At 56.2% G+C, this 68,199-nt stretch overlaps 4 protein-coding genes across 8 annotated transcripts; 2 read left to right on the forward strand and 2 right to left on the reverse strand.

Moving 5' to 3' along the window:
* Positions 1-1,760: 1,760 nt before the first annotated feature.
* On the reverse strand, positions 1,761-6,616 carry LOC122211128 (lymphocyte antigen 6E-like). The gene is made up of 3 exons (XM_042924231.1): positions 6,565-6,616; positions 4,539-4,637; positions 1,761-1,972 (listed from the first exon to the last, which is right to left on the reverse strand). Exons 1-3 carry the CDS (start codon positions 6,614-6,616, stop codon positions 1,761-1,763), a joined length of 363 nt encoding a protein of 120 aa, XP_042780165.1.
* Positions 6,617-22,090: 15,474 nt separating this feature from the next.
* Positions 22,091-34,068, reverse strand: LOC122210896 (lymphocyte antigen 6K-like). Of its 4 annotated transcripts, none has more exons than XM_042923840.1 (5): positions 33,857-34,068; positions 28,994-29,089; positions 28,149-28,253; positions 26,937-26,989; positions 22,091-22,530 (listed from the first exon to the last, which is right to left on the reverse strand). In XM_042923840.1, exons 2-5 carry the CDS (start codon positions 29,067-29,069, stop codon positions 22,306-22,308), a joined length of 459 nt encoding a protein of 152 aa, XP_042779774.1. In that variant the 5' UTR covers positions 29,070-29,089; positions 33,857-34,068; the 3' UTR covers positions 22,091-22,305. The 4 variants fall into 4 exon arrangements, with proteins under 4 accessions (XP_042779774.1, XP_042779773.1, XP_042779775.1 ...); XM_042923839.1 differs by having other exon boundaries at positions 33,807-34,068; XM_042923841.1 differs by lacking the exon at positions 33,857-34,068 and adding an exon at positions 29,438-29,643.
* Positions 34,069-34,255: 187 nt separating this feature from the next.
* LOC122210895 (glycosyl-phosphatidylinositol-anchored molecule-like protein) lies at positions 34,256-45,121 on the forward strand. The gene is made up of 6 exons (XM_042923838.1): positions 34,256-34,278; positions 34,582-34,603; positions 34,981-35,037; positions 36,109-36,191; positions 36,740-36,847; positions 44,653-45,121. Exons 4-6 carry the CDS (start codon positions 36,128-36,130, stop codon positions 44,946-44,948), a joined length of 468 nt encoding a protein of 155 aa, XP_042779772.1. The 5' UTR covers positions 34,256-34,278; positions 34,582-34,603; positions 34,981-35,037; positions 36,109-36,127; the 3' UTR covers positions 44,949-45,121.
* Positions 45,122-60,449: 15,328 nt separating this feature from the next.
* LOC122210855 (cytochrome P450 11B1, mitochondrial) lies at positions 60,450-65,520 on the forward strand. Of its 2 annotated transcripts, XM_042923784.1 has the most exons (9): positions 60,450-60,688; positions 61,077-61,232; positions 62,269-62,468; positions 62,598-62,801; positions 63,035-63,189; positions 64,208-64,374; positions 64,804-64,882; positions 64,980-65,177; positions 65,407-65,520. In XM_042923784.1, the coding sequence occupies exons 1-9, from the start codon at positions 60,450-60,452 to the stop codon at positions 65,518-65,520; spliced, it is 1,512 nt and encodes a 503-aa protein (XP_042779718.1). The 2 variants fall into 2 exon arrangements, with proteins under 2 accessions (XP_042779718.1, XP_042779719.1); XM_042923785.1 differs by lacking the exon at positions 64,980-65,177.
* Positions 65,521-68,199: the final 2,679 nt, after the last annotated feature.

A 68,199-nucleotide genomic window follows, 5' to 3' on the forward strand; every position in this document is an offset into this window, starting at 1 on the left:
GGCCCCAAGGGAATCCTGACATCCGTGTTTCGAGGCAGGGCCCCCTCAGCCCACCTCGTCCTCCAGGGTGTGGACAGAACCACAGAAAGCCTGCGAGAACACAAGTCCCTGCCCCTGACCCGCTTCCCCACACACTTCAGGAGCACTCCCGGGTAGAATGGCCGCCACGGCAGCGTCACAGGCACGGGGGACAGACAGCCGGCTGGGCTTGCAGGCACTGGGTGGGGGGTGGTGGCCCTGTGAGGCCAGAGAGGTGGCTGCTGGGAACGGGAGGAACTGTGTCCCTTTTGGGTACTCTGGGAACTCCGGGGACACTAGTGTCCGGCCGAGTTGCGGAGGTGGAGGTTGACAGGAAGGCAGTGGGAGACCTGCTGTCCTGGCTGCAATCTGTCCCTTGGTTCCCAGAATCGAGGCCCAGGCCCCACCAGGGAAGGTCCCGGCCATCACAGCGTCCCGTCACCTTGGCACTTGGGCTGTGGGAGCCGAGCTCTGCCAGGCAGGCAGGACATTGGCCTCTGGGGCCCCCGGAAGGGATGTGAGGGACAGCGATGTCGGGGGAGGGAAATTACCAAGGCCTGTGAGGGGAGGAGGCAGGTGGGCCAGGGCAGGGCCCGGGGGCTAGGAGCAGGGAGGCCCTGAGAGAGCTGTGGGCCGGGGACCTGCATGCGGTCCCGGGGAGAGGCCCTGGGCAGAGGTGAGGGAGGAGAGCTGGAGCCTCCAGCTGGGCACCCCCCAAGAAGAGCCCCGGGTGCCTGGCTGGGCCCTGACTAGGGGTGCAGGGCGGTAGGAGTTGTGGGGCACACCGCAGGGCCGACCACAGATGCTGGGGAACCCCACGGGAGTCCCCAGGCTGAGGGCTGGGAAGGGGTGCTGGCTTTTTGGATTCTGAGGAGAGTGCCTCCTGCTCTCTGAGTTTATGCCTGGAGAATGTCACCGCCCTCCGTAAAGTGCCCCCTGCCTGGCCCCGAGGTACGGGGGACCCCCCAAAATTTCAACATCTCAAACAATGGGGACAGGATGTACAGCTTTATTCTCCTCCACGAGCTCCTAGGGGGAGGCCTTGCCGTGGGCGCCTCTGGTGGGGGGCGGGCCAGCCCCCGTGCCCAGTGAGAACACAGGCCCCACACGGATTCCGCCCCCACAGCGGCAGCCAGGGGACCATGAACAGGCCTGCCTTCGCTGGCAGGGACTGGCGGTGGGGGCGAGGCGGCCTCCTGGAAGCCCTCATCCCATGTGCTGACCTGGGGTGGCCCTGTGGGCTCTCTCGGGGTGCCTGGCTCCCAGGAGGCCCGGGGGTGGGTGCTTGTGCGGAGTGAATTCGCCCCTGAGGTGTGAGCGAGCCGTGGAAGGAGTGGCGGGTCGGTGCGCAGGGGAGCACAGGCGTGGCTGGTGCAGGGGACGCCCAGACCTCTGACCCGCCTGCCCCGTGCGCGGTGGATCCGGGCACTCGAGGCCAGAGTGGGAGGAGCCCTCGTGGGAGGCCCCGCAATGGGGTGGAGGGTGTCGGGGAGGACCGGGTGGCCGGGACCCCGGGAGAGGGCCGAGGGTCCCTCAGAGGCGGGTTCCCTGAGGTAGGGGGGCTTCCCGCCCCGGGGTGGGAGCCCGAGGAGGGGGCCGGCGGCCCCGGGGGAAGCAGGGAGGAGCACAGGAGAGACAGGGACTCTTCCCGCCTGCGTGGCCGAGTGCGGGGAGCGGGGCAGGCTGGCGACGGCCTGCGAGGGGCCGGGTGAGAGCCGGGGGCCCGCCCGTGGAGCGTGGGCTCAGCAGGCCGCCCGGAGCAGCGCCCACAGCAGGCTGACGGAGGCACTGAGCCACAGAGCCCCGTGGCTGCCCGCCAGGCCCGCGGCCGCGTTGCGGTTGCACTGGCTGCCTTGGCAGCAGGAGACAGAGAGGGTGCGGCCGTCCGAGGACATTGTGCTGTTGGGGCACACCGGGGAGCAGGACTTCATGACCAGGATGCCACCGGGGTTTGCTGTGGAGAGAGGGGCGAGGGCCGTGGGTGGAGGGCTCTGTGCGTCCCCCGCCCGGCCCGCCGCGGCCCGGGGCTGCCGGCACCGCAGGCCCCGTCCGCTTCCAGGGCTCCCAGGGGCTCCGTTGTAGTGGGAGTTGGTTAGAGCAGGGGTGGGGTGGCCGGGTGACGGTAGCCAGCCCGGGCAGAGCAGAGGGACAGGCAGGCTGCAGCGGGACGAGGAGGGTGTCGGGGGCCGGTCCCCACCTGCTCAGGACCCACCTCTGTGCACAGTCCCCCCGCCCGCACGTGGGCCCACGGGGGGGGGGGGGAGTGGGGACACCAGACGCCCCAGGAGCAAATTCTCCGGTCACACGTGATGAGTGGTCATGACCGCGCTCAGCTATTACAGAACAGGGCAGTGTCCACAAACCCTGTCCTGAGCTATTGCCGAGGAGACGGGAAGGATGGGGGCAGGTGCTGCCGGGGACATTGACCCAGCGTGGCCACCTCCTCCCTGGCTGAGCCCCGGCCCCTTCCCCTGAGAGACGGGTATTAGGTGGGCCGTTGGGGGGCCGAATCGAAGGGCCCACCGGTGCACTGGGCGTGGCACTCCGCGGGAGCCACAGCAGCCCCGACATTTACCTTTGTCACAGGCAAGACCCCTTGGCACTTGGCGCTTTGCTGCGCTTTGGGCCTCCCCCGCCCCTCCCCCAGGATTGCCAGCAGGGGGTCAGGAGACACCTCCATCTGCTGGTGATGCTGGGAGCACACGGGCGTGACCACCGACCGGCCTCTCGGCGGCCGCGGGTCCCGTCCCCCAGTTCCTGCTCCGGGATCCCTCCTGTTCCCCCTCACGCATCAGCACCCTCCCCACTCGGGGGGCCTCTGCTCACGGCTCCCTCTGAGGAGCACCCCCCCCCCCATTGTCATCCAGGGCCATGACCGCTCGGGGAGCACCGCCTGGCAGGACACACGGGTGGACAGACAGACTCAGCAGATGGGCAGTGAGGAGCAAACAGGAGGTGGGGTAAGGGGGGGGGGATGGGGGTCTAAAGGAAGCCCCCACCCCGGGGAGGGAACGGGGGCCCTCAGGGTGTCTGGTCCTGTGTGGGTGTAAGAACTCATGCTTCAGCGACAAAAGGCACCCATGGGGGGGGGGGAGGGGAGGGTCCCGGCATGGGGGGGACCACCGGGACCAGCTCCTCCCCAGCCCTCCCACCCACCCTTCTTTGTGCCACAGCCAGAGCCGCAGAGCACAGCGGGTGCTCAGGGGCCATCGGCCAGGTGACTGAAAGAGAACACGACCTGCCTGTGCCCCACACGCCCAGGACTTGGCCAGAAGTAGGGGAGCGTCCCCTAGGCCCTGAGAAAGTGACCTGGTCCTTGGGCAGGGTCCTTCTCCGCCTGACGGGAGCAGGTCCGGGAGGCATCGAGGGGTTTGTGCTGCCTCCTCACAGCGTCCCTGCACCAAGGAGGGGTGGGGTCCAGCCAGACACCCCGTCTCCCCGTAATAAGGGGGCTCTGCGTCCCATGTGGGAGGGCCTTTATAATCATCGAGGTTCACAGGGAGCTGGGGCCCCAGCGAGGCTGCCTGGCTCATCCAGGGCATGTGACGTGCTGTCGGGACCTCCACAGACAGGACACCAACGGGGACAGGGACCGGTGGGGGGAGGGGGCTCCTCACCCCCTCCCAGAAGCAGTCGCTCCTGCCTCCTGGACCCCACACGGCCACCTGCGGCCAAACCTCAGCACACATGCCTCCCCCCTCTCTCAGGCCGCTCAGGGACCCAGTGTCTCTGCAGCATCTTCCAACCCCCCCCCCACCCCTCACTTCAGGGTCCCACCCTGTGCCTGCTGCCCCTGCAGGCCAACTTCCCCACTGCCCTGTCTAGTGACCCGGTCAAGCTTCCCACCCCTCGGGGCCACCACAGCGACCGGGCCCCTCACCTCCCTGCCTTGCTCAAACTCCTACCATGTGACCTTCTGTGGCCCCCCCTCGCACCCTGACCCCGCCTGCCAAGGTCACCATCAAGCACCACTTGAGAGCTCGGGGCCCCAGCCCAGCCCTTGACGGCTCAGGGAAGAACCAGACCCGCAGAGGGACTTGGGAGGTCAGAGGAAGGAGGGAGCCTGTCCTAGGGTTCCGGGCACGGGGGCGGGGGGGTCGTCTGAGGGAGGCAGGCTACAGGTGTGGCCGGGAAAGGCAGGGTGATGGTGACAGGCCTCGGGGCCGAGGCCGTGGGTCCTGTCATGATGCCATGGGCCGGGCTGCCCCCGCAGCCCTGTACCCCACCCTGTCCTCCAGGCGCCGGCCTCCCTCCAGGCCCAGTCTTGCCGAATCCCTGTGCGGCCTGCTCCCTCCCGCATCTCTCACTCGGGCTCCCTCTGACTCGAGCGGGAAGGCCACATCTGGCCTTGCTCTGCGGTGTCGGGTCGGGGTGTCGGGGTGGGGGTGTCGCTGGGCTGCTCCTAGCCCACCTCCCACCAACACGGAGGCGGGCTCCGGCAGAGTGGGCGGGTCCCTACCCCCTCCGGCACCGCAGGGGGGCCCCTGGCTGGGCTGTGGGGGTGCGTGCGGGGTACTCACTGGCCTGGGTGATCACACAGTACTTGTCAGTTGGGGCGCACTCCACCAGAGACTCGCAGTCCTTGTGGCCACAGCACACGTGACAGTGAAGGGCCCGGGCTGGGGGGAGGAAGCAGGGACCCCTGTCAGCGTGGGCTGGGGAGAGCCTGGGGGCCATGTCTGGCCCTCTCTGAGCCTCCGCCACCCCCCCTTCCCTCCGGAGGTGCTCCCGGTCCCCGGGGACGGGGCTAGAGACTCGGCAGGCCGGTCAGCAGGAGCGAGGGGGCCCTGGGACGGAGGAGGGTTAACTCCGGGGGGGATCTGGGCTCTGCTTCTCACTGCCGCTGCCCCTCTCTGAGCGACACAGTCCTCCCTATGAGATGGGACCGAGCACAGCCTGAGGCTGCCCGGATGACAAGTCACAGGCTCTTGGCCCCTGCCCCACCCTCTTGTGCTGGGGCTCCCGGCCTGCACCGCGGCCTGGACCCGAGGACAGCGGGGGCTGGGAGGGTTTTGCGCACCGTTGGCACCAAGGGCTGCTTAGTTAACAGGAGGGAACAGCCCTGCCCTCCCTGCCCGGGGCCTGCCAGCGGCCCCTACCCCAGACTGATCAGTGGACAGTCCACAGCAAAAGGCCCTGGTGACCCCCCGCCCCGTGCACTGTGACCGGCCCCAGGCCCCGACCACAAGGATGCAGGACAAGGCTCCTGGCCTGGAGGAGCCCGCAGGCTTCCCGGGGGGTGGGGGCGGCCAGCTGAGGTTGGGATGGAGTGGGGTGAGTGAGATAGAGTGACACTTTGTGGGACACCTGGCCCAGGTGTCTTCATAGAGGGAGGGGGCCATCTGGGAGGGCTTCCTGGAGGGGGTGCCCCTGGAACTGCGAAGGGGCCATTGGGCAGGTGGGAGAGCCAGCGTGGAGGGGCACGTGCTGCGAGATAGGGCACGTCTGTGCCAGGCCTGGGGGGCTGTGGTGTGCCCGCTCCGACGTCAAAGCCGGCACCTGTGGAGTGGGGTGACAGCATCTTCCACACACGGCTCAGCGGACATCAGGGACCCCTTTCCCTGGGGAAGTGGGGACACTTGTGGCTGAACCACGGGTGATGAGGTCAAGCTCAGACAGACCCCAGGCTCAGAGGCTTTCTTCCCAGGTTAGGGCTCTGGAACACCCCCAGGAAAAAGAGGCAACTCTGGGGGTGACCCCTGGCTGTTCCTATGCTCCTGTCTGCAACCGAGTCTGGTCGGGTGGGGGGGACACTCCCAGCTTCCTCTGAACTAGAAACTCACATTGCCTCTGTTTCCCCCTCAGGGGTCGGAGAGTCCCTGTGTGGGGGGATCTCCACACTGGGGAGGCCTCACTGGGGCCTCCGGGCAGCCGCCCCTCACCGTTGTGCCAGCCTCTCTTCTGACAAACACCTTGTCCCCTGCCCCGTCCCCAGAGCCAGCCTCGAACCTCTGCCCAAGTGTCCCCTCCATCTGTGTTTCCGGCCTCCTCGGGATGGGCCTGGTCTCCGAGGCGCCTCTGTCTCTGCCTTCCCCCCAGGCGGTTCCCCAGACAGGCCGGAGGCCCCAGCTCTCCCACCTCCACTCGGGGCATGTGGAGGGGGCTATTATCCCTGGGTGGTAATTATTCAGCTGCTAATCACAGGCTGGATCACCCCCTCCCCGGGGCCCCATTTCCGGTGGCCCCAAAGCAGCAGGTGCTCTCGTTCAAGGTCACACAGCCAGCAAGAGGGGCTGGGAGTGACCAACTCATTTCCCTGATTCCAGCACCGAGAGTCCTGCCTCCCAAGAAGCCCCTTTGTCCAGGAAAACAGGACACTGGCCTCCTGGCTGGTAGCCTGTCCCCCTGTCGGCCCAGAGCTCTGCAGACTCAGGCCTGTCACCGGCTCTTTCACCCACGAGAGGCAGATATACTAGAAACTATGCCCAAAGGGACACAAAGGTCTCCAGGTCTCCCCCCCCCGCCACACACACACACTCCTCAGGGGGAAGCCACGCCCAGCAGCTGTCTGTCCCCAACCCTCCCACCTGGGTCAGTGGTTCTTACCCAGGTCAGTGCACAGAGCGGCCAGAAGCAGAAAGAGCAGGAGTGGCCTCATCGTGGGGCATCCACCGGCTGGGACTGGGGAGCGGCCGGCACCAGGTGCCTTTATATGACTGGCCTCTTCGCCGGGTCAGACCTAGTAATTTAGCTGGAGCTGAACTTGGGACGGCAGGGCCAGCCTGACTCACGCTGCCTGGGCTCCCCTCTGCCCCACCCCCAGGGCTCCGGGGGCTCTCAGGTCACCTGTGCCTTCTCTCTGCCTGCCTCCCTGTCCTGAGCCTTTGGCCTCCCGGTCCCTCGAGGTATCACGAGGCCCCAGGCCCGGCTGGGGAGAAGGGAAGGTCTCGATGGTCTATGGGTGACAGCCCACGCTTGGGGCCTGGGGGACACAGCCCTGCCTGGGTCTTCCGGGTAAGCACAGCCATTTCTCCTGTGTCTCTCCCCTGGCCAGGCCAGGCCAATCAGGGAGGCGCCAAGCCCATTTGAGTGGGGACACTGAGACACTGCAGGCTGAAGCCTGGCTTTGGACCAGCGCGTCTCAATTTTTGTGCGCGCACACATCACAGGGACCCTGGTGAAATGCTGAGTCTGAGGCCCTGGACCCTGCATCCCTGACAAGCTCCTGGAGAGGCCGGTGCTGCTGGGCTGCAGGGATGACCGAGCAGGGGTGGGCAGGGCCAGAGGGGCCCAGCATCTCAGCTGGCACTGAGTCACTGCCCGTTGGCCTCCAGGCCGGGCTTGGGGGACCCTAAATGACAAGGGTGCCCCGGGAGGATGCAGGGACCAGCCTGGGCACAGTGGGCTGCCCCCAGTTGCTGTTTTGGGGTCTGGCTAGGGTTCCAGAGGCCGAAGGTTGGAGCTCACACCTCCTGGTGTTTCCACTGCGTCCCTTCCGAGGGCCACCCGCCTCTCTCTTCTGGCGGCCGGAGTCCCCTCCCCAGCGACCAGAGCCTCCCTTCCAGATGCAGTTCCGACCGTGTCACCGTCCACCGAGAGCTCTGCAGGCACACACTGTCCACATAAGCCCGCCTCGCCTGGCCTCCCCTGTGTCCTCCAGCCTCCCCGCCCTCCCCTCGGCCTCCAGAGTGAAGCCACGTGCCTCCATGCCCTCACCCGGGCCCGGCCCGATGCCCGGAACACCCTTCCCTCCTTTCCTTCCCCGGCAGAATCATTATCTTTGTCCGGAACATTCTTAGACCCACTATTCCTGCCTGTGCCCTGGCGGCGCCTGCCTGGAGCCCGTGTCCTTCCCCAGGTCCCCCGCAGGGCCTCTGCTCCGTCACCCACGGAGGCTGGGCCAGCTGCTCACCCCTAGAACCAGGTGCACAGGCCGGGAGCCACGTGCATGGACGTGGGGCCCTGGCGGTGCAGCAGGGGTCAGACCCGCGCTGGGACAAGCTCTCTCCACACCGTCACCGCCTAGCAAAGCGTCAAGGAGCCTGGAACACTGATATTTCATATTGGCTGTTTTTAAACTTTGTGTAGAACTTTCTCAATTTCAGATGTATGGCGTGTGGGGTCCCATCTGCCACGGTCCCCAAAAGACCGGGATGGGCTCACCCTTATCAGGAACCTGCTGAGAGTGTCGCGAGGGCGCAGCAAACGCACGAGCTACAGTCTCTGCGTCCGGAACGAGGGCACATCAGTGTGCTGAGAAGGGAGGGGTAAGGCCTGCGCAATCCCGGGGTTGACTCCGTGCATCTCGCCCCGTCTACTCTACCCCGTCCACGCCTCCCAAACCCTCTAATACGCTGCACGGCATCTACCGAACTCCTCCCACCTTCATCTGCCATCAGAGCTGGGTCACTTTCTGTGGCCACGGACCGTGACGGTTAGCTGGGCTTTGCCCAGCAGCACCTGGCTTCCTTGGTCTGAACCCCTGCCCTGCACGCAGCGGTCATGAGATAGAGACCAGACTCCGAGGACCGAGCTCCTTGCCAGATTTCACCTCATCCTGACCTCAGGCCTGAGAAAGTTCTCTCCTCTGCTGCGAGGGTTACAGGACTGGGAAGGGTGCGATAGAGCCCAGACTGGTGCCAGGATACTAGAGCGTAAGGCAGGTGGCCGGCCCTAGGTCCAGCTCAGAGGTCAGCGGGGAGAGGCCAGGCGAGCGCCCAACGGCCAATAGCATCCTTTAGTTTTCCAGCAGGGCCCAGTCTGGGTTCAGGGAGGGGGATCCCCTCCCTACAAGTGCCAGCTGCCAGCGCTCTTTGGGTGACGCCGACCACGGCCAGCCCCTCCTCTCACTGAACTCAGACCTGCTTGTCACCTTTGTGGCACCCCCAGGCCCCAGGTAACCCTGCCTGGGCCTCTGTGCTTGTCTGAGTGTGCAGCCGGACAGCTGTGGGTGGGGAGGGAGCCTGGGACTCTGGGATCCCCCTGCCCCAGGTCACAGACGATCGTTGGTTCCACGGCTCTGATTCCTACTGAGTGTCAGGCTCGGGCCCTTGGTGCAGGGGTACGGAAATGCGGGGCCGAGTGGGCTGGTGGACCCACACTAAGAGAGATCAGCCAGCTCAGGTGGTGGGCACCCCGTGCCCGGCCTGGTTCTATCAATGCCAGTGGCCGCTACCTGGAGAGGTACCAGGTGAGAGCTGCCTTTTGAAGTAGGGCTGGAGGGAGGGGACCCTCGAAACTACAGGAAAAGCCAATGCAGAGGAGCCGGCTGAGCCAGGGCGCCAGGGCCCCAAACTCTCCACGCAAGCAAAGTGGGCTGCACCCTCCCCAGCGGGCGCAGCGTGGCTCAAACTGGGGTCCGTATTCCTGGGGATCTGTGAGCACTTTCCCCTCTCATAGGGCCACTTGGGGAACCCGGAACTTCGTGCATCTCAAAAAGCCTTTCGGGCAGAGGTTCTGCAGCTCAAGGGGTGGGAGCCCTGGGAAGGGCCTGCCTATCTGGGGAGCCATCCTTCAAGGACAGAGCGAGGGGGGGGGGGGTGGACCTACCCCCTCATTGAACTAATTGGGCTCCTGAAACTTTACAAGCTGGGTGTTCTCCAATTAAGGTCCAGACTCCCACCCCCGACGGCAGGGACACATGGCTTCCCTCGCCTGGCGTAGAACTCCACTCCTCAGAGTGGCTGAGAGAGAGACGTGGGGCTTCCTGTCCCACAGGTGCGTAGGCAGGTGAGGGAACTGGGGCAGCAGGTGAGGCCGTGGACTTGCCAGGACAGAAGAACTTCATCCCACCTTCCAGGGAGAGACCTTGGCCCCCGTTAGGAACCCCCAGACCTCCCCGCGAACCAGAGGCAGAGTCCAGCCCCTGCCGCCCCCTCCCTCTCTCCTACCCTGCCCTTGGCTCCTTCTTTCTACCCTGCCTCTGACCCCTCTTCCCTCCGGTGCTGGGAAGGAAGGGAAGAGGACCCAGAATTCGAACGGAGGCCCCTTCCTGTTGGGCAGGGGCCGGGAAAGGGGGGCTCGTGTGCCTCCATTAGCCAAAGGGGACTCCTGTGCTCTGACCCTGGTCACACCCTAAGCCCTCATCATGTTCATGCGCTGAGCCCTGACCCTGAAGAAGGGGTTCAGGACAGTCCCCACCCCCTCCTCCCCAGCCATTCGTATCACCCTGGCCCCTGGATTATTTTGAGCTGTAGGAACTTGAGACCCTGAGGGCTCAGGAGCACTTTTGCCCCTCCCTTAACTACATAGAGGAATGTAAATTGGGCGTCTTTCCCAAAATAAGGGTTATTAGCAGACATAGGTTTTATCTGAGCGACCCATCTGGATGGTAAGGCAAACATCTAATTACCAAACATCACCCTGTGAAACGCATTCTTTCCTTCTGAAATCCCAGACCCCCTCCTCAGGTCAGAGTGACATCTGTCCCTCGTTTCCCCCCCCCCCCGCCTTTGGAATTGCCCTGTCTTTGTGGATTCTCCCTATGAAATTCGATTTTCTCCTGTTCATCTGTCTCAGGTAGATTTGATTCCCAATGCAGCTAAAAGGATCCTGAAGGGAACAGGAGTTCTTGCCCTCCGTGAAGGGGTGAGGCATTCTCGCTCCCTGACGCTGGTCACATACTGAGAGAACCTGGCCACACTCTGAGCCTTGAGCCCCTTCACGGGCTGAGCCCTGGCCCTGGCCACAGAGAGGAGAAGCTTCTCTGGTCTTGGGGCCTGCAACCAGGGCATGGGAAGGAGCAAAGAAAGGCCGGTTTGTCTGGGGCGGAGGGGGCCCCACAAAGGCCTTTAACAGCAGCTGGAGGGACCTGGCTGGTGAGACTCTTTGAGTGCTCTGAGCAGAAAGTTTGGTGTTTTGAGTCATTCTGGCCTCTGCCCTCCCTGGCCCTGGCCCGCTGCCTTCCACTTTCCTACAGCAGGGAGAATACCAGCTTCTCTGTATCTACCCTGAGGGATCCCAGCCTCAGGGTTTGGGGTGCTCTGAGGCTGCACGCACAAGCACAATGGGCTGCTTGTCCGGACGTGCCCCAGATGGCCTCTCTGAGAGGTCAGACTGTGACGGGGAGGGGGGAGGTGGCTGGGGGTGGAAATTCCCTCTGGGTGCCCGGGGGTGGGGTGTCTGCTGCTCCAGTTCTGGTCCGTCTGGACAGCAAGGAGCCAGGATGCAGGGATGCCCGATGCCAGCCCGGGCAGCTGGTACTTCCCAGGAGCCACAAGATGGCAAACCGGATAAACAAGGATGTGCCCCCTGCTGGCACTCTGCGGGGCACACCTAATGGCCCGGCCTGCCCTCCCCTGCAGGTGGGGCCCCACAGCCAGCTTCCCAGAAGAAAGGCACCGGCAGTGAGCCAGGAAGGGTGCACGGGCGCTCGCTGGCCGGGGCAGGGGCCGAGGCGGACCAGGAGGCCGTCTCAGGGAGCGTGTGCCTCTCCCTCTCAGGGTGCTCTTGAGTTCTGTCCCAGCAACTTGATTCGGAAGTCACGGCACTCTCTGGGCAGAGGCTGGCCGTGGAATTCTATGTTCCATCATCCTGCTGCCCAGGGATCGTGTCATGAGCACGCTGTGAAGGCGCACACACGGGTTGTGTCTTTCCACAATGACGGCTTTATTCAGTCACCCGACAAGGCTGACACCATCATAGAGCAGGTTCTGGGTTCCAAACGCAGGGACATTTCGCCACGTGATTAACTTGGCTTCTTCCACGGCACCCGGAGCGGAACACGAGACAGGCCACACGACAGGCAAGGCAACGGAAGGGGGTCAGACGCCAAGTCAGTCTGCGGGCGCACAGTGGAGAGGAAGCCTCGGTCCCGTCCGAGCCAGCTCTCGGCACTCACTGCTCATCACGTTCAAGCCCTTGAAGGATCTCGGGGCTGTTCGGAGACCAGTCGGGCAGAGGCCTCGGCCGCAGCTGCCCTTTTGAGGTGGTCACACATAGAGGGGTCGTGTCTGAAGAGTCTGACGGTTTGCTGCAAAAGTCTGCCCCTTTTAAGGGGGTTTAGTTGGTCCCGGGGCCCCAGCGGACCTCCTCTGCTTCGGCTTGTCGTCGGTTCCGGGGTGTCCGCTGATGCTGGTCTGGCCGAGATCTCGTGGCAGCGGTGTCCTTCACCGCCTGTGTCGCTGCTTGACACAGGCCCCCGCTGGACCCGAGTGACTCCACCTTGCTGTCTGCAGACGGCCAGCAGCAGGTACAGCTCCTGCCCTCCGGCATCCAGCTCCATCTAGCGCCTCCTACTGGCAACGCAGAGAGGCAGCGGGAAGCCGGGCAGAGGCCGGCGGCTCGGAACCTGAGCCCTGACTTGGCCAGCACCCTCCCGCCACTGAGGCCGCACCCCCAGGCCTCCTTCAAGCCCCAGAGAGCAGAGTGGACGATGCTCGAGCCAAGGGCGACCAGCGGGAAGCCGGGGCCTCCCCGGCATCTCACAGCATCCTCCGCCCTCCCGGCTGCACGAGGGCAGCCTCGGCCGCTCCGACTCCCTCCCACCACCCTTTCGGGCCTCAGCCGCGTGTGAACTCACGCACCGAGAAGCGGCCCACGCCCCTGCCTGCCCCGCGCTGCCCTGCCGCGCACGCACGCGGGCTCACACGCACACGTGCGCGTGTGCCCTGACCCACGCCACTCACGCGCATGTGCACACGTGCTCACAGGCCCCCGGCCTGGCCCAGCTTCTCGGCCGTCACGGGGCGTCGCTGGGCAGGGCCTCGGCCTGTCACGGGGCTGGCTCTCCTTCCCAGCTGGCGGGGCCTGGGCGCACCGGGGCTTCGCACAGGACTGGCTGAGAGCGCCACGGGAGGGCCGGAGGGAGGACGCGCCGGGGAGCCCAGGGGGCTACGGCCCCCTCCCCGCAGAGGCTGCTGCACTGTGTCGGGGCGGCCGGGCTCTGGGGTCTGCGGACCGGCTGGTCTGGTCTTGGCTGGGTGGCCTCTCCTTCTGCAGCTTGACATCCTGTCGTAAGCTGGTGGTAATGGTGTCCTCCCCTGGGGTGAAAATGGAAGGGGATAGAGTGTGTGATGCGTCCGTCCGGTACAGTCCGGAATCAGGAGACGATGTGCCAGTGAAGAGGAGGGTGGTAAGGTCAGGGCTCCAAGGCGTGGGGTTTGCTTCAAGCCATTGGGAAGACGGGGGTGAAAGGGGACAGACCGCAGAAGGGCCGGGAAGGCCCCGTGCAACAGAAGGGACCCAGGAAGCTTCTAGGGCTCCAGAGAGCGAGGCTGCCAGACGGCCGTGGAGCAGGGTGACTTCGGGGCCACTCTCCTCACCGGAAGACAGCAGGGGACGGCCGAGGCCACGCTGACTGGGGAGCCTGGGCCTTCCTTGCCGGGTCCAGACCTCGAGCTCACACCCTTTTGCCAGGTAGGTCAGGGTCCGGCGGGGTGGCCACGGCCACCTTTTCCCAGCTGGGCGGGCACCAGGCGAGGTGGCTTTGAAGGGGAACGTCGCGTCCCCAGCGCTACTCCGCGGCCCTCCATTCCCAAAGCCCTGCGCAGACGAGCCCAGGTTCCCCCTCTATCTCATTCTCCACGCTACCCTGTTTGTGCGTCCGCCGAGGCCCCTCTACAGGAAGGGAGCATCTGCCGGGCCCAGCTTGGCACCTGCCACCTGGAAGGCCCTGTGTCGCTGTGGCAGGATCGTGTCTGGGACCCAGAGAGGCCAGCTGGCTGGCCTGGGGGCTGGGACCCCCTGCTGGTGACACCACCTTGTTGGCCGTGCTCCAGAAGCCCGGCCGGTGGGCAGACAGGGGCTTGGTGCCTCAGCCACCTGGACCCTCGGTCTGCAAACAGGAGCCAGGTGAGAGAGGACTTGTCCAGAAGGAGATGGGAGGGCCCCCCCCTCCCCCCCACTGGTCATGCAGTCATTCGTTCAGTCCACAAACACCTATCGTGCCTCCCACGTCTTGGGCACCATGCTTGGCTTTGTGCCACGCGGCCTCAGCTGGGAGTGGGAGGGCCAGTGGTTTTCACAGGAAGGAGGGCCCCGGGGGCATCAGGGGCATCGAGTGCCGGCGAGGCTCCCACACCTGGCTGGGTCCTCCCGGCAGCGAGGCCTCGGGCAAGCTTCCTGCCTCACTTCCCTCGTCTTTACCACAGGGACCTCCATGTGGCCAACCGTGAAAGGCACTGATGCGCATCTAATGAGATGATGCCAACGGGCACCATTCGTGCTCACCTGTACCCTCTGCCTCGTGCGCGGTTCCCAGGGCTGACACTAGACTTCCTGGCCTGGGGCTCACTCTTGGCCTCCATCCCTGGATCTTAGCAACGCCAGCAAACTGGTGCCCCCTTCAGTCCCCAAGGCCCCCAGCAATGACAGCTGGGGTTGAGGAGTCTGTCCGCCTCACTCCTTCACCCGGGTGGGACGGCTCTGGGGTGAGGGTTCTACACAAACACCAGGCGATTCCCCTGGGATGAAACCCGTGGCCTGCAGGGGTGACTGGCTGGATGATGCCTTCTCTCTCTCGTGTCCCCTAGAGATGGCCCTTTGTGGCCTGAATGAGTCACTTGCTCTCCGATCCTCAGCTCAGGGGCTGCTTCTAGGGGAGCTCAAACCTGGCACCCTCGGTAGCCGGCCTGTGGTCGATCAACCAGCAGCCGTGGCAATGATAATGAGGACCTCAGTTGTCGCGGGAACCCTTGGACAGGCTGCAGGCATCCGCACAGTAGACCAGACTTCTATCTGCGTCTGTGGTTTGATGTTCCCTGGGCTACTGAGTCCAGGAACACATTCCCAAGTGGTAGCTGAACGGGATGTCTCCCCACCAAGGGAGCCCTGTCTCTGGCAGCGGCCGTGGGGAGGCAGGCCTGGGCCGAGAACCACAGGCGCTGGGCCAAAGTCTGGCTCCACGTTGTAGCTGGGGCGGTGGAGGGGGTGGGGCGTGCTTGGCACCGAGGCTTAGAGCCTCGGTCTCCCGAGTTGGGTTTGGGGGCCTTCCTCCAGGCTGGCCCTGAGAGTCAGACAGGGGTAGAGTGCTCTGTTACCTGCAAAGCCCGGCCATCCTCCTAGACCCCTCGGAGCCCAGACGGTCCAGGAAAGGTGTGTCTACACAGGCATCGTGCATGACCTCCGAGGAGGGTCGAAATGTGACAAAGATTGTGATCTCAGATGCCGTTAATTGGAAGGACCGATCCAAGGGTAGGGAGAGGGATTCTTAAGGAGGGGAGACGAGAGAGAGAGAGAAAGGGGGAAGAAGGGAGAGGCAGAGACAAGACAAAGAGAGACGCGGGGGCAGGGAGGGAGCCCCTCGGGGGTGCGCGGGGAAGGTTCAGCAAGCAGCTCACCCACAAAACTGTGCGGCTGTATCTGGGCCTAAGTTTACTCCCGGTCATACGCTCATGAAAGATACGTGGCGCACCAGTCACAGAGGAGAAGGAAATACACCGGACTGTCTGTGGGGCGTCCCACGCGGCCAGCAGACGCGTTTGCTCGCAGCCGAAGCGAGGCGCCCATTCTGCCTGGGCGGCTGACTGAGAGTTGTGTCCGTGTTGGACGGCAAGAGGCACTTGCCTCCGCAGAGATGCCACCTGGGGGCTCCCGATCGCGGTTGTCAAACCCCCGGCCTTGGGCCACTCACAAGGCTAACGGCTACGATCGCTTCCGCGTGGGCAACGGTCTCTCTCATTTTCTGAAGTCCAAGCAATCGACAACACGATAAACCCAGACGCGACTTTGTCTCCTGCCGATTTCCGTCCGCCGAAGGGGTGCACAGCGCGCGGGGAAGGGGCGCACAGTAGCCCCGCCACGGCGCGTGTCTGCCGTCGCCACCGGCTAGGAACAGCAGGCAGAGTGGGGAGAAGGGAAGAAAGGACGCGGAGAGAAAGCATTAAGTAGGAAAGTGAGGCGGGAGCAAAGGGAGGGAGAGGGGCTGTGCGGTGGGCTGGGCTCAGACCCAGAGCGGTCAGTGGAAAGGGCAGGCAGGGCAGGTGGCGCTGGGGCCACAGCAGGGAGCCTAAGGCTGTTTGCACGCTGGGGCCCCCCACCAGAAGCCCCCCAAGCACATCACGGCCGCCGAGGCTGTAAATTAGAGAACATTTAAAATTCAGCTTCTCTGGGGCGCCTGGGTGGCTCAGTCGGTTAAGCATCCAACTTCAGCTCAGGTCATGATCTCACAGTCTGTGAGTTCGAGCCCCGCGTCGGGCTCTGCGCTGACAGCCCAGAGCCTGGAGCCTGCTTCAGATTCTGTGTCTCCCTCTCTCTCCCTGTCCCCCCGCTGCTCATGCTCTGTCTCTCTCTGTCTCAAAAATAAAAAAAAAAAAATTTAAAAATAAGATAAAATAAAATTCGGCTCCCCTACCACACTCGCAGCCTCTTAAGCACTCAGCGGCCACCTAGGGTGAGGGACTGGTGGCATCTTAACCGGCCCCGTGTGGAGTGCGGTGCCCAGCAAAGTCTGAGAAGTGTGTCTTTGGATCACAAAAGTTTTCCTCGTCCCGTTTCCCCAACTCCACACAAACCAACAATATTTAGGTTATCTGGACTTCTCAGGGAAAGTGGTTCGTCTGCCTGAAAACCAGATGTGTCTCGTAAGTTCCACTTGTCTAAGTGGCCCCGTGGGGATGACCACAACCCCGTCTCCCTCCGTTTGCCATAGAGAAGAACCCAGAGCCAGCCGTGAGGCTCTGACAGAGACAGGAGCCAGCACTGACCTGCCACAGAACGTTCTACCCAGTCCCGCCTGCTTTCTCTGCTCCTTCCGGAGCACCGCACGCGCCTCCCGTGCACCCGACGAGACCAGGAGCTTCCCAGCAGGAAGAGCTGGGATCCGAAGCAGGCTCCAGGCTCCGAGCTGTCGGCACAGAGCCCGACGCCGGGCTCGATCCTGTGTCTCCCTCTCTCTCTGCCCCTCTCCCACTCCCACTCTGTCCCCCCCCCTCAAAAATAAAAATAAACATTAAAAATAAAATTTAAAAAAAGATGGCGTGAGTGAGGAATGAGAGCTCACCACATATCATTCTTTCCTTCGCTCATTCATTCATCATCATCATCACCTGCCACAGAGAAGCCGCTGCCTTTCCCCCCCTCAGGGGTCCGCCGTAAGGGTTCCCCACAAAAAGCTCTGGGTTTTTCTGGATGGTGTGACAAAGCCTGTGCCGTTTGGGGGAATATTATACACATGGAACGCTGTCGTATGAAGGGAGGCTTGACTTCTTCTCACTTGGCCTGATTCCCTCGGGTTTCGTTCAGGCTGTTGCCCGTGTCACTAGTTGGTCCCTTTGATTGCTGAGAAGTGTTCCACGGCGTGGACGGAGCACGGCCGGTGTCCGCGCTCGCCCGCCCAAGGGCATCTAGGTTGTTTCCAGCCCTGACTGTTTTGAATGAGGCTGCGGGGGTGTTTGCACGGGCACATGTCTTCGTCGCCGGGAGAAGCACCCTCGAGCGACGGCTGGGCCATGCGGAGCTTGCGTGTTCGGTTTTAGAGAAGCTGCCGGACCGTGTTCCTTTGTGACTGACCGTTCGACATCCTTGCCAGCTGCGTGTGGGCAGCCCAGTTTCTCTGCGTCCTCACCGGCATGTGGTGTGGTCTCTATTTTTTTATTGTGGCCTTTCTGACAGGTGACATCTCATTGTGACTAACGCTCAGTTCGCATTTCCACTACGGATGGTGATGTTGAGCATCTTTTTTTTTTAAATGTTTATTCATTTTTGAGAGAGAGAGAGAGAGAGAGAGGGAGAGAGAGAGACAGCGTGAGCGGGGGAGGGGCAGAGAGAGAGGGAGACACAGAATCCGAAGCAGGCTCCAGGCTCCGAGCTGTCGGCACAGAGCCTGATGCGGGGCTTGAACCCACAAGCCTTCGAGCCGTGAGATCATGACCTGAGCCAAAGTCGGACGCTCAACCAACTGAGCCACCCGGGCGCCCCCAGATGCCCCAGATGTTGAGCATCTCTGAGTGCTTGTTGGTGAAGTGTCTGTTCGTGTGTTCTGGTCCATTTTCTAATTGCATTTTCGTCTTTCGAATGCAGAGTTTTGAGAGTTCTCTAGACTGTAGATGATACTTCTTTGTAGGATTCTGTGGCCTGCAGGGACGGCCTCCGCGTCTGTGCCTCATCTTCCCATCGTCTTCACAGGGTCTTTAGCAAAGCAAAACATTTTAATTGTGGGGAAGTGCAATTTATCCATTGTTCCTGCCACGGGTTGTGCCATAGTGTCAAGCTGCGAGCACTTGGCCTGGGCCCTGGATGGTTTCCTTTCCCAAATCTTTCTCATGTTTGTAGGGTCAGTGGACATATCATCTTTTTCATTCCCAGTATGGACCATGTGGGGCCGTGTGCTGACAGCTCGGAGCCTGGAGCCTGCCTCGGATTCTGTGTCTCCCTCTGTCTCTGTCCCTCCCTTACTTGTGCACTCTCTCTCTCTCTCTCTCAAAAATAAATAAACATTAAAAACTTTTTTTAATTAAAAAAAGGAGGGCTTATTTGAGAAGAGCAAAAAATTGCAACCCAGGACAAGCAAGCTAGGTCAAAAGCATTGGAAGGCTCTTTTATGGAGGAAAGGGGGAGCTGGGGAGGGGGGGCTCCCCAAAACAGAAGTCCATTGGACTAAACTGGAGCTGGATGCCTAGTGGCTGCTCATTGGCTGGGCCGTTGGTGAGGGAACTTTCTGTCTCGCCTGGCGGAGTGAAGCTATATCCGCCTGCAAGATGTGGGTTCCTCTGCTGGAGAATCTGCAGTTGACGAGGAGGGGGAGGTGGTGAGCGAGCACTCCAAGCTGGCCTTCCCCCCCCCCCCCGCCCCCGCATTCTAAATAAAGTTTCCCTTTTTCCACTTTCACATAATGTACACATTGAATTTAATATAAATATGTTCTAACCTCCATCGTGATTTCTTTCTTTCTTTCTTTCTTTCTTTCTTTCTTTCTTTCTTTCTTTTTCTTTCATCTTAGGATATTTAGAAATTTACTGCTTCATTTCCAAAGACTTGGGGATATTTTGATTTTCGTTATTAGTTTTCTTTACTCAATTTCACTATGGTGGAAAAGCCACTCAAGATGCTTTCAATCCACTGAAATTGTTGAGAATTGCTTAACACCCAACATAGGGGACAAAAACTGGGTAAACATTTCATGTCCGCTTGGAAAACAAACTTTTCAGCTGTTGGATGCAGGGCTCTCTATGGCATTCCACTGACATTGTTAATCCTGATGTTCAGAGGGCCTACTAATTTGCTGGCTTGTTTTATCATACACACGGAGGAGCCCTGAAATCGACCACCGCATCTTTTCCTTCTGTTACTGTTCGCTTCAGAGATGTTGAGGCCATGTGAACAGATGCCTACAAATTTAGAGTTCTGGCGGCCCGTTGGAGCCGCCCTTCCCAGTTGGGAAAAGCTCTCCATTATAGCAATGCTTCTTGGGTTGGCATCACCTCGGATACTAGAAGCTCTACCAGCCTTCCTTTGTTTACTGTTCGCACCGTGTGCCGATTACTAAAAACAGCTCAGCCCCACGAGCTCCCAAACGCGCCCCACCCCCCGACCCCGCACACCCGGCTTCCCCTCCCCGGTGCCGCCATGCGAGGCTCCGCCGCTAGGGGCGCCGGACGCGGCAGGCTCCTTCCGGTGCACTTCCGGCTTGCTCTTCGCGACTTCCGGTTCGGTGGCTTCCGGGTCGGGGGAGCTGTTTCGCTGCGTGGAGGCCACCTCTCCGCCACTGCCGTCCTGTTTTGCCGTTCTTCCGGCGTCGCGACTAGTGTAATCGCGCCCCCTCCCCCGAGACCCCAGCCAGAGACACCCCTCACGGGGTGTGGGCCCCGCCCGGCCCCAGATTCGGCCCTTCCCCGGGAATCTTTGTAGGAGCTCCATAGGGCCACCCACTCCCTGGAGCTTTTAATTTGTATTCACCCCAACTTCACTGTAACTCCAGTGCCAGGAGTGGAAGCTCCCCCGCCTAATCGTGTTTCCCTCCTGTAGGGGTTGGCGGCCTGAAGGCCGATCTGGCAGCTTGTTTTAATAGGATCTTTTATATACTTAAACGTTGGCGGCGGGGGTCTTTTGTAAAAATTGTATGAACTTCGTCTAAATTCTATCGAGACCTCTGACCTGTTGGTAAATTATGCAAAAACCAAATTAAACACGTCAGCTTTTATCACTTCCCTCCCGCCGTTTATGCCATTTGTATCCAGTTGTCTCTGTCTTATTTTCTTTAACCTTCCAAAGAAGGGATTATTGCCGTGCCGTCTCATCAAAGGTTGCGCTGATTTATCCACGTGTTTTAGTCCTCTCCTGTTGCTGCAACAAAATGAAGACGGAGTGGCTCGAACAACAGAGATTTGTTTCTCACAGATCTGGAGGCTGGAGTCTGAAGTCACGTGCCAGCAAATTCGAATTCTGGTTTGCAGGAGACGGCGGTCTGCTGTCTTCTCTTCTAAGGATGCTAATGCTTTTGGCTCAGGGCCCCACCTCATGTAGCCTTAATTACTTCCTTAATCCAAATAGAGTCACATTTGACATGAGGACGTCAATGTATAAATTTTCCAGGCACAAACGTCAGTCCACAGCACCACATATTAATATCATTCTTTGTTGATGATTCTACCTTTGTGTCAGGTATTATTATCACACCACCAGCACCCTGCCCCTTAAAGAATGTTTCTTGCTGGGGCGCCTGGGTGACTCAGTCGGTTGAGCATCTGACTTCAGCTCAGGTCATGATCTCACAGTCTGTGAGTTCAAGCCCCGCGTCAGGCTCTGTGCTGACAGATCAGAACCTGGAGCCTGTTTCAGATTCTGTGTCTCCCTCTCTCTCTGCCCCTCCTCTGTTCATGCTCTGTCTCTCTCTGTCTCAAAAATAAATTTTAAAAAAACATTTAAAAAATTAAAAAAAAAACTCTTGGGAGTTCCTTTAGTAATGATTGATCAGTGGTGAACCATTTCAGGATTGTTGTTGTCATTGTTTTATCATAAAATATCTTTGGGGTGCCTGGATGGCTCAGTCGATTAAGCGTCCACCTTCGACTCGGTCATGATCTCACAGTCAGTGAGTTCAAGCCCCGAGTCGGGCTCTGTGCTGATGGCTCAGAGCCTGGAGCCTGCTTTAGATTCTGTGTCTCCCTCACTCACTGCCCCTCCCTCGATCACGCTCTGTCTCTCTCTCTCTCTCAAAAAGGAATAAATGTTAAAAATTTTTTAAACCAGGAAATATCTTTAACTATTCAATTCCACACTAATTTCTAGTTATTTTCTTTCCTTCGAGGTAATAATGCCTCATCTTCCGTCTTCCATACTGAAGTTGGGGTCTACACAAGTGGATTGCTCTTCTTTTTTGGGCCTATCTTTTCTCCCTGGCAGCTTTTAATACTTCACCTTGGCTTTGAAATCCTGAAGTTTTACCCTGAATGTGTCTCAGTGCAGATCAGTTGGGATCGATGGCAGTATGTCTCTGTTACATCACTGTTGAAAACTCACCTGTTCCTCTTTCTTTGAATATTGCCGGTGTCCCGTTCTCTATGACCCTTTCTTGAGATCTGCCTACTTCTGTATTAGACAGTCTCCTCTTTCCCACATCTTCTAGGCTTTTCTTTGTATCTTTGATCTCTTCATCTCTGGACTGCATTGTGATCATTTGTTAGCTGATTTCCACTTGTTGATTCTGTCTTCATTATATGTGATCTGTTGTTGATCCCTCAAGGTTTTGTATTCTGTGGTTATATTTCTCATTTCTAGAAGTTCTCTTTAGTTTCTTTCTTTCCTCCTTCCTTCTCTTTCTCGTGTGTGTGTGAGGCCCACTGATGTTTTTTCCCTGTATTTTGTTCTTTCCTCATGTTTTTTAATGCTTTTATAGCTTTTTTTTAATGCTCTTTTGTATCTTTAAGCAAATTTGTATTATAGTCTAGATTATACCCAGTGTTTGGTGGACTACTTCTACCTATTGTTTCTTGTTTTTTTGTGTGTGTGTTTTTGGTAACTTTTGATATTTTAGCAGATAATGATGAGGTAATACCTGGGAGATTCTTTTTTTTTTCTTTAATGTTTTATTATTTTTGAGAGAGACAGACAGAGAGAGAGAGAGAGAGAGAGAGAGAGAGAGAGAGTGGTGTGTGTGTGTGTGTGTGTGTGAGCAGGGGAGGGGCAGAGAGAGATGGGGACAGAGGATCCAAAGCAGGCTCTGGACTGACAGCATTGAGCCAATGAGGGGCTTGAATTCACGAAATGCAACATCATGATCTGAGCCAAAGTCGGATGCTCAACCAATGGAGCCACCCAGGCACCCCCACCGAAGAGATCCTATGGCTCCTGAGTTGAGGGTTGTTGACCTTCAAAATAAAAGTTAAAAAATGGGCATATTCAGAGTATTGCATCTCAAGATACAGCAAAACCACAGGCGAGTCCCATAAACGAAGGGGAAGGAATGTTATTTTATGGTGAAGAAGGAGGAAGTGGGTGGGTTGTTCTGAAGGAGGGTCCACCGGAGAACAGCAGGGATTCAGGATGACGGAGGATGCTCATGGGCTGAGTTGCAGGGATGGTGGGTTTCTTGTAGGAGCCGCAGTGGCCACCTTTCCCTCCCGGGCCGGGCCGGGAACTGATGATTCCCTCCCATCGAGGATGTTTCTGTCGGGACCGTAACTGAAACTTCTTCACCTGCAGTAGTGGGCATAAATGCATATTAGCGAGGTTTCCTTGATTAATTTTCAGAGGGTATATGCCTTCGGGGAGCATCTTCCTTTGTTTTTCTAGCTCTGTACAGGGTAAAAACAATCTATTACTGCTGAACATTTCTTTCTTGTATTGGACTTTGCTGGAATAAACCAGTAGTGGAAATATAAACCCCAAAGTCGTAAGAGAGTCTCTAATTCTGAGGAGAAACTTCTCTTTATATGTTTTTCTCCATGCAGACCCAATACTGACACACACACGATTTCTTGTGCAGAGTGGATCTGTTTTCCTAGTTCTAGATTTCCTTTGGGGTATCTCTCTTCTGAAGCTCCTCATTTGAGTCCTATCTTCTGGAGACCCAGTGCCTTGTCTCCTCCCTGACATGTGGCTCTAGGGTGACTCGAGAGAAGCGCATAATCTGAAGGCAGCTGCCAGCTTCAGGACTTGTTGATTATATATTTTCATGATCCAGATTCTTTTTCCTCTCCTCTTTCTTCCTTAATTTTGCCACTGAAATGTTCAGATTGGCATGGCATACGCTTGAAAAGCATTTAAAATATTTCTGAGTCAACATTTTAAAGTGTTTTACAATGGGAGGGACAGGGGCATCTGGGTAGCACCGTTGGTTAAACGTGCAATTTCAGCTCATGGTCTTAGGGCCTGTGGGTTCGAGCCCCGCCTCCAGCTCTGTGCTGGCAGCTCGGAGCCTGGAGCCTGCTTCGAATTCTGTGTCTCCCTCTCTCTCTGCCCCTCCCCTGCTCATGCTCTGACTCTCTCTCTCTCTCTCTCTCTCAAACTAAAAAAACATGAAATTTTTTTTTATAGTGGGAGAAATTTAACCTAAATACGGAGGCATAGTGCCAGGTAAAAACATTTCTATACTGCTTTTCTCCTTTTAGTACATGGCTAAGCCCTCTACTTCAACGTCTGATTGTGGTCATGAGAGTGTAGTGTATGTGCTTACCGTGGTTTTGAGTGTACATGGAAACACGTCCAATGTGCCACCATGAAGTATGGTATTTGTATTAGGTTTGGGGTAGGTTACTCTTATTAAATTTTTGAAATTTCATATTTTACATTAAAAATACTAAGGGAGCGGTTATGATCATAAGGCTATTACCCTTCATTCTCGAATTATAGCAATAGACATCTTTGCGTAAGATTGAACCATTCTTACATTTCTGGGGAAAACTGTACTTGCGCGGAACCTATCGCTACTTCATTCACTTGGGTTTAGCAGCTAATGGTATTTTTGGTTCACCATTTGTTGCCCTCCAACTTTCTTGGACCATTTTTGTCTCGTGGTCCTATCCATCCCGTAAAGGGAATGAGCTGGTAGGCGCTATCTAAGTGCTTGGGACAGAATGACATTTGAGACAGACAGACATGCTTGTTCGAAGAGCAGAGGCCTCAGAGGGCCTGTGGGTTCAGGGATGTGCCAGCAGCTCCGTGGGCATCAGGGGAGGCGGCCCCGGCCGTGTCCGCAGCGCAAGATCTGGACTCCACACTCCCCAGCTCCTCCCGTGAGCCTCTGTGTGACCCGCGGCGTCCGGCCACCAGAGGACGGGGACTGGCAGCTTGTGGCGCTTCAGAGACTCGTTCCCCTCGGAAGAGCACTGCCTAGACTCCACGGGGACCGTCGACGTCGCCTTCGTGTGTGTTTGCAGGGCCTACGCACAGGCGCTGGATTTTCCACGCAGGCGCATCTGGGCGTGTATACATTTGCCAGCGGGACAGCGGGGGCATTGACGCACCGGCCCCCAGGCACAGGCGCACTCAGCGGGGGGACCTGCGGGCCCAGGGGCTCTCCGCAGAGCGCGCCTCCCTGTGACCACACAGTCTGGGCCGCGGACCTCTGCACGCCCTTCACGTGAACAAGAAACGACACCCGTCCCCCTCGTTGCAGCCACCGTGCTTGGGGGCTCCGTGTCGCCTATGCCACACGCGTTCTGGGTCCCGGCGGCCCCCCGCAGCAGAGCCATTTGGTGACCACCCGTCCCCTCCCCGTGAGGTGAGCCCTCACCTCTTGCCCGTGCCCGTGGCCCCCTTCCCCTCGTGCTCCGCCTCCGATCACGGCCAATACACGGCTCTGCGCCTGCACGCGGTCGCCACCGCCTGGCCCTGGGCCGGTCACTTTGCTCCGCCCTCCTCATTTAGCCGGCGGGTGTCCACGGGGCATTACTCAGCCGCTCTCCCGAGACCACCCGCACTTCGCTCCGCCCGAGGCCTGGGGGATTAGCTCCCACCCACGTGTCACCCAGCCACCCGCGCGCGGCCCTCCCTCCTCTAGGGGGAGGGCTCCCGGGGAAACCCACCAGCAGGGGCTTCCGGGTCTCAGCCACCACCCCGCCTGTTCCCGCCTCTTCAGACCTCCCATCCGGGGCTCCGACGCCCTCGTGTTTACCTTCTGACCCTGGCACCTGTGTTGACCCTGGATCTCTTTTTCCGAGCAACCTGTGCATCGCCTCCCTTCCGCACTTTCCCAGACGACAATCTACCACACTGGGGACAATATACCTCAACTCACCGTCCCCCCTCCTCCTCCCTCCTCCCCTGTCCCCTCCTCTTCCTCTCCACTCCTCCCCCTCTCCCTCCTCCCCATCCTCTCCCCCTTCCTCCTCCCCCTCCCCCTCCTCCACCTCCTCCTCCCCCCCTCCTCCCTCTCCTCCCCCTCCTCCAAGAGCTTCATGCTTCGCCCACCAGCACCATCAGGTCAGTGAAAGCTGTCCCCATCGGCTCACCAAACCCCTGCCAGTTGTAGGGCTGTAGGGCTGTAGGGCTTCTCTAGACACCCACTTCTGGGCTCCCTGCTGTCTTACACAGCGTGTTCCTGGCCTGTCTTTGAAGACACTCCACCATCAGGTGGCCGGGCCAAGTCCTGCGTGGGGGTGACGTCCCGCCTCTCTTGCTCTTTGTGGGGAGGCGCCCACTTTTGCCTGGCCTTACAGAACAGGGGCCCCCCAGCTCCAGTCCCAGGCTGTGAGTTCGGGCAGCTGGGGGACGCTGTTCCTGGGGACGAGCGTGAGCGGCAGGACGCGAGCACACAGCCTGTGCCGGGGAAAGGGACCTGCACACGGTGGGAGGTGACAGACGCTGTTTGAAATCCTCTCCACTCCTGGAGTTGCGGGTCAACCCTCGGGGGGCCGCCCTCTGCACCGGCCTCCAGGATGCATTTAGGCCTCTGCCATGGAGGGTTCAGACGTGACAGAGACGGGCCTCGTCCGTGCCTCAGGGATGGCCCAGAAACCATCCATGCCCTGCCCCATGCTGCCCCCTTCTGGGGCCACGGAGACTCTTTCTGGAAGGTTCCCAGGGTGCCACGCCCCTGGGCCAGCCGTGTCCCTGGGTCAGCCCTGTTAGAGCAGGTGGGGAGGGGGCGAGGAGAGGAAGGTGAAGGAGGGAGGTGCTCACTGCAGCCCCCACAGGGAGTCAACCCGGGGGCAGGAGAAGCAAGCCCTTGTCTTCTGCAGACGGGGAGTGTGACCCTCACGCCTCTTTGGCGGCTGCAGCTCAGCTGAGAAATGAAAAGCGGACCCTGCTGCCCAATCCCTGGCCCGAGGCTCACGTGTTGGTCGAAGGCACGTGGGCGAACCTGTGAGGCCAGGCACCTGTGCCAGTCGCTGGGCGAAGTCCGAGTTCATCCACAGGATCCCTGATGTGGGAGGAGCTGAGCCAGAGCAGCCATGGTGCCGCCCCCGTCAGAGGAGGGCCGTCCCTGGGACCACGTCCCTGCACCCCGTGCCCTGCCCAGGAGCCCTTCCCTGCTGGCGTCTCCCGCCCACTGCATCCTGTCTTCCCACCGACCCGGATCCTGCAAAGGCCGGGAGCCTCCGAGCGCTTCCCTTGACGGGTGACACTCAGGCCCCCCGGCAGTGCTGAAACCCTCAGAGACGGACAGAAGGAGAGAGCGTCGGCCACGAACAGTTACAAGGCTTGCGTTCAGAGACTAACACTAGTACTCGAGATTCCCCACCCCCCCCCCACCCGCCCCCAGGGCCGGACTTGCTCCAAAGGGAGCTGCGGGCTGGGCCGACTGGATTTGGTCCCCCCCACCTGTTCTCCGGCCCCTCGAGAGGCAGACCACGTGTTAACCAGCGGAAAACAGGTTTAATGCTGAGGTTGCCAGCACCTGCGGCGAGCCCGGGTCATCGGTGCCGCGCTCCCAAGGCACCGCCCGAGGCCCCTCACACAGAGGACAGAGTCAGGAAGGCGGCCAGCCAGGCCCCGCTGCTCCTCAAGCAGCTCGCTCGTCCACCTTCTCTGAATTCCGGCTCGCGGATATTCGGCTCCTGCGTATTGCACAAGAACTCCGAACAGCAGTGCGCGTACAGGAAGGGCATGGGCTCGACGAGGACAAAGGACTTGAGTCCCGGAGCAAACGGAGCACTTACTGGACAATACCTGGAGCACTGCTTCGAAACATAGAAGAAACGCGGATAGATTCCTGACAGGAAGTGAAGAAGAGAAAGGCACCACGTGAGCTGAGAGCAGCGACACCAAAGCGCTTGGGGCCTGTGCCCGTCCCATCCCGACCTCCCGGTGCCCCCGCTCAGAGGCCACGGTTGAAGAGGCCCCTCGTCTACGGGGCGGTCGGGAGCCACCGCCCAGGACGGGGTCCGGCCTCTGTGTTCACGGCTGCTTCCGGGGCGGGGGTGGCTTGCGTGCGGTGTGACCACGAGATGCGCCCCGCCCCGCCCCTCCCCGGCTGGCCTGTCCACGTGCACGGGGAGCCCGGGTCTGGGGCTCTCCGTCCGGGGACGTACAGGCTCCCAGGCCTCACCGCTCACCACCAGGTCGCTCTGGACTTTGTAACCACGGGACAGGCAGGGGAGCGAGGGGCTCTTGCCCATCCTGGCCACTGCCCGGGGCTCGGCGCCGGCCTCTCCTTGGGCCGGCGCTGTCACCGCGAGCCTGCTGTACACGGCCCGGCTCCGCCCCGGCCGCGGGGTCACGCTACTGGCTTCGCCTCATCTGTGGTTCACGGTGACAATCGCTTTTCCCTACGCGGTGATGACATTCACGCGGGGCTGGTGCGAGTCCCAAGCACCCCGTCGGCACCCCGCGTGTTTCCGGGAACGTGGACCCGCCGGAAGGGGCTGACCCTCTGCCTCCGAGTGCTGGGTGCTGCTGGGCCTCCGCACTCCCCTTCGGGGGCTTCATGCGGCCTGGAGCTCCCGGGTGACATACGCGAAACAGAGAGGTGGTCTCCACCCGTCTTAAAGCACACAACGCTCCTTCCAGAACATAGCGTAAGCCCCGCCCCTCATCACGTACCCCTCTTGTAACAGCACTTCTCGGTGGGCGGTTGAAATGAAGGCTTTCGTAGTTCATTTAAAATGAATACACATAACCCCTACACTTTTCTTCCCGCACCCCAATATTCCATCGCGTCCAGTCCTGGCGCCCCGCCCCCCGTCGGCACTGCTCTCACGCAAGCTGGCCTGTCACCTGCCTGTGTTCTGACGTCTCAGGACTTTCCTCCGTTTCTCTTGAACGAACGTGATTACATTAGTTACTCTCTGTTGAGAAAACCTAGACAGACCCCAAGTGCTGAAAGGATTTACCGACTTTCCTGTGAACCCGGGATGGACGGAGATACTCACTCACAGCGACGGAAGTACAAAAGTGAAAATCCCTAGGACAGTTTGATGGATTTGTGCAACCGAAACTATTCTCTATCTCGCAGACGTGACACTTCAGGGTTGCAGCTGAAAGGGGAAGAAAACCAGAGTGAAATACTACCGCTCTCCAGGCCGATCGGGTGAGCACCGCCCCTTCCCCCATCTCTCCCTCCTCCAGGGAGCACAAAACCACCGGTCCCAGTCCTTGTATTCTCCCCTGGGCTACCCTCACCCTACCTCTCAACACACGCACCCACACACACATACACACGCACACACGGCACCTCAAGTTCAATGGCTCAAGAGATTTGCAATCTGCCTTCCAGGGCCCTTCCCACTCACCTTCCCCACTCCTCCCTCCCCCGCCCCAGGCCCTGCATCCCCTCCCCTGGGTGTGGCCCGCTGCCTGGTCCGAATTAGGGCAGGACTCGCTTCCGGGGACAAGTGGGTCACCCTTCTGCTGCTGCTCCAGTTCTCTGACACAGCCCTGGATGGTCCTGTGAGGGCCGGGCCACGCGAGGCGCCCAGCCTGATGTCTCCCAGGAAGCCAGGGACGCTGAGGGGACAGCGCGGTGCTGGGGAATAAGCCAGGATCCCGGCCACTCCTGCCGGCCCTCGGCAGGGGCGCCCCAAATCAAGAGGCTCCCCCATCGGGTGTCCAAATCCACAGGCTGCCCTCCTGACGCTCCCTCGCTCCCTGACCCCTGTGCCTGTCTCCGCCCTGGGGCCCCCGCGGGGTCCAGACACGGGTGGCCACCCCGTGTCTTCAGAGGCATTCTGGCCCGCTTCCTTCTCCCAGCCCAGGGGGTCGAGGGGCCCAGACTTACCTTGTTTTCCAGACACGGTGACGTTTGTCTCCACCCGCGGCAGGTCCGTGACCAGGAGCAAAGCAAAGAGAATCATCGTTTCCGTGGTGCCTGGCCCTGGACACGGGGAGTGAGGCCACGCGGTCAGCTCTGTGGCTCCAGGGTCAGACCTGGCCGCCTGGGAGGCCACCCCGTGGGCCCAGGGAAGGCAGGGCGCTCCCTTGAAGAGTGTGGACGGCTACTGGCCATTCCCTAGTCCTGTGACCCAGTTTAGGCCCAAGCATACACGCCCACCAGATCCCAGTTCTGGCACCGTCACCCTTTGCTCCCACCCCAGCCCCCCAGGACGGTCTCCTGAACCCACCCTGCGCGGGCCCCACCCCACCCTTGACAGCAAAACATGCCAGGGGTGGCCCTCTAGGCCTTCCCAGCAGATGAGAAGTAAGTGCAGCCATGGACGCTCACTCAGGGACTGGTGTGTTTGGCTTAAACGCCCTCCGAGACGCTCTCTGCACGACGATTATTAGGTATGTCGATCATTATACACGCAGCTGGTCGTGTCTTTAAGTGACGGGTACACGCTTCTTTTTAAGGTTTCTCTCGGTAGCCCCATGTTGTATGTTTGTTTGAGTTTTACCTTAATACTTACATCTCTCTCTTTTCTTTAACGTTTATTTATCTTTGATGGAGAGAGAGCGAGACAGGGCACGAGCGGGGAAGAGCAGAGAGAGGGGGAGACGCAGATTCCGAAGCAGGCTCCAGGCTCCGGGCTGTCAGCACAGAGTCTGACGTGGGGCCCGAACTCACAGACCTGAGATCACGACCCGAGCCGAAGTCGGATGCTTAACCCGCTGAGCCACCCAGGCGCCCCTATACTTACATCTCTTGAAACAACTCTCTTTCTCCTGTTTTGTTGTGTAATATTTGCTCCCCGGGGTGTCACTTTTCAACGGCACCCCACCCTTCCCACCATCACCCTGGGTCACAACGGACCGCTTCCGAAGCAGTGAGCCCGCGCTCCTGTCCTTCCCTTCGTGGCCCGGTTTCAGTTGCATCATTTCTGCCTCATCAGATCAGACAGAGGAAAGCAGAAGTAGTCAGTCCTACAGATAAAGAACCATCATTCCCCGAAGCAAACACCGGCCACACCGAAAATCAACAACACGTCTCGCGCCCGTCAGAGAACTGAGGTCACAGAACTGGCGCTCCCAAGTCTGGCGAGCCGGGTATGCCCCGCGAGGCAACCCTAAATAGACTCACCCGGAGCAGAAGCTGCGGGAACCGCGGGCCGGTGGGAGCACTTCACTGTGATTTTGACAGAGGGCTGGAGGCTGAGTGCCGGAGCAGGAAGAGCCGTCCCCGGGCTGGGGGGGGGGGGGGGGGGTCTCCCGAGCGCACAAGAGTCTCCATCCAGCCCCCAGCACTTCGTCTCCGAGCCCTTTCTTTCTTTGAGTGGGTGACAGCCGACAGTGCCACACAACACGCCCTCCCTCAAGGAGCAACGCGTGAGGAAGATTCGAGGCTAAAGCGGGAGACGAAAACAAGGACACTCAAGAGTGTACGACCTAAGGCGACGACAGCTACAGCAAACTGTGCACAGAGTCCAGGCCCCGGGGCCGTAACGTGAGTGCTCGCTCTCAGGGCCTGCTTCCCACGCTTCCTCTCAACCCACGATACACGACCAACCGGCAGCCGGACACACAAGGCATGCCCGGAGCCAAGACAAACCGTCCGCAGAGGAAAAGCCAGCACGAGGATGTGACACAGGTGACGGACGCGTCACCATCGTCAGAGAGGGGATGTGAAATGACTAGGACCAGGACACTAAGAGCGCCGGTGGAGAAGGCAGACCACACGAGAGAACAGATACGCAACGGGAGCTTAGGAAGGAAAACTCTGAGAGTCACATGGGAATGCTACGAAGCAAAACCACGTTTTTTTTAAAAAAAAATTTTTTTTGTTTATTTATTTTTGAGACAGAGAGAGACAGAGCATGAACGGGGGAGGGTCAGAGAGAGGGAGACACAGAATCCAAAACAGGCTCCAGGCTCTGAGCTGTCAGCCTGACACACAGAGCCCAACGTGGGGCTCGAACTCAAAAACCACGTCTTTTTTGATGAAAATGAGGAATGTGTCGGGTGGGTCACCACTGCTCTCGACACAGCCGCAGAGAGACTCCGCGAACTTGAAGACGGGTCGGTAGAAATCTCCTTGCCTGAAACGCCAAGACAAACACAACAAGAAAACGGAACAGGATGTCCAAGAACCGTGGGACGAGCTTCTTTTCGGTAACGCCCAGCTCCCCGAAAGACCAAAAGGAGGAGGAGGGATGGCACGGAAGCATCCCTGAAACCATACTGGCTAAGGGCTTTCCAGCGGTCCTGACAGACATCGCTGCGGAGACTCGGGCAGCTTAGAGAACAGGACGGGCACGACCCCCGAAACAAACAAATACACACACACAAAACCACCTCTACCGAGGCGTGTTCGAAGCACGGAAAATCACAGAGAAAGCTTTCCGGAACCCGGAGGAAGAAACAACGCACGTGATGTGCCAAGAAACAAGAAGAGGGCTTTCCGTGCACTTCACATCGAACCCCCCAAGCGAAAGAGCGTAAAAACCATTTCAGGTGTCGGAAGACGACGTCTGCCAACCTCGAACCCGGTGGCTGGAGGAGCTCCCCTTCGAAGCACAGCAGACTGTAGTTTTGTAACGCCCATGACACCCGCCACACAGTGTGGTCTCTGTCGACTTCATCTCTCTTCCGGTGTTGAGTCCACGATAAAATATAGCAATACGTTTGGAGTGGAAATCCCATCACGTTTCAAACATCGCAGTAAATAAAAACTCAAACACATGCTAAAAAAAAAAAAAAAAAAAAAAACTGCGAGGAAGCTCTCTTGACACATTTATCTGCGATTTCTGTACGTCCACACCTTTTCCGCCACATGCACTGAGCACAGACACTCGGTGCACATCAGCAGAGTGCAAGGCAGCTCCCGGAGGGTCAGCATCCCTGCACAGGCCCCCCCCTCCCCTCCCTACCTGCACCTCCCCTCCGGGCTCCTCTCCCCACCCGCTCCTCCCCTGCACCTCCCCTCCTGACTCCTCTACCCACCTAAGCCTCCTCTGCACCTCCCCTCCTGGCGCCTCTCCCCACCCACACCTCCCCTGCATCTCCCCTCCAGGCTCCTCTCCCCACGGGCACCTCTCCTGCACCTCCCCTTCTGACTCCTCTCCCCACCCACACCTCCCCTGCACCTCCCCTCCTGGCTCCTCTCCCCACCCGCACCTCCCCTGCACCTCCCCTTCTAACTCCTCTCCCCACCCACACCTCCCCTGCACCTCCCCTCCTGACTCCTCTCCCCACCCACACCTCCCCTGCACCTCCCCTCCTGACTCCTCTACCCACCTAAGCCTCCTCTGCACCTCCCCTCCTGGCGCCTCTCCCCACCCACACCTCCCCTGCCTCTCCCCTCCAGGCTCCTCTCCCCACGGGCACCTCTCCTGCACCTCCCCTTCTGACTCCTCTCCCCACCCACACCCCCCTGCACCTCCCCTCCTGGCTCCTCTCCCCACCCACACCTCCCCTGCACCTCCCCTCCTGACTCCTCTACCCACCTAAGCCTCCTCTGCACCTCCCCTCCTGGCGCCTCTCCCCACCCACACCTCCCCTGCCTCTCCCCTCCAGGCTCCTCTCCCCACGGGCACCTCCCTGCCCAGCAGGTCCCAGGCTCCCCCACCGGGCACTGCCAGCATCAGTCAGGACTTTCCACGCACCACTCAGGCCTCCTCTTGCAGGAAGTCATCTGGGGCTGCCTCCACCCGGAGCTCAGCGGAGTTCCCCTGGTCGAACCCCCTCCACCCCCCCATCCCCCCACCCCCGCAGGACAATGCTTGTCCTGATGTACTCGCTGACCCCGACCTCAAGAGCAGCTTGGGAAAAGTGCTGGGACATTATCCACGCAGACGTTTCCTGCTCCTACAGGTGATGGGCAAACGTGCCCCTCCGCCACCCCCGCCCCCCCCTCCCTCGGCGACCCTGAACGCAGACCCTGGCCCTCTCCTCCAGGATGGCCCCCCAGCAACCTGGCAGGGCCCGCTCCAGCCGGAGGGTCTGGCGGGGAGGCGGGGAGATTTCCGTCCCTGGAACTGGCGGGACCCAGCCAGGGACCTTTCCAGAGCACAGCGGCACCAGCAGGGAGGCCCGGAAGGACAGGCAGGAAAAGGTCGCCTTGCGCAGTAAGAAGCCTCTTCCAACCGGGACCCCGCCCCCGTCGGTCCCCGCGGAAAAGACACGCGACGGACAGCCACGCGAGGGACGAGTGACAAAACCAAGCCCGACGGGACCGGCCCCAGCGCCGGGAAGGAAGCGCACGCTCTGCAGGCGGAGGTCAGAGAAGGTTCCAGGAGGCTGAGGGTCGCAGTCAAGGACCCGCTTTTCCAGCTTTTCCTTCTCGAAACTAAACACATGACATCAAACTGGGCCCCGCACAAAGGGCCTGGAAGAAGAAAGCGCAGAAACTGCGGGGAGAAGAGGTCCAGGCGGTGCGGGCCGGGCGGGGCGGGGACTCCAGGGGCCCAGGGACCCCCGGGCAGCGGCAGTGGCAGTGGCAGTGGCAGCGCCAGTAGTGCCCGTGGGACTGAGGGGCGCCGGGGGGACCCCGCCCCCCGCGCCCCCCGCCGTTGCAAGCACCCCCCACGCCAGCCCTGGGCCACGCCCCGCACCTCCTGGACCCTATATCGACGCCCCTCCCCTCACCCTTCACCCTGCTGAGACTAGCCAGGCCTTCTGGAACCTTCCAGCCCCCCCCCCCCCCCCACGCGTCCAACCTTCTGCCAATTAACTTCCACGCTGCCCGCCTGTGAGGTGAGCCCCGAACCTTCTGGAACCTCTGGCGCCGCCGGACTCTCTCAGAGTGGGGCCTTCAGGGCTCGTGGAACCTTGTGGAACCCGAGTGTGCGCGTGCGCATGCGTGGGCGCGGGGCCTGCCGGGAGTCCCGCGTGCAGCGACGGAGACCCCTCCCTTGCGGACGCGCCCCGGCTGTGGGAAGCGCGGCTGCGGCCCGGAGAGTCTTCGCGCTCACCCTGCTGAGCCCGCCGGTTGGAGGCCTTGCCCGCCCAGGGTTCCAGAAGGTTCTCTGCGGTCGCCGTGGGGACGCGTGGGGACGGAGGGCGCAGGGAGCCTGCGGGGCGGCGTTCGAAAGGGCGGTGGGGGGCGGGGGGCACCGTGGGGGCCTGTCCCGGGCCCTCAGCGGGGGGCTGCTGGGCTGCCCGGGTCCTCGCGGGGTGGGGACACGGCGGGTGAGGCGGCACCGCCCAGACGGGCGCCACCCCAAGCCCCAGTCCGGCGCTCCCCCAGACCGGCGTCCCCCCTCGGGCAGGTGCTCCCCCAGAGAGGTGCTACCTCAGGCAGGTGCTCCCCCAGAGAGGTGTCCCCCCCAGGCACGTGCTCCCCAGACAGGAGTCCCCCGTCAGGCAGGTGCTCCCCCGGGGAGGTGTCCCCCCCCCAGGCAGGTGCTCCCCAGACAGGCGTCCCCACTCAGACCGTTGGCTCCTCCCCCCTCGGGCGGCCACTCTCCCCTTACAAGCGGCCAACCCCCTCAGACAGGAAACACCCTCCCCTCCGGTAGGTGCTCCCACAGAAGGTGTCCCCTTCGGGCAGGTGCTCCCGCCCGGGTGTGGGGGGGCGGGAAGCAGTTTTCCCTCAGGATCCCGGGCTCGCAGACTTTGGGGTGCAGATGGGCCCCCACGGGAACACTGTGCGGAAGCGGGCACTGCCTGGGGGGATCCTGGAGCATGGGCCAGGGTCAGGGCTCAGGTGTGGGGGCCCCCCTCCCGGGCCCTCCCCCGCCCGCGCTTCAGGGCCACCCGATTCCGCGGGAGGGGTGGGGGGCAGTGGAACGTTCTGGCGCACACTGTGGCCACTGCGCAAGTCAGGCTGCCGGCCTCCAAGGGAGCCGGGTGGTCACCGCGTGCTGCCCCGCATTTGTCCATCGCCTGTAGGAGCTGGAAACGCCTGCGTGGACAGTGTCCCAGCACTTTTCCCCAGCTGCTCCTGAGGTCGGGGTCAGCGAGTACATCCGGACAAGCATTGTTGGGGGGGGCATGGGGACCTCGGCTGAGCTCCCAGTGGAGGCAGCCCCAGGTGACTTCCTGCAAAAGGAGGCCTGAGGGGTGTGTGGAAAGGCCTGCCTGCTGCCTGTAGAGCCCGGTGGAGCGGGCAGAGCCCTGCCTGCTGAGCAGCGAGGTGCAGGTGGGGAGAGGAGACAACAGGGGAGGTGCAGGGGAGGTGCGGGTGGGGAGAGGAGCCAAGAGGGGAGGTGCAGGGGAGGTGCGGGTGGGGGGAGGAGCCAAGAGGAGAGGTGCAGGGGAGGTGCGGATGGGGAGAGGAGACAACAGGGGAGGTGCAGGGGAGGTGCGGGTGGGGGGAGGAGCCAAGAGGGGAGGTGCAGGGGCGGTGCGGGTGGGGGGAGGAGCCAAGAGGGGAGGTGCAGGGGAGGTGCGGGTGGGGGGAGGAGCCAAGAGGGGAGGTGCAGGGGAGGTGCGGGTGGGGAGAGGAGCCAAGAGGGGAGGTGCAGGGGAGGTGCGGGTGGGGAGAGGAGCCAAGAGGGGAGGTGCAGGGGAGGTGCGGGTGGGGGGAGGAGCCAAGAGGGGAGGTGCAGGGGCGGTGCGGGTGGGGGGAGGAGCCAGGAGGGGAGGTGCAGGGGAGGTGCGGGTGGGGGGAGGAGCCAAGAGGGGAGGTGCAGGGGAGGTGCGGGTGGGGGGAGGAGCCAGGAGGGGAGGTGCAGGGGAGGTGCGGGTGGGGAGAAGAGCCAGGAGGGGAGGTGCAGGGGAGGTGTGGGTGGGGGGAGGAGCCAGGAGGGGAGGTGCAGGGGAGGTGTGGGTGGGGGGAGGAGCCAGGAGGGGAGGTGCAGGGGAGGTGTGGGTGGGGGGAGGAGCCAGGAGGGGAGGTGCAGGGGAGGAGCGGGTGGGGAGAGGAGCTGGGAGGGGCTGGTGGACGCTGGGGGACCCCAAAGCCTCTCTCCGGGATCCCCGCACCCTGCTCACGTGGGTCCTGCAGACATGCATCCTGTGAGGTGGCCTCTGTGACATGCAGGCTGCTGACGTGTGTCCCGGTCTCTTCACCTATAGGTTCAAGTTCCTGCAGGAGATGATGCTCCTCTGGGCCTTTCTCCTTGTCATCTGGTTGCCTCCGGTCACCCTGGCTAAAGCTTGTTAAGTATCAGTTCCTCTCACTGTCTTCCCAGCGATGAGACTTTACTGTTATCCAGGGTCAGAGAAAGAGTCTGGGTGGGATTCCGTCACCTTAGGCAGCCGGGACCCCCGATGTCAGTGCAGTTGGTGGGCACAGGGTGGGTTTGGAAGGGTCCCCGAGCTAGGTGAGGGTCGGGAGGGCGTTTCTAGCTCGGCCCTCCCTCACCTGGGAAGGGCAGCGTTGGAGACTCCAGGGAAGCCTGGGAGGGCGCTGGCCTTTTCTGACTGCCAGGCTCTCTTGGGCACAGGGGCCGTCATCTGCGGGGCAGAGGGTCCCCTCAGCCGGCTCCCTGGCGGTGCTCGCCGGCGTCTGTCTCTGGGAACAGGGACAACTCCCGCGTGGACCCGGTCTCTGCCCGGAAGCTACCCTGGCCAGAGCGGAGCCCGTCGAGGGCGGGGCGGTGGAGGCCTCCAGAAGTCCTTCAAGGCAGGGGGAGGGCACAGCCAGCGGGTAACGGTGGACGGTGCTCGTCGCACTGGAGCCAGATGCTGCTTACTGTTTCCTCAGGGACCTATAATCTGAAATGCTATGATTGTTGGACCATCAACAATTTTAAGTGTCCACAAATTACATTGTGTCCAACAGACCTCAGGCGCTGTATGACCATCTCTGTTCGTAAGTACCTGTTTGTCTTCCTTGCACGTTGTGAATTAGGCACCCCGCCTGAGCACTTTCAGGGAGCTGTCTGATCTGCTCTGTCTTGGACCCAGCCCCGTGGCCCTTGGCCTGCTCTGTCCCCATCCTGAGAGCCCACCCCAGCCTCTAGGCTCAGCCCCAGGAGAGGCCGGCGTGCACCATCCTGGAGAGCCAGGCACCCCGCAAGGTGGGGCTGTCAGGGTCCACGTGCACCGTGGGGGGTTGCCAGACCCTAGGCCTCCGCTCCGTGTCAGTCCTTGGTGGCGGTGCTGGCGCCCCCGAGTCGCCCGGGCGGTCCCTCGTTGCCCATTTGATTCAGGCTGGTGGGGGGAGGGCTTCCAGCTAAGCAGGCCCGAAAAGCGGGCATCCTGCGGACTTCTCAGGACAAGGACTACTGCACACGGAGGGCAAGGCCAAGTGTGGGCTCAGGGCTAGCGTGACTTTTCAGGGTGCTCTTGGCTCTTACTCAGAGGCTCAGGTGCCCTGAGAAAGGCGTCCCGCTCGCCAGGGCCCTAAGCTGAAGCACAGGGTCGGCCAGAGGCCAGTGACCATTCGATGAGCCTGGGAGGCTGCAGCCAGTGCAGGGCCTGGCAGGGAGGCAGTGGCCCCGTGTGGGGCCCTGCCGGGGGCCTGTCCTCTGGCCCCTGGCCTTCCCCAGTGTCTCTTTGCACCTTAACGTGCCATTCTGTGTTCCAAGCTCCCCGCAACACGGTCTTCTTTCGGCCTCCTCTCGGTGGTACCGGCTGGCCTACCCTGTGGGCATCTGGGCTTTGGAACTCAGGAAGGAGCTGGAATCTGTCCCGGGTTCCTGCAGCGGGCACCTGTTGTGTGCAGGTCTCGGCCTATCGACGTGCAACGATATGGCGGGACTGGCCCTCGTGGTTCTTGTGATGACTGAGGACGCCCTCGGCGCGGCCGTCAGGAACTGGGAACCCACAGGGCTGTGGCTCATGAGTCCTGGAGCTTCCAAGGCACACGGCCAAGTTGTGGTGGGACGAGAGATGCACGGGCTGGGAGTGTGCCTTTTCTGGGCTCAAGGGGGGCATCTGGGGTTTCCCGGGCCCGTCTTCATTGGTGAGTTTACAACAGGAGGGCAGGACTCTAAAACGCGAGAAGAAGAGAAACCAGCGACCCGTGGTCAGCTCTGGAGCCCCACCAAGAGCCCTGGGACGAAGGAGCCTCGGGCGGTAGCGGTGCGGGGGTGCGGGCTCTGTATCTAGTCCAGCGGCTGGTGGTGTTTCCCCCAGAGAGTCGTCCTTGAGGTGGGTGCCTTGGCAGTCAAAGCTCCTCAGGCACTTGCACCACAGGAGGACAGAAGCCGCCATCAGAGCTCCGCTGCTGCCCCTCTGGGACACCCCGGTGGGTGGCGGGTTGCCGCACTGGGACGGCTGCTTCTGAAGGGGGCGTTGGGCTCTGTTTCCCAGCCTCTCTCCCTGTGTGGCTCTGGGCTATACTTGGCCCTGGGAGAGCCCGCGTGAGGTCTGCAGGGCTGAGGTGAAGCAGACGGTTGGTCTCGAAGGTCGTGATGGTTCTGCGGTGATGGACGCCAGGGGACCCCATCCAGCGTCTCCACACTTCATCCTGTTTCACGTCCATCCCATCAGCCCCGTTGCCCACGAGCAGTTCCTAAGAAGGTAGCAGTTGCGTGGCCGCTGGCCTGCACAGGCGACAGGTGTGTGGGTGAACACCTCAGACATCTTCACGAGAGTCTCCTGTGCGTGGGCCGAGATGGGGGTCGGGGGCAGAGAAGCATGGCGTCCATATTTTCCTGCCAACTGGGCTCGTCCCCCTGGCCCCGCCCCGCCTCAGCGTCAAATGGACCTGGTTTTGGACTGTCCCTCTGATCGCCAGCCGGCACCGATAAGCAGATAAGCCTCTAAGAGATGGTCGACATCTTTGGTCGTTAGGGAAATTAAAATTGAAAACACGATTAGGTATGTCTAATCAGAGTGACCGAAGTCAAAAACAGTGGCCACGCCAAAGGCTGGCCAGGATGGTAAAGAAATCAGATTTTCGTATTTGGCCAGTGACAGTGAAAAATGGGACCACAAATTATGGCAAACGCGGTCCGGTTTCTTAAAAACACAACATGCAGCTACCGTCGATCCCCGAATTGCATTTCTGGGGGTTTTCCCAGAAGAGTTGAAACTTCGCCTGTGCGAAACCATGCATGGATGTTTGTCCCGGAGTGGTTTGTAGCACCTCGATCCCCGAAGCAACCCGGACATCCTGGAGCACCTGAACGGTAAAGACACCGTGGTGAGTCCACCGTGGGCGTTACTCGGCAGTAAGCAGGGCAGCTACTGCTCCGTTATCCTGAGTGAGTGTCCTGGGAAACACGGGAAACGAGAAAGGGCCAGCTCCAGAGGTAACTGTTCATGTTTCCTCTTATAGACATCCTAGAAATGACCAACTTCTAGATGCAGACCCCAGAATCATTTTGTGGGAGTCAATGGCCAGGCATTTGTGTGAGAAAGGGGTGGGTGTGTCCATATGAGGGATGACTGTGGTGTAAGCCTGGTGTTCCCCGTCACCGCTTTGAGAGCCGGTGCCCTAGTCGCGCTGCTTCACTGCTGTCTGGCCACGAGGTACCGTTGGAAGTGACTGAGTCCAGGTGCACGGGAGCTTTCGTATTTCCTGAAAACGTTTTGAAGGTACAATTATCGGAAGTAAGACACTGAACATCAGAAAAGTAATTTAAGATCTAACAGATCGTTAATGACACTAATATTAAAATGGATACAAGTAGGAACCCATGACTTTCAAACAAACAAAATTCATATGTTTTGCTTCATAGAGGCATGCTTTGAAATGAGAACATAAAAACTCTGAGAATAAAATACAGAACATGGTATACAACGTAAATACCGACTCCCAAGCTCTTAAGCACGCAGTGAAGCAAAGCTAACGTGAACTCAAGGGCGTTGCTTGTGTGAAGAGCAGAACACCATGGATGGAGATGAAAGGGTGAGACAACCGGGAAGACATCAGCATCAAAGTGCACACACGCCCGATGATGGAGGAGGAAGAGCCACACCGAAAAATGCTCCCCAGAGCTTAGGAACTGTAGGTAGGGGCATGGTCACAGCATTGTCGTTAACATACCTCTGCCCATGGCTTCCAGGTGCTAGAGCAAGGACCCCAAACTTACCAGAGCCATTCAGCCGGGGTGGACCAACTCTTTCTATAAAGGATCAGAAGCAACCCTGCCTAGTAGTAGGCCACCTAGACTCATAGCAAGTGCCCCGCACTGCCTGTGTGGGGGTAGGAGAAGCCATGGAGCGTGGGTAAACAGAGTGATCGTTCCTATGTCCCAACAGATCTTTACCCATAGACACAGCTGGTGGACTGGGACTGCCCCGTGGGCTCTTGATTGCCACCCTCTGCTACAGAAGGTCTGAAGGACACTGGTTACGAAGGAGGAATACTCATGATGTGTGACAGCAGAGCTACCCATGACCCAATACACATTTTTTTACAAGGTCGCTAATGATGTTTGCAATACTGAGTTCATGCCAGGACCTAATGCAAGCATCTACACGTGTCAAAGGAAGGCATTTCTGCGGAGTTCCTTCTCTGTTACGGTGGACTTAAGCTAGAAATCATGACGCCAAAGAGAACTGGGAAAACCTCCACTCCTTATAATCACACAGAGCAGTTCTGAATAACCAAAGACCCAAAGAGAAGCCACATGGAAGTTAGGAAAGAAGAAGGACTCCATGATTCTAAAGCTAGGACGTGGGGAAAATGAGTGGAGTGCAGCGAAAGCAGAGTTGAGAGCGCAAATAGACACTCTCGGCCTCTCGTAGAAGAGAGAACGCGTGCAAAGGCCCCAAGCTTCCACTCAGGAAGACAGAAGAATAGGAAATCCACCCAAAGAAATGAGGTAGGGAATGTCAGGAAGACAGCAGAAATCCTTGTAATGGGAATATGAAAACCCAGAAAGAATCCCCACAAAGCCAACAGTTGGTTTTTGGAGGGATTCATAGTATGGGTAAAATGGGGTAGGGGAGCTCAAAGGCAGAAATGTAAAATTCACGCTTTTGTTATCAGAAATGCAAAGGGGGGGCATCCATCAGAGGCCACTTTTTTCTTTCCCTTGTAAAGAAAACAAGAGGCCACTATGGTAGCCTTCCTGTGACACATTGGAGAGTTGTGATGAAATGAATCACACCTTGAGAAACACAGTTGAATTGGCTCTGACCCACAATGAGATTGTAAAGCTGAAGTGCCCTGAATCCTTTCTGGAAAACCTAGAAATGGAAAACCTGGAGAACCTGGAAATCCTTTCTGGAAAACCAACTAGAGATAGCGTCTCTGGCAAAGTCCACTAGCTTCGTAGGAGAAATCACCCTACCTTACACAAACTCTTCCAGATAATAAAGGAGGAGGATTGCTCCCCAACACATTCATGATGACAGTCTGACTCCAACACAAAGCCTAGGAAGGACGTTGGAAGGATGGAAACCACAGACGAACCTCTCCTGTGACTAGAGCTACAGCGGTACTAGCCAGATCCGAACCAATAGAATCCTACTGTGGAGAAGCTATACCACACCCAAAGGAATGTTGTATCCTGCATGGCATCCTGGAACAGGAAAAGAACATTAAGGGGAAAAGAATGAAATCTGAATAAAGTGTGGGAAAATGTGCGATAGGATGGCAAATGATGAGAGACAAGAGGGGCCTGGGTGTAGGTGTTTAGAACACACAGACACACACACACACTGCAGTGTGGCTTACAATTGAAACCCACTAGTTCATTTCACCATCTTAGCAAAGAAAATGGGAAACATCACAGCCACAGATGCTGAAAACTGATGAAATCCAGTATCCTTTCCAAATTAAACAAAAAAAAACTGAGGAAATGGAAGACGAGAGGACATTTTCTGTCCCAAGGAAAATACTGGAACACTTTTCCCTTGAGGTGAAAGTGGGGTCAGAGGCCTCTTGTCACGACCTCCACTTCCATGAAGCAGAATTATGGGTGGCACAGGAATTAATAGGTCATGGGAAGAAATGATACACACAGTGGCTGGGAAATAGGAAGCAAGCAGCTACTATTCACCAAAGATGATGAACTTTGGACATAAGCAGTACCTTGGGCAATGGCCCGAAATACAAGGTCAGTACTCAAAAATCAAATTAAAAAACCCATGGTGTATTTATACAACAACGGTGAACACGTGGAAAATGAAATGTGCAAAAACACACATAGCATTTGAAAACCACCACATACCTGGAAACAAACGCAAGCAGATTTCTGCAAGACTTCCATATCGAAGCTGTGAGCAGGTGAAATGGAAGGACTTAAACCAACGGGTGAGCCAGGCTTCTGGATGGAGCAACCCAGTAGAAGTAGGACAGCTGTTCTCCTCAAGTTCATCCTCAGATTCCATGAAATCCCAGTCAGAGGCTAGTGTGTGTGTGTTGGGGTGGGGGTGGGGGTGGGGGTGGGGGCAAGTTGATTCAAAATATTCAAATGTTTATGGAACTTTGGGGGCTAGGAATGTCCAAGGCAATCTCGTGGAAGAAGAGAGGAACAGAGAACCTGCACTCTTACACAATATTCTTTCGTCTCGTCAATGCACATGGTCTAGTGTTGGTGTTGGGATTGAAAAATAGACCGACAGTGGAGAAAAGAGGTCTCAGAAAAAGCCACGTGCTTTCTGACAACGTTGACCCAGAAGGTTGTGGGGAAAGACACTCATCGGCGCTCACCAGTAGTGGGTGCAGGAAATCTTGTACACATGATTTACACAACAGAAGCACTTTCAGATGCTTTCTAGATCTCCATGTAAATAGTAAAAGAACAAAACGTGGGCTTTATTTTTTTGGAAGGGAAATGTAGAAGAATGTCTCCCTGGATAATTAAGAATTTAAGACACCTGAACAATATAGTGCTGATCACAGATGAGGAAAAGCAGTAGTGGGATTACATAAAAATTCACAACTTCTGCCCCCGAGAGGATACTGAGAAGTGTAAAGATGCCCCAGATGAAGAGAAGGCCCTTTAAGACACTGTCTGCTCAAGGGCTTATATTCCGTATATGGAATGAACTTCTTCTACGAATCACTACTTGAACAAGCAGACCATCCAATAGAAATTGGAGCCAAAGGCTTGAGGCTGTTTACCAAAAATGATATCCAAGTGGGTACTAAATATAAGAAAAGTCATCCAACGTGAACGTTTCTGGTGGAAATGAAACTCAGAACTATGGTATGGTAACACCAAATGGAACGATTAAACATTCACAAACGGCTACCCGTGTGGTGGCAAGATGTTGAGGTGGACACGATCCTTTGGAGTATAAATAGGTTCACCCGCTCTGGAAACCTCTTCAGCAGCATCTGCCAAAGCCATATGTATGCATCTTAAGGACTCAGCATTTACCACCATGTCAAGAACTCACACACGCTCACCTCAAGACGAGGATGAGAATATTCACTGCAGCGCTCTTTGGGGGAGGTGACAGGCAGAAACAATGCTAACGCCCATCAGCAGTCAACCATGGAATGTTCATCAGTGGAAAAGTGTACAAAGGGGAGAGTAAACCATACACAGCACTGGGCTACATCAGGGATAGCTTTCCAAACACAAAGCAGAGAAAAGAAGCCAGAACCCAAAACAGACAGTACAGGAGTTCATATCCACAAAGTGCAAAAACAGACAAAACTAACACATAGGCTTGGAAATCCAGACATTTCTTACCTTTAGCCTTGGCTGCTTTTAGTGCCTGATGGAGGAACAGAGGCGGGAATTCAGTAGTTTTTATCCAGTTCTGTTTCTGGAGCTCGTGCCGGTTCCATGGTTATGAGCACTTCCTGAAATCCAGTCAGCTGTCGGCTGCCTTATGAGTGTGCACTCTTGCGTAGAACGTTGGACTTCCAGAAACCCTTCATGTGGCAAATAGAGACAAGCAAGTGACGGGAGCTTAGCTGGGAGTTCCTTCCTTTGACCTCAGAGCCATGAGTGGAAACGTCAACAGTGGCAAGTTCCAGGGAGAAAGTATCGGGTAAACACTGGGGTCACAAGGGAGCAGAAGTGGTGAGTGAGCGCCGAAGAATTTAACTCAGGGACTCTCGAAGGAGGCCTCAGATGGCGCCTTGCTCACATGGCCAAGATACACATGCTTGTGCATCTTAAGGACTCAGCCTTGGTGGTTGGCCAAGGCTGTTGGGTGAGCCTACCAGTGAAGGTAATCACAGTAGTTGTGGGACCCTGCTTGCAGTGGAGCACCCTGTCCGTGCTGGGGCGCAGGTTGGCATTAAGGGTGCGTCGAGGTTTATATGTTGGGCCAGGAGCTGGGAACACCTGGCCGAGGGTCCCAGGCGGGAGCTCGTCCTAGAGGGGCCACGCTGAGTCTCAGAAAATCAGGTGAGGGCCACATGGACTCCACTTCAGGGTCTGTGTGATCCTGTGAGACATGAGCGAAACATTTCTTTGGCCTCCGTTCTCTTTCTAGAGCCCTGAGATTCTTAGGACAAATAATGAACAGGACATTTCATCTGTGCAGCCATGTGCCAAGGCACCTTGATACTACTTAGAGACAGCCAGAGGCAGAGATGAGATGGCCGTGTAGACAGAAAACCATCTCCAGGAGAAGTTGTCCATGGAGGAAACAGACCGTCTGGTGGCCTTTCTTGGGTGTTCTTTATCTGTGAAAATTCTAGGCAACGTAGTCACATCTGGGGATGTATAACACTAGTTACTGGGTGAACTGTGCTTTGTTGTTTGCGAGCAGAAAACCTGAAATCACTGACTTTCATCTCTACTTTTTAAGGTTTGAACAGTCGGGAGCTACTTGTTTACAAGAACTGTACGAGCAACTGCACGTTTGTGTATCCAAGCGAAGTGCCTGCTGAAGCCCCAAGATCACAGTTTTTTAAAACTAATAGTTTCTATTTTGTTCGTTGTTGTGGTAGTATTAATTGCAATGAAGGAGGTCCTATTTCTCTTGAAAAGGATATTGTACATGAGGATATAATTGAGGAGCGTGTAGTAGCAATGGCACACATGGGGGAGTCAACACTTTCCCTGAGCATTGCCTCCATCCTGGTCAGCCATACACTGACATGAGAAGCCCTCTGGGAGGGTCTGATCTCTTCCCTCATTCCTCAGAGCAAGTTCACTCTCCTTTCCTCCCTTGTGAGCCAGGGATACTGACCCACAGGGCCCCAGGTGGACCAGTTACCCTTTCCCAGCTTATTTCAAGAGAGAAATAAAGAACATTATTGCTTGGGTACTGCTTACCTAGAGATTTGTTTGTGGTTTTAGCATTTGATGTGTTTCTTCCTCTTTAGACATCATCTTGCAAATAGACCAAAACATCTTGTTGCTTTAGCATGCAGAGATGGAGTATGTTTTTAAGTTTATTTTTCAGAGAGAGAGAGAGAGAGAGAGAGAGAACATGCATGGGAATGTGAGCAGGGAGGGGCAGAGAGAGGGAGACAGAACCCCATGCTGGGCTCAAACTCAGGAACCATGAGATCACGACCTGAGCCTACGTCAGACGCGCAACCGCTCAACCAACTGAGCCACTCAGGTACCCCAAGAGACTAAGTATTTTAATTAAAGGCAAACAGTCATGGGGGAGAGTGTACGAGTTCACTCAGAGAGGTCCCAGCTATGCTTGGACCACAGGCACCCGAGGCCACCTGAGACTCTGTGCTTTAGTTCTAAGGCGGGGACGACGGAAGCCAAGAGGGAGCTGGGCAAGAGGTGGCACGTGGATATCACGGCCTGACGTTAGAGACTGTGCCCGGTGCCCGGTGTGGGCCAATCAGACAAGTTGTGCACGAGCCGCAGTCCTCCCTCAAAGTTGGGCCTATCCTCCCACCAGGGCTAGAAGGTCTCCCAGGTGCTGACATTTGAGCAGGGGGAGAGGCTGGGAGTCTGCCGGTGACCACCTTGAAATGGCATGGAGACTTCTGTGCTGAAGTTGTCATTCTCCTTGCACGTGTGGTGGTTTCAGAAAAGAGGTGTGAGGGGAACAGAAAAGGAAGATCTTCTTAGCCCTCATCCTCTCCTCCTTTTTTAAATCAAACCTGAGTTTAAATTAGATGAAATTCATGTAACATAAAATGCATCATTTCAAAGGTATAATTCAGTGTTGTTTTTTTTTTTTTTACTATATTCACAATCTTGTGCAGCTATCACCACTATTTAATTCCAGAATATTTCCCCCTCCCCCCAAAAGGAAACCTGCATCAGGTAAGTGGTTTGTCCTCATTCATCTGTAGGTCTTTGCAACCACTGATCTGCACTCAGTCTCTCTGGATTTGCCTCTGCTGGGTCTCTTGGACTTGGTTCAGGAGAGAAACAGAATCAGTATGAGACATAAATATATGTGGCCAGAGGAGAAGGGAAGAAGAGAGGTATGGGAGAAAAGGGAGTGAAGAGGAGAGACCTAACTTCCAGCAGGAAAATTAAAAAGGGACTTCTACATACCCTTCATATAGTAAAGCCAAAGCCAAAGAACACAGAAGACCAAGAGTTGATCTTAAAAGCGTCCAGAGATTAAATAAGGATCACAGTTAGGGATGTTAGTGCAACTCCCGGGCTACCTTTCGTTGTGAACAATACAAGCCAGATGATACTAGACCAATGTGTTAGTTCATGTTTACCGCTGTGACAAAATACCAAATGCAGAGTATGGATCCAACACAGAAGAAACTTATTTCTTCCATAAAGTGTAAAATGAGAATTCCTAGAAGGCAAGTAGCTCTCCTGCTAGCAGTAAATTCAACGTGTACTGTCCAATGTTTCCAGGTCCAGCTGGTGGGAGAGGGCAAAACATGGAGAATTGTGTGGGACGTTTCCATGGTCTAACGCCAGAGGAGGTGCACATGATATTTGTGGCAATTCCATTGACGAAAACTTAGACACATGACTACACCAACTGCAAGGTAAGCTGGGAAGTGTAGCCTGTGTATGTGTCTAGGAAGCAGAGGACGTGTGATTGATGGACGGCTAACATCATCTGCCCCCTTTAACATCTTCAAAAGGCTAAAATAAAAGCACTTCGTAACTGGAAAAAACACTCTACAAAATGATCATTGAAGATGGTGGCTAAAATAAACATTTTCAGATCAACAATTTTGAGATTGACCTCTACCAGCAGAACCTTACTCACAGAAATTTTAAAGAATGATCTTTAGGAAAGATGGAGTTTATCTACTAGGAGCATTTTAAATACAGAAAAGAATGGTGAGCACAGAAAATAGTGAACATGTGAGTAAATGGAAACAAAAATCCAATCACATCTTTATGGTGTTAAAGAAACAAAATAGAACTTTAGCTAAAAAGAGCTCTAGGGCACCAGGGTGGCTCGGCTGGTTGAACATCTGACTTTTGATTTCGACTCAGGTCATGATCGCATGGTTTGTGAGTCTGAGCCCCACATCAGGCTCTGCGCTGACAGTGTTGAGCCTGCTTGGGATTTCCTCTCTCCCTCTCTCTGTGTGCCTGCACTGCTCACATGAGCGCATGTGCATGTGCTCTCTTGCTCTCCTTTTCTCTGTATTTCTCTCAAAATAAACATAAAAAATGATTCTATAAAAAAAAATCTCTAAAGTTAAAAAGATAAGCTCTAAAGTGTCTGCATTTTGTTTTGAGATGCCGTTGAATACTTTTGTATCTTAAGTTACAAAATTCTTTTCAGAATGTCTAAGATAACGACCAAGATGGTAGACATGGAATATATATCTTCCAAAATGGGAGAGAAAGGGGAACAGAGTTTAAAAATGGAGAACTTGGAGGAGGATTCTGGGAAGAAGTGGGAAGGGCAAAGAACCTGTCTCACCACCTGGACAATGATTGCACCAGCAGAATCAATCTTATGTAACTATTTTGGAAATGTGGCATCTGTTTAAGGCTTGAAACTTCCAGGGAAAGACTTGGATAGTAAGATGTAGTCAATTTGAGCTCTTAGCATGGTAGCAACTACCCATCTCCCACCTCATCTCACAGCGGGCACCTGCCCATATGCTCCTGGAGCATCTTGCACACAGCTGTGGGAGCTTGGGTGGACAAAAAGCACCCTGTCTTCCAGATGTTGGGGATCCGTGCTCTGATTGCTGATTGCTGCTTCCAATCACAGAGGTTCCAAGAAGTTGAAAGAACTCCAAGGAAGTTGAACTCAATGAGACCCCATCAAGACAGCTTAAAATGAAACTTTCAAGAAAAAAAAAAAACAAAACAAAAATAGAATCTTAAATGCAGCAAAGAGTAGTGAATCATCCCATACAGAGGATCCTTGAGAAGATCATTAGCTGATATCTCATCATAAATGGAGGCCAGGACAAAGTGATAAAAGAAGAAAATTGTCAATCAAGGATCCTATATCTGGCAAAACTTTCCTTCAAAAGTGAGGGGGAAATTAAGACATTCCCTGATAAACAAAAGTTGAGTGAGTTTGTGCACTCTAGACCTGCCCTGCAAGAGATGTTCAAAAGAATCCTGATAGGTGAAATGGAAGAACACTAGACAGTAATCAAAGCTATGTGGAGAAATGATCTCAATATAGATAAATGCTTTGGCAATTATAAAAGCAAACATTATTGTAACAATAACTTGTATTAGTCCTTTAAGTTTAAACTGTACTTTAACTTTGCTTTCTACATGATTTAAGAGACTAATACATTTAAAGGAAAAAAAAGTATAAAAACTACTATTACTGTAACTCAGATTTTAACTCTAAACTTTTTTGCTATGTAATTTAGAAGACTAACACATATAAAAGAATTTTTAGTTTATGTTTGGGGACACACGGTTTATAAAGATGTAAGTTTATGATATCAACAACTAAAATGAGTAGGGATGGGTGTGTAAAGGAGCAGAGTTTTTGTATGCCACTGAAGTTAAATTGGTATAAATTCAAATTAGAGAGGTACAACTTTAGGATGTGAAAGATCATTCTCATGGTCACCACAAAGAAAATCACTATAGAATACATACAAAGGGAAATGAGAAAGGAATGTGAATTTCACTACAAAAAAATCAACTAAACACAAAAAAAGACAGGAATGCAAGAAAGAATGTACAAAAAGCTGTCCAGATATAAGAAGTAGGGAGTACAATGACAGTAGGAAGTCCCTCTTTATCAGTAAGTACTTTAAATACAAGTGGATTAAGTTCTGGTCAAAAAACAAAGATTGGAAGAATGGATATAAACATATGACACATCCAATAATGGATAAACAAATATGTGATATATATACACATATATATATTTAATGGAGTATATATATGGATTGTATATATATGGAATATTATATGTATATAACAGAGTATTGCACATCCTTAAAAAAGAATGGGATCTCACTATTTGTGAAAACATGGCTGGACCTAGAGGGTATTATACTAAGTGAAATAAGTCAGACATAGAAAGACAAACACCATATGATTTCACTTATATGGGGAATCTAAAAAACAAAGGAAATGAACAAACAAAACAAAACAAATCAAAACAGAAACAGACTCATAGATACAAAGAACAAACTGATGGTTGCCAGAGAGGAGAAGGTGGGGGACTGAGTAAAAGAGGCGAAGGTGATTAAGAGGTACAAACTTCCAGTATACAATAAATAAGACATGGGGATGAAAAGTACATCATAGGAAATATAGTCAATGATATTGTAATAGCATTGTATGGTGACACATTGTAGGTATACTTGTGAGCATAGTGTAATGTATAGAATTGTCAAGTCACTATATTGTACATATGAAACTAATATAGCCTTGTATGTCAACTATACTTCAATTAAAAAAAACAACAAAAATAACCACATGACCTAACTATATGCTGTCTACAAGTGACTCGCTTGAGATTGAAAGACACAAACAGTTTGTAAGAGAAAGGATAGAAAATGATATTCCATGCGTATAGTGACCAAAAGAGAACAGGGGTGGCTATACCAACATTAGACAAAATAGACTTGAGATTTAAAATAAAGAAGCTTAGACAAAGAAGGACATCACATATGAACAAAAAGTTTCAGTACAGCAAAAAGATGTAATAATTATAAACATTTTCACACATAATAACAGACCATCAAAATATATGAAGCAAAAAATGACAGAATTGAAGGAAGAAATAGACATTTCTACAGTAACAGTTGGAGAATTCAAGATCTCATGCATGATAGGATGGAAAACCATAGAGAAGATTAGTGAGGAAATGGACGATAATCCAACTGGACCTAACAGACATATTCACAACACTCTTCCCAACAACATTCTTCTTAGGTGCACAGGATAGACCTGATAGACCTGGAGAGACCATATGGTAGGCCATGAATTAACTCTCAGTAGGTTTCAAAAAGATATTACACAAAGTATCTCCTCTGACAGGAACGGGACGAAGTTAGAAGTTAATAACAAAAGAAAACTGGAAAAGCCACACAACTGTACACAAATGGATCAGGAAGAAGTCATACGGGTAATGAAGTAATAAAAACTCAAGACGAGAAAAATGAAATAGAGAATAGAAAGAAATAGATAATGAAACCAAAATTTGGTTCTTTGAAAAGATCAATGAAATTGACAAACCTTATCTAGATCAACTAAAGAAAAAGAGAGAGAGAAGGCTCAAATTATGAAAATCAGAAATGAAAGTGGGGACATAACTGATTCCACAGAAATAAAAATGATTATAAAAAATAAAAATAAAAATAACATGAACAACTGTACACCAAAAACTGGGATAACCTAGATGAAATGGATATATTTCTAGGAAAAAAACCCTACCAAGAGTAAGTCATAAAGAAATAGAAAATATGAACAGATCTATAACTAGCAAGGAGATTGACTCAGTAGTCACAAATCTCCCAACAACAAAAATCTTGGATCTGACAGCTTCACTGGTGATTCTACCAAACATTTAAAGAAGAACAAACACTACTCCTTCTCGAACCTTTCCAGAATTTTATAGAGATGGGAACACTTCCTACCTCATTCTATCAGGCCAGCAAGACCCTGAGAACAAAGCCAGACAGTCAGTACAAGAAAACTACAGACCAATATCCCTTATGAACATTGATGCAAAAATGCTCAACAAAATACTAAGGAACAGAATTCAGCAGCATATTAAAAGGATAATACACCATGACCAAGTAGAATTTATCTCTTGGATTCAGAGAAGTTTCAAAATATGAAAATTGATCAATGTAACATGCCACATCCACAAAATGAAGGATAAAAACCACCACAAATCATCTCAACTGATACAGAAAATCATCTGACAAACACTCTTTTGTGATAAAAACACTCAACAAAATAAGAAAGAAAATACTTTGACATAATAAAGGGCATATATGAAAATCCCACAGCCAACATCATATTTAATGGTGAAAGACTAAAATTTTCCCTCTAAGATCAGGAACAAGGCAAGGATACGTGCTTTCCTCACTTGTATTCAAAATAGTACTGGAAGTTCTAGCCAGAGCAGTTGGACAAGGAGAAATAAAAGACATTAGATTGGAAAGGAAGAAGTAAAATGATCTCTTTGCAAATGATGTGATCTCATATGTAGAAAACCCTAAAGACTGCAAAGAGGTGTTAGAAGTGATAAATGAATTTAGCAAACAAGCAGGATCCAAAGCCAACACATGAAAATCAGTTGCATTTCTATGTGAAAACGTGAACAATCTGAAAAGGAAATGACCACAACAATCCCATTTACAATAGCATGAAAAAGAATAAGACACTTTGGAGTTGACTTAACCAAAGAGGTGAAAGACTCATACAATGAAAACTACAAAACGCTGCTGAAAGAGATTAGAGAAGGCATAAATAAATGGAAACACATCCCATGCTCATGGATTAGAAGACAGCATTGTAAAAATGTCAAAATACCAGAAGTGATCTACAGATTCCATGCAATCCCCATCAAAATCCTAATGATGTGCATTGCAGAAATTTTTTAAAAATCCTAAAATTCATATGGAGTCTTAAGGGATATCTACTGGCCAAAACCATCTTGGAAAAGAACAACCGGGAAGACTCACACTCCCTCATTTCAAAACTTACCACAGAACTACAGTCATCAAAACAGGGTGATACTGGCATAAAGACAGGCATATAAATTAATGGAATAAGTTAGCGAGCCTGGAAATATACCCTCACAAAATGGTCAAATAATTTTTTACATGGGTGCCAAGATCATGGAATGGGGAAAGGACAGTCTTTTCAATAAATGATGCTGGCAAAACTGGGTATCGATATGAAAAAGAAAGAAGCTGGAGCCTTACTTCAAACAATGCATAAAAGTTCACTCAAAGCTGATCAAACACCTAAGGATAAGCCCTAAAACAACAAAACTCTAAGAAGAAAACAAAGGTGGAAATCTTCTCAACATTGGATTGGATAGTGATTTTTTTTTTTTTTTGGTATGACAATAAAGGCACAGGAGACAAAAAAAAAAAAAATTAGCCAAAATTGACTTCATAAAAATTAAAAAAAAATTTTTGTATCAAAAGACACCATTCACTGAGTAAAAGGCAACCCACAGAAAACATATTTATAAGTCATATATATGATAAGGTATTAATATCAAGAATATATACTCTTAAAATTCCACAACAACAAAAAACAAATAATCTAAATAAAAAATGGATCAAAGACAGGAATAGACATTTTCCCCAAGCAAATATGGAAATGGGCAATAAGCATACAAAAAGATGCTCAACATCACTAATCACTAGGGAAATGCAAATCAAAAATATGATATGACCTCACACCCATTAGGGTGGCTACTATCAGCAAAAACAGAAAACGATGAATTCTGGTGAGGATTTAGTGAAATTGGAAACTGTGTGTACTGTTGGTGGAAATGTAAAATGTTATAACTGATGTGGAAAAAGTATGGTGATTCCTCAAATTATTAAAAATAGAATTACCTTACAACCCAGCAATTCCATTTCTGGGTATATATACACAAAAGAATTGAGAGCAGGGACTCAAAGAGATATTTTTACACTCATGTTCATAGCAGCATTATTCACATTGGCTAAACATGGAAGTAACCCAAGTGTCCATTGACAGATGAATAGAAAAGCAAAATGTGTGTATAGGTATACAATGGAATATGATTCAACCTTAAAAAGGAAGGAAATTCAGCAGCTTCGTGTGACTGTAGTCGCAGCAAGCAGGCTGAGGGCAGGCATCTGGTTTCACTGCTGACACCACCTAACTACAAGCCCACAGCAGCCCCAGACTGGCCCTTTAATAGCACAGGGCCCACCCCCTGTTGTGGGCCACTGCAGCCAATTAGACTGAAGACAAACACAGCTCAACCACAACAGCAGAATGCATGCAGTCCACATAGAAGACACCACTAAAGTGCATGGTTCTGGTGAACAAGGGGCATTGTGCTACACGGCACCCCAAAACCTCTTCTTCATAAGGCCGCTACTTTCAAGATCAAGAGATGTAGCTGACCTCCCTAACACACAGAGATGAATAGAAAGCTACACAAAATGAGGCAGAAGAATGTCTCCCAAATGAAAGAAAGGGACAAAATCATAGCAAAAGAACTAAATGAAATAGAGATAAGAAATGCCTGATAAATAATTCAAGGTAATGGTCATAAAAATGTTCACTGGACTTGAGAAGAGTGAGGGGTCCCAGTGAGACCTTCAACAAAGAGATAGAAAATATTAAAAAGAACGAATCAGAGATGAAAAACTTAATACTGAAGTTAGAAATACTCTAGAGGGAATTAATAGCAGATTAGAAGAGGCAGAAGAACAGATCAGCGACCTGGAGGACAGAGTAATGAAAAGTAACCAAGCTGAACAAAAAGAAAAAGGAACAATAAAAACTGAGAACTAAGTTTCAAGGAACTCCGCGACACCATCAAGTGTAATAACATTCACATTATAGGGGTCCCAGAAGGAGAATAGAGAGTAAAAGGGGGCAGAAAACTTATTTAAAGAAATAATAGCTGAAAACTTCCGAAATCTGTGTAAGAAAACAGAAACCCAGATTCAAGAGGCACAGAGAGCCTCCAACCAAATCAGCGCAAGGAGGTCCACACCAAGACACTTAATAATTAAATGCAAAAAGTGATAGAGAATTTTAAAAGCAGCAAAAGAAAAAACAGTTACATGTAAGGGACACCCCGTTAGGCTATCAGCAGATTTTTCAGCATAAACTTGGCAGGCCAGAAGGAAGTGGCATGATATATTCCAAGTGATGAAAGGGGAAAGCCTGCAGCCAGGAATTCTCTATCCAGCAAGGCTGTCACTCAGAACAGAAGGAGGGGGAAAGAGTTTCCCAGACAAACAAAAGTTAAGGAATTCATCACCAATAAACCAGTCCTACAAGAAATGTTAAGGGGAATGCTGAGTGGAAAGAAAAGACCATAAGTAGAGTAAAAAACAAAAACAAAAAAAAGGTAGGAAGCACAAAAGCAGCAAAATTAAGTATATCCCACTAAAATTCAGTCAAAGATTCACAAAATAATATAGAAACAAAAATGAAAGGATGTCAAGTATGATGCCATATGCCTAAAACATGGCGGGGTGGGGAGGAGTAACGAATGTATTCAAACTTAAGCGACCATCAACTTAACACAGACTGACTGCTATATGCAGAGGAGGTTGTATACAAACCTAATGGTAACCACAACTCAAAAACCTATAATGGACACACAAACAATAAAGAGGAAGGAATCCAACCACTAAAGAAAGCCAGCAAGATGTGAGAGAAGAGAGCAAGAGAAGAAAGAACAGAGAACTACAAAAACCACCGTAAAACGAGAACCAAAATGGCAAGAAGTACATCCTGTCAGTAATCACTTTGAATGGAAATGGACTAAACGCTCCAATCAAAAGACATAGGGTGATAGAATGGATAAAAAGGCAAGACACATCTTTTCGCTGCCTACAAGAGACCTATTCCGGACCTAAGGATACCTGCAGATTGAAAGTGAAGGAATGGAAGAGCATTTATCATGCAAGTGGAAGTGAAAAGAAAGCCAGACTGCAATACTTACATCGACAGAATAGACTTTAAAATAAAGCCTGCAACAAGAAACAAAGAAGGACACTACATAATCATACAGAGGACAATCCAACATGAAGATATAACAACTGAAACTCTTTATGGACCCAAGGTGGGAGTACCCAAAACATAAAGCAGCTAATTACAAACATAAAGAAAGTAATCCATCATAACACCCCACTTACATCAATGGACAGCTCATCCAAATAGAAAATCAACAAGGAAACAGTGGCTTTGAATAACACACTGGACTAGATGGATCTAATAGGTATATTCAGAACATTCCATCCTAAAAGAGTGGAATACACATTCTTTTCAAGTGGACGTGGAACATTCTCCAGAATGGAGCATATATTAGGCCACAAAACAAGTATCAACAAGTTTAAAAAGACTGAAGTCATATCATGCATCTTCCAAACACAATGCTAGAAAACTAGAAATCAACCACAAGGAAAAATCTGGAAAGAGCACAAACACATGGAGGCTAAATAACATCCTGCTAAACCAACAAATGGGCCAACTAAGAGATCATAGAGGAAATAAAAAGACATATGGGGACAAATGAAAGTGAACACACAATGGTCCAAAATATTTGGGACACAGCAAAGCTGATCTAAGACAGTTTTGCAGGTTAGGCCTACCTCGAGAAGCAAGAAAAATCTCAAACAAACAAACTAAACTTACACCTGAAAGAGCTAGAAACAGAAGAACAGAGGCCAAAGCCAGTACAAGGAAGAAAATAATAAAGATTAGAGCATGAATAAATCAAATAGAGACTAGAAAACAATTGAACAGATCAATGAAACCAGGAGCTGGTTTATGTTTTGAAAACATAAACAAAATTGATCAACTGTTAGGCTGATGAAAAGAAAGAGAAAAAAATAAATGAAATCAGAAATGAAAGAGGAGAAATGACAGCTGACATCACAGAAAATAAAAAAGATTATAAGAGGATGTTATGAAAAATTACATGCTAACAAACTGGATAACCCGAAGATATGAGTACATTCCTAGAAACATATAACCTCCCCAAACAGAATCAGGATGAAATAGAAAATTTGAACAGACCAATTACTACCAATGAAATTGAACCAGTAATCAAAGAACTCTCAACAAACAAAAGTCCAGGACCAGATGGCTTCACAGGCAAATTCTACCAAATATTTACTTACTTATTTATTTATTTTAATAATTTTTAAAGTTTATTTATTTTGAGAAACAGAGAGAGAGTGCACGAGCAGGGGAGGGGCAGAGAGAGAGGGAGAGAGAGAATCCCAAGCAGGCTCTGTATAGTCAGTGCAGAGCCCAATGTGGGGCTTGAACCCACGAACCGTGAAATCATGACCTGAGCCCAAGTCGGATGCCACTGAGATGCCCCTCCACCAAATATTTAAAGCAGAGTTAATATTATTCTTCTCAAACTATTCCAAAAAATAGAAGAGAAAGAAAATCTACCAAACTCATTCTATGAGGCCAGCATTACCCTGATTCCCAAACCAGATAAACACACCACGAAAAAATAAAACTACAGGCCAATAGCTCAGGCGAGCATAGACGTAAAAATCCTTAACAAAATATTAGCAAAGTGAATCCAACGGTACATTAAAAAAAATCATTCGTCACAATCAAGTGGGATTTATTCCAGGGTGCAAATGTGGTTCGATATTCGCAAATCAATGAATGTGATACATCATATCAACACGAGAAAGAATAAAAACCATATGATCATTTCAGTAGATGCAGGAAAGGCATTTGACAGAAGTACAACATTGATTTATGACAAAAAACCCTCAACAAAGTAGGTTTACAAAAGGAAACATACCTCAACACAATAAAGGCCATATATGAAAAAACCCACAGCTAACATCACACTCAGTGGGGAAAACCTGAGAGCTTTCCCCCTAAGGTCGGGAACAGCCAAGGATGTCCACTCTCACCACTGTTATTCGACATAGTCCTGGAAGTCCTAGCCATGGGATTCAGACAAGAAAAAGAAATAAAGGCTATCAATTGGTAAGGGAGAAGTAAAACTTTCCCTATTTCCAGATAACACAATACTATATACAGAAAGCCACAGAAAGCTGGAGAAAACAAGACACACTGGCGCTCCAGGGAGGAACGTCTCAGACACAAGTCACTGAAAGGTTTAAAGTCACAGGATGGAAATTTACATCCCAGGCAACTATCGACCAAAAGGAAACAGCTGCACCCAGGATCCTGGGATGGGAGGTGCACTAGTGTCTTCAGTGGCCAGAGGAGGGCCCCTTGGGCCCAAGAGCCAGCATGGGTCCCTTTTGCAACCTGCTCAGTAGGCACCTAGAAGGACGGAGGCCCCGGAGCCACAGGTGCAGACGAATACACTGCATGGGCCCTTGGGCTTTCAGAGGCTTCTCCAGCGACCACACAGAATAGAGATGCATTGGGCTATGTCAAGGGCACTGCAAGAGACAGCTGCATAGGAGAAGCACCCGCCACAGAAGGTGTCAGGTCTAAACACCTGCCCGCCTTAGAGAGTGTGAGGACAGCTTAGGATGGCAAGATTCGGTGACACCCTTCTTTCTGCCTTCCACTCTGTTCCATCTCAAACTGGCTGGCATGTTGGGTGGCAGAGGGAGAGAACGAGGAGGAGGGCAACACGCACACACGTGAACACACACCCTCCTACTGCTGGCTGCAGACTCATGCAGGCCGAAGCAGTGAGCTCTGTGTTTTTAAACGTGTAGGACAGGGAAGCAGAATATGAATGATACAGACTCAGACTCATAGGGGCCAGAGTCGATCCTGGGGAGGAAGCAGGAAGCACAAAGGTATGGAGCTTGGAGAAGCCCTGATCCCTACAAAGCCATTTGTGTTCTCCACGGCATCGGAGAACCCAGGGGCGAAGGGGACACCGCGCGCCGGCCAGCGGCTGGTGTGTGCACACGAGGGCTGTATGTGCTCAGGCGTTTGTTCATTCAAGAAACACAGACTGAACCTTAAGCCATGGCACCCCTGCAGGCCATGAGGCCGGGCTGGGAAGATCAAGCTAGAAGGCCGGCATGCTGCGTGTGGAGTCCCATGACCTCTCAGAGCTGCCCACAGGACCGCGGAGTCCTGACTGGATGCATAAGGTGCAGGACGCGGTGGGATCCATTCTCTGGTTTTCGGATTGCTGGTTTGTTTCCAGCCGGTTATTACACTGGAATGGGAGCTCCGAGCATCAGTCAGCTGGGAGCCCGGGGGCACCTCCCCTCCCTGTGATGGCTGTGGGAGCACTCCCTGTGTTCACAGCTCTAGACCAGGTGGCTGGGGCCCTGCCCCCTACTGTCCTCAGCAGGCAGCAGGGGAGGGGCCGCTGTTGCCTTTGACCCCTCAGCAACCTGGGGACTGTGTCCCACCCCCACTCCAGCCGAAGCAGCCTCTACGCACTGGTAGCCGTGGACCACCTGCAGAGGACCAGGGGCCTCGACTCCTATTGCCTTTTCCCAGACCCGATCTTTGGGGGTGGAACGAGCACCGGACCCAACCCAAGTCCTAGAAGACAAGCAGCAATGCACGTCTAGCTGCACATCCCCAGGGAACCCGTCTTCCTATCCCCCAACACCAGGCCCCATCACTCAGTCCCTGTCTCTCCCAGGCCTTGGGGCCTGGTGGTAAACGGCCGTTATTTGGTGCATTGCATTGTCTGCACTTCAGCCGTGCTGCAAACCAGGCGAAGTGTGTCGTGCTGTTGTGAGCTTCTGAGACGTGTCTCTTGTCCCTCAGTGCCGTCCTGTCACCTGACCCTCCACGGTCGCGCGTCCTTCCCACGTGGGCCCTGGGACAGCGCTCCCCACTCGCGTTGGGAAGCCCGCTGTGTGCCCGGACACGATGGCGCGCTTCTCCTGCGCCACGTCCCGTGGCGGCTCCTGCTCACTACAGCGCGGAAGGACGGGTGCACGCACTCGTTTCCAACCCTGCAAATTCAGCGGTGGGAACGCACCGCCTCAGAGACCGTGCTCCCCGACTGGGCCTTGGCCGGTGGTCCCCACTTCCGCCGGCTTTTCCTATCGCCCACACTCTTGTTGGCAGCGTAATGCAGTGGAAATACGTGCGTGGAAGCCGCTGGATCCCAGGGCCCCTTAAGCGCGGCGCTTCCAGAAGAGGGGCCGCCTGGACCCGCGGTGGGCAGACGACGGGGGGCGGGGGACAGTCCCCGCTGGGGGCGGGGCCCGAGGCGCGCGGGCCTCCAGAGGGCGCCCACGACTTCCGCCGCCTGGGCCGCCGCTGGGGGTGGAGGGTCGGCAGCAGGCGGGGCCGGCTTGGCCTGGGCCGCTGTGGCTTCAGCCTGCGTCTCTGCCTAAGCAAGGCTTGTCCACCGTTCGGGGCTGAGGCACGCGCACGTGGCAGCTTGCTGAAGGGGCCAGGGCAGTCGTGACTCCTCGCCCCGCCGAAGACTCCCCGGGGCAATGACTGGAGCAGGGACAGGATCCCACTGAAGTAACGTTGAAGACACTCAGATCTTGGCCCTTCCCACCGACACCCGCACGCAGCCTCCATGCTGCCCCCAGAGCCCCAGCTGCGGCTGCCCCATCGCCCCCTCCCCAAATCATGGTCAGGGCTGGGGGCCCAGCAGGAGCCAGGGCCGCGGGGCCCCTGTGACACAGTGGGGGCCCTGGGGGTGGCAGGAACCCAGGGCTTGTGTCCCCTCATCTGGAAACGGGAACGATGATGGCCAGAGCCACCTCGGGGGAACCCCGCCTGACGTGGGTGAGGTGCCCTGGGACCCCAAACCCGGGATCCACCCTCCAGAGGGTGGGAGCCCACGCCCACAGCCCCCATTGTGGACTGCATCCTCCCGCCACTGGCCTGAGCTCTGGGTCCGCACCCCTGAGCGCAGGCTTCCGGGTGAGAAAGGAGGGCCTGGGCACTGAGCGCCGCCCCTGCGGGGGGCCACACGGGGGCCGGGCAAGCGGTGCCTCATTTCCCCGCCTGAGGAGTGGCTTGCTCGTGTCCTGGGCATTCGCTGCGCCAGAGCTGAGGCAGCAGAGCCAGCCAGACGGGGTGCCAGCCACATGGGTGCCACCCACAGTTGGGTCGCTGGAGTCCCCTAAGTGCCCTGAAAGCCCTCACGGGCGGGCACCCTTGTCGGCTCACGTGGGCGTTCCCTGCACCCAGCCTGTGATCTGGGAAGAGCGGACAGAAGGCACGTAGGTTTGTGGGACTCATGGCTGCCCACTGCTTCCTGCTCTGGTCCTTGTAGAAAGGAGAGGAGAACAGCGCAGGCCCCTGCGTCTCTCGATCAGATAAGGGGCCCCATCCATCTTGCTGCCTTCCCCCACCGGGGAGGAGGGAAGTGCTCACCACCCCGCCAGCCCCACTCGGCCCCCGATCCAGACCCTGCCCTGCTCTCCACATCCAGCAGCCAGCAGGCCTTGCGCAATCGTGGCACAAGGTGCCCATCCGTCTCTTCTGGAGGCCTCCAGCCCTGACCCCCGCTCCGGGCTTCCTGGCCTGGTCCAGGGACAACTTCTCCCATGACGCGATCAGACCGCAGGCCCAGGCCTCCAGCAAGATAAAAGAATTGCGCTGACGGGGGGCGGAGGGAGCAGCAGGATGGCGTTCGGCGCAAAGGCACGAGTGTGGCTGGCAGGGCCCTGGCCGTCCCCGGGCAGGGCACGCGCACCGGGCGCCGGAGCCGCTCCGGCCCCCAAGGCGGTGCTGCCCTTCGAAGCCATACCGCGCTGTCCCGGCAACAAGTGGACGAGGTTGCTGCAGATCTGGAAGGAGCGGCGCCTGGAGAACCTTCACCTGGAGGTGCACCAGCTCTTCCAGGAGCTGGGGCCCATTTTCAGGTAAAGGCCTCCCCGCCCACCTCAGCCACAGCACCTGTGCGGCTCTCCCTAGCGGCTGGGGAGTCCGGGCCAGGCGCACTGCCGCCTGTGCTCTGCGTCCCCGGGGAGGCGGGGTGGGTGCCGAGCAGCGGGGGGTCTGGGCCCGGCACCTGGAGACTGCGGCTCTTGGGGAGGAGGGAGCACTCCCTGGCCGCGGCTGAGAGGGCAGAGCGCGGACAGCAGAGCAGGAGAGGCTTGGGTCAGACCGCGGGAGGGACTGCCCGCTCCGGGAGAGGCCCAGTCCGGGAGAAGGGACAGGCCCGTGGGAGACGGGCCGCCTTGGTCCTGCACAGTGAGGCCTGGGGGAAGGCACGGGTCCCCCAGCAGGGCTCTGAGCTTCGTCCCACAGGTATGACGTGGGAGGGACACGCATGGTGCTCCTGATGCTGCCCGAGGATGTGCAGAGGCTACAGCAAGTGGACGGCCATCAACCGTGGCGGCCGCCCCTGGACCCCTGGCTGGCCTACCGACAGCATCGAGGGCACAAATGTGGCGTGTTCTTGCTGTGAGAGGGAGTCTGGGCGGGCAGGGGCGGGGAGGGGCGGGGCAGGGCTGATGGCAAGCGGGCCTGCCCAAGGCCCGTCCAGTTTGGGACGGGAGAGCGGCCGCCGGCTCCCGCTGGGTGCCCACCCCTTGGGGATCATATGTGTCCTGGGGCTGAGGAGGGGCAGCGGGGCCACGGCCTCAGAGAGGAGGACGGATGATCGCTGCCATCAGGGAGCCCCCAGGCTGCACAGGCCTCCGCGGACTCCCCGTGCGGGGTGGGCTTCTCCCTTCCTACAGGTCAGGGCGGGAAGCCCAGGGCAGCGGGGAGGAGAGTCGGGGCTAGGGGCTCGGGAACGTGTCAGCATGTGCTGGGGCCTGAGGACCCACTGGCATTGACTAGAGCCCAGGTGGCTGAGGAGGAGAGAGGCCGGGGCTGGGGAGGGGGGCTTGGGGAGAAGGGGGACGGGGGAAGAAGGCACCTTTGCCCAGGAGCTAAGCTGTAGGTGGGTGTGTGTGTGAGCACGTGTGTGTGTGTGTGTGTGTGTGTGTGTGTGTGTGCGCGCGTGCGTGTGTGTGTGTGTGTGTGTGTGTATCCTCTTGGGTGGACAGGGGACTTGGGACCGGCCCAGAAGCATCATTCTCAGAGCAGGGAGGGTTGGAAGGAGAAGGTTGCGGGGGCCCCTCACTCTGGAGCTGGCTGGCCCACCTCTCCCCTGCCTTCAGGGACAGGGAGAGCCCAGCCCGGACAGCTGCTGACGTGCCAGCCAAGGGGCCCGCCGGTGTGCGTGAACAAACTCCACGAACCCAGGCGGCGCTGCCAGGCAGAAGTTCTGGGCTCAGCCCCACCTTCCACGGGGGCACCCTGGGCCCAGCACACAAGGCCTCCCTGAGGGAAAGGGCTGGCGCTCACGCCCCCAGGCAGGCGGCCTGCCCCCTGGGACCAGCGGGCCGCTCCCTGCCTCGCCCCTTCCCCTTGGAGACGAGGAAGATGGGTCCAGGGCTGGCCCCAGGCTGCTGACTCGGGCTCCCCTGAAGCGCCTCTCTCTGCTCTACAGAAATGGGCCCGAATGGCGCATGAACCGACTGAAGCTGAACCCAGACGTGCTGTCGCCTCAGGCCGTCCAGAAGTACCTGCCCATGGTGGACTGGGTGGCAAGGGATTTCTCGAAGGCCCTGAAGTCGCGAGTGCTGCAGAATGCCCGGGGGAGTCTGACCGTGGACATCCAGCCCAGCATCCTCTACTACACCATAGAAGGTCCGCGGGGTCAGGGTGGGAGGGAAGGGGGGTCAGGGCTCGGGGAAGCCGGGACCGGCCGGGGACGGGGCTGAGGCCCCCGTGACGCTGTCGGCCACCCTGGGCTCAGCAACCGTTCCCTGTCCACAGCCAGCAATCTAGCCCTTTTCGGAGAGCGGCTGGGCCTCCTTGGCCACAGCCCAAGTCCTGCCAGCCTGAACTTTCTCCGGGCTTTGAAGGCCATGTTAAAGTCTACCGCGCAGCTCATGTTCATGCCCAGGGTCCTATCGCGCTGGACAAGCACCCAGCTGTGGAAGGAGCACTTTGAGTCCTGGGACTACATCTTCCAGTATGGTGAGGGCCAGAGACCGGGCAAGCGTTGAATGCCAGGGACACCAGGGTCCCCGGTTTCCTGTCACCACAGGCTGGGGGAGGGCTGAGGTCACCTCGGGGGCCTTTGTGGCCCCGAGAGGCTTGGCGGTGAGTCCGGGCCGGGCCGGTCCTGAGCAGTTGGCACGGGGCAGGCGGGCTGACGGGCAGGGGCGTGAGGAGAAGTGCCCCGGCCCCTGTCTCTCCGTGCCCCACAGCCAACAATGCCATCCAGAAAATCTACCAGGAGCTGGCCCTCAGCCGCCCGGAGCACTACAGCGGCATCGTGGGGGAGCTGCTGATGCACGCGGACCTGAGCCTCGAGGCCATCCGGGCCAACTCCATTGAGCTCACCACCGGGAGCGTGGACACGGTCAGGACAGCAAGCAGCCCTGCCCTAGGCCATGGAGCCTCCTGACCCCAGGCTGCGTGCGCCCCGTGCCCGTGTCTCCTGCAGGCTCCTGTTCTGAGCTGACAGAAGGCTCTGACCTAGGGTGGGGGGCCCGGGAACCGACCCTCAAGGGAAGGGGTCTGCAGTTCCCCGAGTGGGATGCCACACTCTAGGCCCAGTGCAGGGTGGACGAGCCCAGAGACATGAGCAGCACAGACACCATTCAGTCGCCTGGGTCCTGGGAAGAGGGGAAGGGCCGCGATGCAGCTGGAGGGCTGCCTGCGCCAGGAACCCTTCCCAGGCACAGAGTCCATTTGGCCCCAGGTCAGAGATGCTCTGGAGGTGACGGGCGGATGACAGCAAGGGGCGCACAGGGCTCCAGCTTGTGCAAGAGAGAACAGATGGCATGCAGCCTGGGGGTGGGGGCAGGCCGCAGGGTGTGGAGTGCAGCCAGAGCCTCCTGGCCCTCCACCCCAGGTTCACGCACCAGCATCTGTGATGTCCTGCTCTGGGCCGGGCACCCGGGGCTCCGAGAAGAGGCACAGGCCTGCGGTGGAGAAACTCCCCAAATTGGCAGCCGACTCAGGGGCCGGGGCGGGCCGTCCATGTTCCGACCACAAGGTCTGGGCTGACCTGCCTGCGGGTGTCCGGGCGACAATCCTACTGGGTGCCAACGGTTTGGGGCAGTAGAACACCCCCCCATACACAGCCCTGAGAGGAAGGACCCCAGAGGAGGGTGAGAACCAGGCCTCGAAGGGGCTGGAGAAGGCCTGATTCTTTACTGAGCCTGGGCACACCTTCCCTGAGGGAGTCAGGTGTTAGGTTTTAGATCCTGAGGTCCCAGATCCCTGGGATGAGTCCTCCTCCGGGCGTCCACGTCACCGCGGATCTGAGGCGACCCACCCCCAAGGGAGGACCGTCTTCCGGGGTGGAGAGGCCCCGGGAGCTGAGGTGCGTGGCCTGGGCCGAGGTCTGAGCCCCGCACCCGTGGCTCCTGCAGACGGCCTACCCCCTGTTGATGACTCTCTTTGAGCTGGCTCGAAACCCTGAAGTGCAGCGGGCCCTACGCCAGGAGAGCCTGGGGGCCGAGGCCAGGATCTCGCAGGATCCCCAGAGCGCAACCTCGGAGCTGCCCCTGCTGCGGGCGGCCCTCAAGGAGACCTTGAGGTGGGTGTGGCAGGCCCTGGCTGCCGCCTCTGTCCTGGCCCCACTGTCTGGACAGCAGTGCTGGGAGCCTGCGGCCAGGTCCTGGGGCTGAGAAGCGGCTTCGCCCAAGATGCCACCCTGTACCTCGTCCTGTTCTCCCGAAACGGATAGGAGCTCTTCTCCCCCTGGGATCCCACTTCAATGCCCCGGGCACCATCCTCGGCCGTGTCCGCCGTGTCCGGGGGCTGCTCAGGCTCAGAGAACTTTGTCTGACTCAGGAGGTGCAAGGAAGCAGCTCCTCGTGATCTAGGCTTCCCGGTGCCAGAGGCGACCCGGGAGGGGGGCTGGCAGCTCCCCCAGGCCGGCGCATCCTGGGATAGGAAGGTGGCCGAAGGGAAGCGAGGGTCCCAGGGACAGCTGAGGACCCTGTCGGGTGCCCCCCATCCACAGGCTGTACCCCGTGGGGATGTCTGTGGACCGAAAGGTGGCCTCGGACGTGGTGCTGCAGAACTACCACATCCCGGCAGGGGTGAGTGAGGCCCCACAGCCCCTCCAGCAGACGCCAAGCCCGCGTGACCTTCTCACTCCTGGGGCCTCCGACCCTGCCCCTCCCCACCTCTCCGCAGACATTGGTCAAGGTGCAACTCTACTCCCTGGGTCGAAACCCCTCTGTGTTCGAGAGGCCCGAGTGCTACCATCCCCAGCGCTGGCTGGACAACAGGGGCTCTGGCACCAGATACCCACACCTAGCCTTCGGCTTTGGTCTGCGCCAGTGCCTGGGGCGGCGCCTGGCAGAGACAGAGATGCTGCTGTTGCTGCACCACGTGAGGGGGCCTGGGTGGCCCGGGGGCGGGACGGGATGCGACCGGGCAGGGCGTGGCCTGCGGGTGGGCGGGGCCTGGGGGTGCCGGGTGGTCTGCTTGGGGACCACCGGCCTCTCCTTCTCCTCCGCTGCGCCTGACCCGAAAGGTAGGGTCCAGAAAGGCGAGGGAAGGTGGACCGGGACATCGGGGTTGACCATTTGGCCAGGTGGAACCCGTGCCTCTGTCCTAGGTGCTGAAAAGCTTCCTGGTGGAGACGCTCAGGCAGGAGGACTTAAAGATGACCTACCAGTTCGTGTTCGTGCCCTCCACCCGCCCCCTCCTCACCTTCCGGGCCATCAACTAGTCACGTCACCGCGCCGTCGGGCCAGCAGTGCTGCCAGCCCCCTTCCGCCTGCCCCCGGCCACCCTTGTTTTCTCCCACGGACCCTGCTTCTGGAGCCACAGCACTGTCCAGCCGGCGCCTCGCACCGAGGGGCAGGGGGATGAATCTGGCCGCAGGTCCTGCCTGTGAGCCCAGTGCCACCAGCGCCTTCTCCAGCGAGGAGCACCATCGGAGGGCCTTGGCCCCCGTAGCCCCCAACACTAGCTCCAGGGGCTTCAGATCCGCCCCCACCCCCACCTGCCTGTCCAATCTCATATCCCCTCTGTACTCAACCCGCCCCCACGCAGAACAGACAGGTTGGCGCCCCTGTCCTGCTCACCGCCACTCCAAAGGTCAGACTCTTTGTCTGCATTGGTCTTGCCAGCCTAGACCTTGAAACTGGGCCAGGAGTCGTCCCCCTACCTGCTCTGCTCAGTCCACTTGGGCTCCTCCCGGCCCTGCCAGTGCTCTGGGACTGTGACTGAAGCACCCAGCCGAGGGCCTGGGTAAGCAGGTCAGGAGTATTGTTTCTTACAATAGCCACCGAGCAGCTGAGGTGGACATCTGGGCCCATGAGACTCCTCTGAAAGCAGGGAGGATGGTGATCTCCCCTGGCGGGCTGCAGGGTGACCACAGAGAAGCCACCTCAGCCAGGCACAGCCACACGCTCCCTTTAACGAAGCCGTCTGTGTGCCGTGCCCGGCTGGCCTCCCACAGTGGCCCTCAGGACAAGGGCCACCCCTGACCTCATGGGAGGAAGGGGTTTTGGACAGCTGTGAGGTGGCTGGGATCTCCTAGATGGCAGGAGCAAGCAGCCTGTCCCAGGCTGCCTGCGGCCAGGTGACACCCCCGGCATGGAAAGGGCCGGGAGGCAAGGGTGAGTGGTGGGGTGGCTCTGCTCCCCCTCCTTCCCCACCCCCACCTCACCGGGGGAGAACTGGGCACTCAGCTCACAGCAAAGCAATGACGGAGGGGCCGCACATGTGCCTGGGCCAGCCCCGGGCGCCCACCGAGTGGCCCGCGGGCGTGTGTTCCCTGTGCGGACTCCCTGGAGGAGGAAAGAGCGTGCGCCCTCCTTGCTGGGCCCGGTGCAGGAGGGCTGCTGCCGGGAGGAGGTCTTCTCTGTGCCCCAGCCAGGCGCAGCTGAAGGGCACGTGGAGGCAGGAAGAGAGGGCCCTGGGGACCCTGGGGGCACACGGGCACAAGCTGGAGCTTGGGCTTGCCGCGCCGGCCCAGCCCTTCTCCCGCCGAGCTGTGAGGTCTTCCCGTGGGCACTCTATGCAGCCATTCCCCTTTCACAGGCCCCAGGGAGGCAGGTCGGCCTTGGGAAAGGGCAGCTGCTTCAATAGGCGCTCAGCAGGGGATTGTGGCTCTTGCCACTGCCAAGTCTCCTTCCCTGAGGCCCTGCCCTGTGGGGACACCTGCTGGCTGCTGGCGGGCAGGCCCGGAATCCAAACTGCTCCCCTGGAGGCAGTGTGTGTGAGTCCCTCTGTGCAGCGGGGCACAGGCTCTCCTGATCTTCATGGCAGCCCTGGCAGGTGAGCACCGGGACTGTCCCCGCGTCGCCCGCGGCAAAGCTGAGGCTCAGAGAATTCGTGCAGCCGCACGGCCTCGCAGCTCGTCCCTGGCAGAGATGCCAGCGGAACCCCCGCCGCCGGACCCTCCTCTCGAGGCCTTGGTGCCTCCTCCGCCTCGAAGGACCTTGGATCGAGAGTGGCGTCACACGTCTTGCAAACATCCTGCAGTGAAAGCGTCTCCGGGTCGTTTCCTGCTTCTCTGTGCTCCTCCAGCCGTGCTGTATGAGTGCTTCGTGGGGGTCCCTTTTCGTGTAACCTGCGTGCCATCTCCTGAGGTTTGGCTGTGGGTGTCCGTTGGGTCTTTCTAAAAATCCTTCCTCTTACCTGGGGACACCGTGCTTAAGAATCATCATCTTATGCCTTGTCATTCTTTCCATACACAAATAGCCTTGCCTTTAAAATCCGTGACCTCCGAGGGCGGCTGGGTGGCTCAGTCGGTTGTACATCCGACTTCAGCCCAGGTCATGATCTCATGGTTTGTGGGTTCGAGCCCCACACGGGGCTTTGCACTGACAGCGTGCAGCCTGCTTTGGATTCTCTGTCTCCCTCTCTGTCTGCCTCCCTCCCTCTCTCTCTTTCTCTCTCTCAAAAATAAACGTTAGCAAAATCCTCGAAAATAAAGTAAAATTCAAATGAAATAAAATGAAATAAAATAACAAAAACCTGACGTCCAGTCCCGGGACATCTGGTCTCCCGGCAGGTGGGGCCTGGGCCCAGGCTGTGCTCCACCTGAGCCTTTAGGTGGCCTCTTCCTGTTACCCGAGCACGGTCCCTTGCCCAGGGCCACGTTTGTGTGAATTACTCAGCCTGGGAGGGCCCCCGAAGGCTCCACTGGTGCGAGAAGGATCCGCGTTCTCAGGCGGGAACGTAGTCCTCCTCAGCCCCAGCCTCGTGGAGCTCAGCTTCCTTCTCTTCTCCCGATGCTGCCGGACAGAGTTTCTGCACCACGTCGTCCGTCCTCCGCAGTCCTGCCTTCCCGTGGGCTTCTGGTCCCATCTTCTGATCCTGCCTGGGCCTCTGCCTCGCATCCTTTCCCTCACAGAACCGGACCCAAGCCCGTCCCCGGGGCTGCTGTGCGGGCTGC

The sequence above is a fragment of the Panthera leo genome, chromosome F2 (genome assembly GCF_018350215.1).
Source record: "Panthera leo isolate Ple1 chromosome F2, P.leo_Ple1_pat1.1, whole genome shotgun sequence".
NCBI classification, from domain to species: Eukaryota; Metazoa; Chordata; class Mammalia; order Carnivora; family Felidae; genus Panthera; species Panthera leo.

Bases quoted from the DNA above. Each gene is read 5' to 3' on its own strand.
- LOC122211128 (XM_042924231.1), bottom strand. From the start codon at position 6,616: ATGAGGCCACTCCTGCTCTTTCTGCTTCTGGCCGCTCTGTGCACTGAC. The intron at 4,638-6,564 runs GTAAGAACCACT...TCCTCCCCCCAG, and splicing joins CGCTCTGTGCACTGACCTGG to CCCGGGCCCTTCACTGTCAC. The intron at 1,973-4,538 runs GTGAGTACCCCG...CTCTCTCCACAG, and splicing joins CTGTGTGATCACCCAGGCCA to CAAACCCCGGTGGCATCCTG.
- LOC122210896 (XM_042923840.1), bottom strand. From the start codon at position 29,069: ATGATTCTCTTTGCTTTGCTCCTGGTCACGGACCTGCCGCGGGTGGAG. The intron at 26,990-28,148 runs GTGAGTATCTCC...ACTTCCTGTCAG, and splicing joins TTGTACTTCCGTCGCTGTGA to GAATCTATCCGCGTTTCTTC. The intron at 22,531-26,936 runs GTAAGTGCTCCG...CCACTACTGCAG, and splicing joins AGTGCTCCAGGTATTGTCCA to GTGAAGAAGTTTCAGTTACG.
- LOC122210895 (XM_042923838.1), top strand. From the start codon at position 36,128: ATGATGCTCCTCTGGGCCTTTCTCCTTGTCATCTGGTTGCCTCCGGTC. The intron at 36,192-36,739 runs GTTAAGTATCAG...CTGTTTCCTCAG, and splicing joins GGTCACCCTGGCTAAAGCTT to GGACCTATAATCTGAAATGC. The intron at 36,848-44,652 runs GTAAGTACCTGT...CTACTTTTTAAG, and splicing joins CTGTATGACCATCTCTGTTC to GTTTGAACAGTCGGGAGCTA.
- LOC122210855 (XM_042923784.1), top strand. From the start codon at position 60,450: ATGGCGTTCGGCGCAAAGGCACGAGTGTGGCTGGCAGGGCCCTGGCCG. The intron at 60,689-61,076 runs GTAAAGGCCTCC...TTCGTCCCACAG, and splicing joins GAGCTGGGGCCCATTTTCAG to GTATGACGTGGGAGGGACAC. The intron at 61,233-62,268 runs GTGAGAGGGAGT...TCTGCTCTACAG, and splicing joins AAATGTGGCGTGTTCTTGCT to AAATGGGCCCGAATGGCGCA.